Genomic DNA, 70,704 nt, shown 5'->3' with positions numbered 1-70,704 from the left:
CACTGTGCCTTTTCCTTCCCTGGCCCTCATCTATCCCCCTTTTTACCTCTTGTTCTTATAATAATAGACAAATCAACAAATCATTGTTTCTGGAAAGGGTGTGACAATCTACAGCTCTGTGGCCTCACTCAGAATGCCAGAGACTCATTCCCCTGCAGAAGAAACTGCAGTAAGAGCAGCCTCAGAACATGGAATGTCAGGGCTGGGAGGGGCTTTAGAACAGGGGATGTCAGGGCTAGGAGAGAGCTTAGAACAGGGGATGTCAGGGCTGGGAGAGAGCTTAGAACAGGGGATGTCAGAGCTGGCAGTGGCCTTTGGATATGCTCTAGTCCAACCATCTCATGTTATAGAAGAAGAAACTGAAGTTCAAAGAGTGCAGCATCCTTGCTGGCATTTATACAGGTAGTTAGATCCCAGGTCAGCTAGACACACTCTGCTACCTTTCCACTTGGGAGCCTCAGTTTCCTCATCTGTAAAATGGCTGGTTCTCAGGTGAAGGTGGTAACAAACCCTGCCCAGGTTCAGGAGCACAAACCCAGCAGGATTGCCCAATCAGATGGAGCTCACACCCGTGTCTCTTTTGACTCATTGTTTCCAAGGTTTGACACAAAACAGGTGTGAGCAAGGTGAGGCCTTAGCTTCATGGGTGACCATTCCCAGGCTGGTCATGAGGAAATAGTCTCAGTAAAATAAACACGGACCCTCTCCTTCTTAGAAGTTATTTAGAGATCGCCTCAGTTACAGTTCCAACAGCAGCCTATCACAGCCCCTATAACCCATCCTTTTAACACAGAGGTCCTCATACTTCTTGGTCTCAGGGCCCCTTCACTTGTGCTGAGGACCCCAAAGAGCTTCTGAGTATGTGCATAAGATCTATTAATGCTGACCACATTTCAAATTAAAATGTCTTAGTATTACAATGAAAACAGTTTTGATCTCTCAGACACTCCCCACAAAGTGTCTCAGGGTCCCTCAGGGAGCCCCATGCCACACTCTGAAAATGTTATTCTAATGAATAAGCTCAAAGCTGGTTCTTTCTTTTCTCTGTAAGATTTTCACCACTCAGAGATGAAGGTACGCCACCTCCCAGAGGACGACCACAAAGTAGCAGGTGACTCTGAGATGATACCCATCCTCTCGAGTTGCTCCCAGACCCCTTCCCCAGGGACATTAGTTCCTGCTTGGGAACCTATCTCCATTGGCACAGCTGTCCTAAAGGCAGAGAGACCCTGAGCTATCCCTTGTCAGGGGCGTTTTGAAGCTTCTCTCTCCCCTCTTGTCCTTGGGCCAAGAGGTAGCTGAAGGGAATTCTCAAGTTGTCTCAACTCCAGCCAAGAGCTGCTGGAACCCCAAGTGTAGGCCTCAGCTTTTCTTCCTTTAAAAAATGAGGAGATGAAAAGAATTCACTTTTAAAAGACACCTCTAGTTCTACATCTTGGCCCTGAGACTCTAAAGTGCAGTATTTTATAATTATCATCCTGATTATTACCAACATGTTGACTGTGTAGGTTCCCCTATCAATTCAAACATATCTTGGCTTGTTGGCACCTTTATAAGAGGAAAAATTAGGTGGCTTTTTTTTAAAGGAAAGAAAAGAGCACCAAAAACATTTGAAAAGATTTTAAGTTCCTTGAGGACAAGAACTATGCCTTCCATTTTTTGGCAACCCCTACAGGCCCCAGCACAGAGCCTTGAGGACAGCAGATATTCAGGAAATAGGTATCGATTTAATTTATTCTTCCACAAAATTTTGTTCATAATCTAATTGTAGATGTAGATCTAATTTGTCATGGGATGATGGAGGGGAACTTGGAAGCAATCAAGTCAAACCTCTTCACTTTACAGCTACAAATGAGATAATCAAAGCACTTAGCATAGAACCTGGCATATAGTAAATACTATTCAAATGTTAGCTATCATGATTACAGATGAGGCAAACTGAGGCATGGAGAGGTTGTGACTTGCCCAAGGTCACCCAGCCAAGTAAGGTCTAGGTTCCTGCTTCCAAGTCCAGCACACTCTCCACTGAACTGCTTAGCTGCAGTTGGGTCAATGGAGAAGACAAGACTGGAGTTGGAAGTTGCCAGTGGCTGATGGCCATGTGGGTGAAAACTGGCCAGCCACAGAAAAAGGGAAGGCCAGGGAGAGTCCACCTCAGTGTCAACCATAGTCTAGTTATAAACCAGCACTATTCATGCTCCTGATATTATGTTAATGATGGTGCCCATGAGTATCATGAGGGCAAGGTTGGAGGGACCAAGAATCTGGCAAAGGACTCATGAAAGAAGACTGAGGGGGCAGAAGGACACTAATGGACTTTGTTGCCAAGTAGTGCATTCTTTCCAGCATTTTTCTCCCTAACATACTTTTCTGTGGACTAGGAATTCAGAAGTGGATACAAATGGGACAATTTTGTTACTATCATGTTAAAATTAATATGTATTTTTAAAAACACAGTGTATAAACACAAGCTCACAGTTTCATGTTCTTCTTTTGCTTTTTTGTTTGTATATTAGAATGTGTTTGTTGATTATTAACATCTTTTTTTTAAGGGAGAAATTGACAACTTGTGATTAGTTTCCAGTGATGGGGTTGGCTGGAACTCAGGACAGATGGACTCAAGTCCTGGGAGTCCCCCTTCCTCCTTAGCCTGCTCTCAACCCTTTAAAGTCTTCTTCCCAAGGGATAGGGGAGGAAGGCAGTGTAGTCATCCAGGGAGATGGTGATGAATGGCATGGTAGGCAGAGAGCAGCTCCTCTCTAACAACCACACTTTGCTCCCCCAAAACCAAACATGCTTTGGGGATGCCACTCTCATTCCTCTTCCTAGAAGAGCAGATGATTGAAAAGAAGAAGGTGGGGAAATTGAGTTCTTAACAAGAATGTCTGCAGTCACCGGGAAGGGGAGATTTCCGAACTTACCTGGGTCACACAGTGGACGGAGCCTGGGACTTGGAGTCAGTGAGACCTGAATTTTCATTCTTCCTTAGATACTTAGTAGCTGTGTGACCCTGGGCACTTGCTTAACCTCCCTAAGCCTCAGTTTCTCAATCTGTAAATTGGAGCTAATAATAGCACCTACCTCCCAGGTGATTGTGAGGACCAAATGAGATCATTATTACTCCTAGCAATAGTGGGACTGGGCTGTGGTGACTCAAGAATTTTAAAGCCAATGTTGTTCATTTTGATTTTCACAGTAATCAAATGTCTGGAGGGAGCAGAGATTTCAAACCCTGCCCAGAGACAGCCCTGTGCTCCAAGCTTTCATGCTGTATCTTTTCACTGTTGAGTTTATGGAGCCAAGTGTATTCTGAATGTGAACTCCTTGTGAGTCATATGAATTTGGGCTAGGGCCTGAACCTGCGATTTCACTGGCCTGGGGAGCTTCTAGTGACCAGTGAAGGTTAGCACATTCTCTGCAACTTGGGTTTAGAGAATGTTTTAGAGCACTGAAAATGTGAGTGACTTTCCCAGGGTCATGGAGACAGGATATATTAGAGGGGAGACTTGAAATGAGATCTTCCTGGCTTTGAGCACTGGCTCACCAAACTAGCTCTCAAAGTTGGGAGAAAATTAAAATGACAAAGTTGATGGGGGCTGAGCCATTTTGACAAACTTTGAATAGTTCCTGAGATTCTTCATACCCTTGGAATGGACTCAGTGAATACAGGGTTGAGACATGGGGAGCCCATCTGTGCCTGCGCAGAGGGCCTAAAGGAAACAGAGTGGCCAGGCTGCATTTGTGCATGGGAAGAAACAGTGTTATAAAGACAAATGACTCTGCAAGTTGTTAGGGCTCTGCTCCATGCAACAACCACTATGATTCCAGAGAACCAGTAATGAACTGCTACCCTCCTCCTGACAGAGGTGGCATCCAGGGAACAGGACGCGACATGCATTTTGGAGCATAGATGACACAGGGATTTGTTCTGCTTGACTACTCATATTTGCTGCAAGAGTTTTCTTTTTCTTTTGAATTAGGGAGAGAGAGAAAATAAGTACTGTGCATTGAATTTTTTAAAAAACTAACAAAAGTTAACCCAGCTCTGAGTTGCTAATTGACTTGACCCATCCCCACCAGGAGGCACTATGAATTCCTAGTGCATCCTACACACAGCCCAAGTTAAGGTACATGGGCTTTATTTACCAAAGGGTAAAGGACAAGAACACCCCATCCTGAAGAAATGAAGGTTACTCCCTTTCCTCTCATTCTCTTCTCCACCCCTATTCCCACCCCACAGCATTGGTTCCCAAGAAAAAACGACCTCCACCTCCCACTTCCAAAGACCCAAGGGCCTAGGACTGGACTGACACCTTTCATCACAGCCACCAGTCACAGCTGGCATCAACTGACTCCTTTGCACACAAGATTTCTTAGCTTCATGCTGGGAGGTTAATGGTTTCTACCAAAATTTCTTTCCCAGGCAGGCCTCAAAGACAGCAGTGGCCTCCTTCACCTTCTGGCCTTGAGCACTGGGTGGGAATTCACAGGTGGCCTCCCCAGGCAGGTTCCGACCAGCAAGCCACCTGAGAAGAGAGGGGAAGTTGGAAGGGCTTGAAAAATAGAGGCTGATGGGTCATCTCTCGGGAAAGAGAAAGGGACCTTGAGAGCCCAGTTACACAAGGCAGAATGGGAAAAAGGTGGTTGTAGGGACCCCCTGAGTGAAGCTCAGAGTTCCAGCTGGGAGAGATCACCCTTGGGGACATACTGGAGGAGAGCTTGGGGCTATAGCTGGGAGACAGAGGTTCTCAAAAGCCTTCTGCCTTCTACCAAGATGTGTTCCCCATAGACTAGGTTTGGGCAAAGCAGTGGCAGACCTTGGATTTGTTCATGCCTACCTACCCTAGCTGGGTAGATAATGTGGTCCCCACAAGGAAGTAGAGGGAGATGGGCGGGGGACCTGCCAGGCAGATTCTCTTCATTAGAATGGGCTAGTCTGAGTGAAGCCTTTTCCCACTACCATGCAGAGGGACTGGGTAGAGCATACCCACCTGTGAATTGGGAACAATTGGCAGTCACAGAGGAAAGGGTTCTCACTGAGATTGATGACCTCCAGTTGGGTGAAGCCATCCATGGCTGGCAATGTCTGCAGCTGATTCTTCTCTAGATACAGGCTCCTGAGCCCATGCTCCAGGCCAGCAAAAGCCCCGGGAGAAATCTATAGAGGAAGGTGCCAGTGACGGTAAGGATTGGTGAGTTGGGGTTGGGGGGTGGCTTAGAATAGAGAATACTGGAGCTGGAAGGGGCTCAAGACACCATCTACTACAACTTCGTTTTTTAACAGACAACAAAACTTAATTCATGGAAGAAGGGGAAGCAGACCTGAGATTCAGGATACTAATTCCTTCCCAATGCCCTCTCCCACTACCCCATAATTCCTGCCTCCCCCTCTACCTGCTTGGGCTAGGGACCACACCCTGGAACTTTGATCCTGTTCATCTTTCCCATTTCCATCCCATCCTGGGAACCCACTCTTCAACTTGGTGACTGTTTCCTCGACCCCACTCCCCCCACAATCTCCAGCAGGCACCAACCATGTGATTCAGTCCCCAGGCACCCAGACCTAGCCACTCACAACTCCTGCCCTTCCCCTCCCAGTTTTAGAACCATGACCAAATCAACACTGCCACTGCTCCTGGAAGGAGTCTGTCACTCTTCTCCTGTGGCTCCACTCATCAGCCCTGGTCCAAAGAGTTCCCCCTCTTCCCCTTCCCCCCCACTTCTCTATGTGTGTTGTCTCCCCAATCAGAATGTACACAAGGACTCTCTGCCTTTGTGCCTGGAACATAATGGGTATTTAATAAATGCTTGTCTCTCTCCAGCACATGTTAAATGCTTAAGAAATGCTTTTTTGTTCATTCATTCATTCCTTCTTCTCTCTGTAAATAGAGTGAGTCCCCAGATCTGTGGGTAAATGCCTGCCTGCTTCCTTCTGTTGGCTACTGGGTATGCCCTGGGGTCCTCTTCCTTTCGGGAGGCTGCCTGGCTCCATCTGCCTCTTACTCACCTGCTGGAGTCCAGTGTTATTTAGATAGAGGTGTTGCAAGGACTTGGCCACAGGCATGAAGGCTCTCTCTTGCAGGATCCCAAGGGGATTGCCTGATAGCTCCAGCTCCCTGAGGGCAGGCAACCCCTCCAAAGCCCCTGTTGGTATGGTTTGCAATTGATTACTGCCCATATAAAGTCCCTGCAAGTTCCGAACTGGGCCAGATGAGACCTGAGAGATGTTGTTCTCACTCAGATGGAGCCAACGAAGATTCTTTGCACCAGCTAAATCTCTGAGTGCCAGATATTGGAGAGCATTGTACTCTAGATGAAGGCCTATCAAACTGGGCAGAGCCCACAGGACATCCCTGGGCACCCGTGTGAAGTGATTGCGATCGAGGTATAGGTAACGGAGCCGGGGGACACCCTGTAGAGCAGCCGCACTAAGCTCTGAAAGCTGGTTGTCAGAGAGATAGAGGTAGACCAGCTGGCCCAATCCATTCAAAGCCCCTGGAGCCAGATGAGTGATCCTGCAGTGCTGGAGGTGCAGGGATACAAGGTGGCCTAACTTTGAGAAGGCAAACTGAGGCACAGATGTAAACTTGTTCCAGTTCAGATCTAGGAGTTGAGTGGTATTGGGGAATCCTGAGGGGATGAGCCTTAGCCCCTTGTTCTCACAGCTACTATGGTGGGAAAGAGATGAGCAGGTACAAGCTAAGGGGCAAGGCTTGGTGGTCCCGTCCCCCTTTGGGGCCTGAGTGTGCTCCTGTTTTTCTTCCCCATCTCCGTGTCCTTCGCAGCGCAGGTCCTCTTCCCTCAGTGACTTCAAAGCTTTCCCTTGCAGCAGCCTGGGCTCTTTGCATAGCCCATCCATCATCAACCAGTTTCTAACGGCCCAGTCTCTCAGAGGCCGGGCAGCACAGTCACAGCGCAGTGGATTCCCACTCAGGTTGAGCTTATGGAGCCGATCCATGCCCTCAAGTGAAGGAAGCATCTTCAGCTGGTTGTCATGTAGGTCCACAGTGTAGAGGCGGGGACAGTGGGAGAAGGCACCCACATCCACAGAGTGCAGAGAGGCACCATCAAGGGCCAGGTAGCGCAGTTCTGGCAGGGCTAGCCCTTCCTCCTTCCCCAGGGAAGTGAGGGGATTATGGCCAAGATCCAGGTGGGCCAGGCCATGCAGGTGGGCCAGAGCCTCCCAAGGGAGGGCCCGAAGTTCATTATGGTCCAGGCTGAGCCTGCGGAGGCGGGGAAGACCCGCCAATGCCTCGGGTGCCAAGTCCTTGAGGGCATTGTGGGAGAGGCGGAGCCACCAGGCACTGAGGAGCCCCTGAAAGGCCATGTCAGGCAGGTGTGCCAGGGAGTTGTGTGCCAAGCTGAGGAGGTTGAGGTAAGGGAGCTGCTGGAAGGTCCCTGGCTGGATCTCTTTCAGTTGGTTGTTCTCTAACACCAGCTGCTTCAAGAGGATCAGCCCATCCAGGGACCCTTTGTGCAGGACAGAGATGTTGTTGGAGGCCAGATTGAGGTAGGCCAGGGATGCCAGGCCATCAAAAGTCCCTTTCTGTACCTGCTTCAGCCAACACTTCTGCAGATCCAGGTGGGTCAGGTAGGAGAAGGACTGGAAGACTTGTGGAGGGAGTGCCTTTAAGACATTACCTTGGAGATCCAGCTTCCGAGTCATCTGTTAATAAGAAGAGAATCATTCTTTATGGTGATACCTCTGTGTTTCTTTAAGAAGGGGTGGGAATCTGACTTCATATTTTAACGGGTTTTCTGTTCTTCTCAGTGGGTGGAGGTGGAGGAAGGGAAGGGAGAGAATCTGGAACTGAAAATTAAATTTACTGGAAAAAAACTGTATCTTCAGTGCCCAGCATAGAGTAAGAGCTTAATAAATGTTTGTTGAATGAAAAACAAAATAAATAAATCCATAAAAAAGGAGGTAGTGATTTGTGCAGAGCAGAAATGGAGAACAAGCTTGCTACCTCCACCTTCTGCATCTTTACTAAGCAATACCTCAAGGCCTGTAGAGGTTCCAGAGTAACTTTCATAACCTTGGCACTAGCTGCCAGGAGCATGATGGCAACTGAAAGAAATGTACCACCTCAGTCAACATATCAAGGCAACCCAGAGTGACTCTCTGAAGATGGGGCGAGTACAGTTGGGAAAAAAGAAATCTTGACTTGAGGCTAGGCTGTGGGTCTGACTAACAAAGGGGCTAAAAAAGTGTTGATTGGTCCCAGTTATGTTGACTGGGCAGCCTCACCAAAAAGTAGTAATACTCCCTTTGAGTAAAAGGGAGTCCCTGCACCAGAAGACATACTCTTTAGACAGTAAGAATTCAGCAGAAAATGAGAAGCCCATGAGCTCTGAGGAGAAGCAATAAACTTTAGGGGCAGAAAAGCCTATCCGTTATAGGGGTGAGTTACAGCAGTGGTGAGGTAATAGTGCTGAGAGCTGAGAAAGGTGTATCATCCAGGAGTAACCCTAGGAGTATGTGTTGCCTAACATGGGACTCCTTTGTGTATAAAGGAATTTTTTCTGCTATTTGCTTTGCTCCTATAGCTTTAAAAAGCTTTGCTATTTGATTTATAGTTCCTAGTTTCAACTATAGTTCAAATAGTATGGAACCCTAATTCTATAGCTTGAACCCTGGTAGAGACAGCATGAAAGGCTGAACATTACTCTTTCTGTGAAAGGTCCTGAAGTCATCCAGGACCTACGTACACGTCACTGGATCTCTGACCTCTTAAGTGTAGACACACCTTATCCAATGCGTACCCTAACCCATCCACATATTCCCATCCTAGACAATATTTGTGATTGTCTCCTCATTCATAGTAATAATAACTCCTACTTCTTTGTTAAACACTATCGTCACAAAAGTTCTGTGAAATAAGAAGTGAATTTTTTTTCAATTCAGGCTCATGATTCATTGGGGCAGGGAACTTTTGGTATGGTGGTTCCTTCCACCAATGCGGATTGATAAATTGTCTATAAATTATAGTTTCAGGGAGTTCTCCAAGACATTGAGAGGTTAAGTAATAATTATACAATGATAATAAGAGCTAACATTGATATTTGTGCTTACTATGTGCCAGGCAGGGTGCTAAGTCACAACTATTATCTCATCTGATCCTCACAACAACCCTGGGAGGCAGGTGTTTTTATTATTTCCATTTTATGGATAAGGAAACTGAGGCAAAGAGTGTTAAGTGACCTGTTATTAAGTAACACAGCTATTAAGTGTCTGAACCTGGATTTGAACTCAAGTCTTCCTGACTCTAAGGCTGTCCCTCTTGCCATTATACCACATTCCTTCTATAGAGAGTATATTATTTTCCCAGATTTATATATAAGAAAACTGAGTCCCAGAAAAGCTAAGTGGTTTATTCATAATTATTAATGCATTCAACCCTGGCTTTGAACTCAGATCTCCACCATTCTTGTCATTAAAACTTTCTAAATGACCTTCCCTAGAGGAATGCCATTAAGAGAGAATGTCCTGTATACATGTTGGTTATTCTTTCATTCCTGAATTCATCCATCTCATAGACACTTCATACAAGAGAAACAATAAGGCATAGTTTGAGACCTGTGTCTCTGTCACATCCCGGCTGTCATCATACAGCCAGGACATCTGACCTCTTGGCGTCCCAGGAAACTCTCAAGGAGTGAAGGTAGAGATAAGCTGCTCCTCTCCAGCATCTGAAGGGTTGGCCACGCAAATTGGAAATTCCTTCCACTGATGAAACTACTGGTCCATAGGAAGAAACATTCATGCCAACTTTACACAAAACTCAGGGCAGGTGGGGAGAGGGGAGAAACATGGCTTAAATCTCATTCCCCTCCACATCTAGCACTGTGACATCACCCATTTGGAGCCAGGGGCTCAGAATGGGCTGGGTCAGTCTAACAAGGAGATAAGTGAATTATGATACATCGGCAATGATAATATACAATATTATGTGATAAGTATGCGTGAGAGAAGCAAATCAAAGCATTCTCTGAGGTCCAAGGGAGACCATTGACAAGAGTGGTACTCAGGAAAGGCTTTGGTAAGAGATGGCCCTTGAGCTGGGCCTTATGAATTACTTAGGATTTCAATATGGAGGCAGCCCAATGTAAAAGAAGCGTGAATAGTAAAATAGTGAAAAGAATTAGACTCTTTCAGCCATCCAGCTAAATCATAACCAAGCCTGGGCAAGGAAGATGGCAGGTCAGGAACAGGGATTCTTGATGAAGGCTAATCTGGTCAACATTGATCAAGCTAGTCACTGTATGGGGACTAGGGAGATAAAACCTAAACCAAACAGTCCTCCTCAAAGAACTTAAATTCCACAGGTGGGGGAAACAATGTATAGACAGATAAACACAAAAAATATATGAAGTAAATACAAAGGAATTTCAGGGGAGGCACTAACATCTGGGGGAGTAAAGAGAGCCCTCATTAAGGAGGAGGCCACTGGAGCTAAGCACATCCCACTCAGGCCTCTGAATTTGCTGCTTAGGTCAATGGTGAAGCCTTATACTGACACAAATTTCTGGGTGTGGCAGTGAGTGTGCCAGCATCCCTGCCCTTTCCCAAGCTCTGATGCCCTGAGCTAGAGCTCTGATCATCACCACGGGACCCACGCCCCTGACCTGCAGTGCTCCAGTTTACCTGTGGGATAGAGGATGGCACTTTGGTGAGGTTTCGGTTCTGGCACAAGACAGATCTCTTGCTGATATCACAGACGCAGACCTGGGGGCAGTTACTGGTGACTCTCCTCTCAGAGGAGGCCTGTAGCAGTGACAACAGAAGCAAGAAGCTAAGGGAGCTCCACATCTTGAGGCATCACTGTGGAAAGAGAGAGGAGCAGATTTATTACAAACAGAAGAGAAAATAAACATGAAAAAAATCCAACAATAATGTCCTAAAAGGAACCCCAAAAGGAGAGATTCTAGGAATGTTGTGGCCCAAATCCAAAGCTCCCACATCAGAGGAAAAAGTACAGCACACATGCAGAAAGAAACCGCTCCAATATGAAAAAAGTCAGGATCATCTAAGTCTATAAATAAGAGATTCTGGAATACAATATTCCAAAAGGCAAAAGATTTAGGCTTACAACCAACAATAACTTACTCTGCAAAGCTAAGCAAAATCCTACAGGGAGGAAATGGATTTTGAATGGAATAAAGGGCTTTCAAGCATTTCTGACGGAAAGGTCAGAGCTGAATAAGAACTTTGAAATATAAGCACAAGATGCCAGAAAAACCTAGAAAGGTCAACATATTAAGTAGCTAGGCAGAGTAGGGCTTGTTTATGGTCCCTACTGCTGAGGAAGCTGCTAGGGAGTCACCTGAGTTGAAGGAAGGCTAAAGTTAATTGGGCATCCACACTAGGTCTCGAACCACTATGGTGAGTAGAGGGCCACCAGCCTGCCTAAGGAGGGTTGAACTGGGAAGAGGTTAAAACTTCTGGGTCAGTCTGCATTGGGTTCAAGCTTATGACTGGCCATTTCTGTTCTAGCTTAGACAAGATAGAGAGAACCAGTTTCGAAAAAAGTGATGGACAGGAAGCACAAAAAGAAACAGATATTTTTGGACGTGACTACTGTGTGGATTTATTTTGTTTGACTCTGCATGTTTGTAACAAGGGACTTTTTCCTTCTCATTTTTTAATGGGGAGGGGATTTGGGGCTCTTTTTTTGATGTGTAAGTTCAGAATAAAAATTAAAATAAAAATAAAAAGAGGTCTGTGCCAGAGCCAACACAATTTTAAGGTCACCAGGGGATCTATTCCCACAATACTGGGAGAAAAGCAACAGGTACTAAATGATTGGGAGGAAAGCATGTATGGTGTTACTACTGGAAAAAAAAAAGTTAATTCATAGAAGTTTGATCCATAATAACTCTTGCCCCACGTGGCTATTTTCTCATCTCTATCAGATCTTTATGAGAACAAGCCCCCCACATACTGATGAAAATATGAGAACGGAAAGGGTGAGTTTTCATGAGTGATACTGGACAACAGACCACACTTCTACTGCATGATAACGAGAGTGCAAGAGCCCACAGGGCTCCAAGAATACCATTCAGTAGAACAAAAATCAGTTTTCTCCAACAAATCTGTCCAGATTTTCGTGTCCGGAGTTCCGGATAACCTCTACCAGTTTCAGAGGTCAGTCCCTTTCCCTTTATAATGTAAACTGAAAAACCTTTCTTTGTATCTCAGCACTAGGCTTAGTGCCTGGCATACAGTAAGCACTTAATAAATGCTCACTGATTGATTGATTGATATATCCTGGATGGACACTGATAATAACCTGGGGCCAGAATTGAGTTGGAGGATGAGGGCACCTTTGGGAAAGACCACTATGCTTTTGATGACCTTAAGCTTCTCCCTAGATTAAAAGTCTATCCCTGCCACATCCTTGGCCACCTGGCAATGCTGTGAACCACAGAATTTTATGACTCAGGAATGGTTGATGGACAAAGTGGAATATTATTGGACCTCAAGAATAATGGGCCAAAAGAATTCAAGGAAATGTGGAAAGAAAGCAGAAGCAAAGGGCAGACAAACACTTTGGCTACAACCGTTCCAGACAAATGTCCAGACAAGAAACTAGAGGAGGACCCAGAAACTAGCAGGCGGCCTCAGGATCATAGAGCCCGTGCTGGGAGGGCCTCAGACATGATTGGGTGCAAATCCCTCATTTTCAGAGGAGGACACTGAGGCTTAAGTGACTTGATGGAGGTAGACAGAGGCTACCAAGTGATGGAGGCTTCTGACTCCCAATCCCACGCACTTTCTTCTGCTCCATGAATTTTTTGTTACAACTAGCTTCAAGCTCTTGGGTATCTGTGCTTTTCTTTTATTTGTTTTTTTTTCCCCTTTATTCCTTGTTTAAACATTAGACCCCTTGACCTCCAACTGGCAAGGCTCTTGAGCTAGGACTGGGGGTCCAACACTAAATTCCTCGTCCTTGAAGGCAAGGACTGTTGGGGTTCAGTCTTGGGTGCCCCGAGTACAACCTATATTGGTGCTTAATGAAAGGTTGTTGGTTGATTGTCCTCACAGCACTAGCTAAGCTGCATAGGGAGACTCATTAGCAATAAGCCAATTCTTGCAGATGAATTCTTTGGTTATGACAATGATTAATTAGGGTGGAGAGAAATGTGGGTTGCAATGAATACGACAATGATGAGGCCACTGTATGGGGCAGGAAGAATCTATGACTAGGTACTCAGGGTACTGGATCCCAATCTGGAGCTGAGATTGGAAGATCTAGCAGCATATAGGGCCACTTCACTTCAGCCCCCCACCCCAACCAGTCTTACTGGGGGAGGGGCCCTAGGAGCAGCAGAGGAGAAGAGCAGGAAATATGGCTCTCTTCTGATTCTGCCTCCAGCCCACCTGTCTCCCTACGGAAGCCGAGAAGGAGCTCCTTGAAAGACCCTGCGGAGGCTGGGACATACATCCAGCACTGCCTTACTCTAGGTAGGATGGTGGAAAGCAGAGTCATAGAAGTGTCCAACATGCTAGGAGGAAAGTGAACTTAGAGATCATCTGATCCAAGCCTTTTCATTTGACTGATGAGGAAACAGACATCAGCAGGACAGTGATCATAGAGACCTTAGGAGTTACCTAACCCTATGTCCCCATTTGACAAGGAAGGAAACTGAGGCACAGAGAGAATAAATGGCTTGCCTTTATAACTATATTAATGGGATCATCTGGTCTTACTTTTCTCATTTTACAGAGAGAGACAATGCCTTGTAGTGGAAAGAGGGTTTGCCTTAGAGTCAGAGGTCCGGTAGTCAAATTCTGGCTGTCATTTCCTACCCGTGAGATTGAGCTCACTTAGCAACTAAAGAGTTCTTGAGGTCACTCCCAGCTTCCAGGGCTTCCTTCAGGACCCAGCTAGAATCTCACTTCTTACAGGAAGCCTTTCCCAAGCTCTTCATTCTAGGGCCTTCCTTCTCTTAATCAGTTCCTATCTGTCTTGGCATAGCTTGTTTGTACATGTTTGCAGGGTATCTCCCCTAGTGGATTATGAGCTTGAGGACAGTGACTATCTTTTGCCTTGCTTTATAGCCCTGGAGCTTAGCACAGTGCCTGACATATAGTAGCAGCTTAATAAATTCTTGCTGACTGACTCCCAGCTCAAAAGGCTTGATGATGAAGGATGGAAGCATGGGGAGTGGAAACTGAGGCCCAGAGAGAGGAAGGTTCTTGCCAGAGGCCGAGCAGCAAGTTAGTAACTATGCTTGACTTCTTTCCCAGGGTTTCTTCATACCCCTCTCCTGCCTGGGTGTCCACCACTTTCAGAGGACAGAGCCAACTCCCCCAGCTCCCAAGGGCCCCAAGAACTCACCCCACACTCCTGGCTCCTGCACTCTGGCTCTTGGGTATCCGTACTTTTCTTTTATTTGTTTTTTTGGACAGCTCCCGGGGAGCTGGGACCAGGAGAAGGCGGGGTGGGATGGGGGAGTGTAGTTCCCAGAGCCAACCAGTCTGTCCCCACACCCTGGATCTCTGGCAGTCTTGATCCTCAACAGGCAAGGGCCCCACCAACTGCCCCTGGAGCAGGCCCCACCTAGAAACCATGTGGCCCTTCCCTGGTGGAAGAATTCCCGTGGGCAGCTGGAAACCACCAAAAGGCACCCGTCAAGGCAGCATTCGAACTTGGGGCCCAGGACTGCTGGGCTGTGAGAAGGGGGCAAGGGATGCCAGCACATTTGGGTCCCCATCGCAGCTCTGAGGTGCTTAGAGGTTGGGACCCTGGGAGAGACACTGACCCTCTGAATCTACGTCTTTTTCTGCAAAGCCAACACAGGACTCAGAGCTTTGTGGACTCAGAGAAGCTGGAAAGGCCCTCAGACACCAGTGGGGCCAAGCCCAGCACTTTAGAAAGGGGGATACTGAGGATCAGGGCAGGGGAAAGGACTAGTCTAGGGTCACACAGGGAATTAGGGTCTGCAGAGGGATTTGAACTGGGCTCTCGCTGCCTCCATCTCCCATTACTTCCCCTGCTCTTCTCTATAAACACTCCTCATCCCAACTTCCCCCCAGGGCCTGGAATGCTCTCCCTATCTCATCTCTGCCTCTGACATCCCTGGCTTCCCCCAAGACCCAGCCCATCAGAGGTTTAGCCTGGCTCCCCAGCCACTGAGCCTTGTGTCCCAAGGCTCCCCCTTCCTTCCACCCCCTTATTTACAAGGCACCTCAGCAGGAGCCCCTTGAGGGCAGGGACGATTTTCACCTTTCTATGTCCGGACAGTCCTGGTCAGCAGTAAGTCCACCATTCCAGGGGTTCTTTGAAGTTTTTGTGTCAGTGGCCTCCCTTAGACAGTCTAGTGACATGGACCCCCTGCCCCCCAGAAGAATATTCTTAAATGCTTAAAATAAAATACATGGAATTACAAAGGAAGCCAATTAAATTGAAATACAGGCATCTAGGAGATATAGTATATATAGACACATACATATATGCATATACATAAACATAGACAGATAGGGACAGAGAGAGAGGTAGACTTGAAGTCAAGAAGACATGCATTCAAATCTTGCCTCAGTCACTTAGTAGCTGTGTGATCTTGGATAAGCCACTTAACCTCTGTGAGCCTCAGTTTTCTCATCCATAAAATGGGGCTAATTATAGCCTCCCTCTCACAGGAGTGTTCTGAGGACAAAATGATGCAGAACTTTGCAGACCTTAAAAAGCCATAGAAGGGCTAGGTGGTGGTGGTTGTTTTTTTAACCATTAGAACTGACCCCAGGTTAATACTAGCATCTCTTTGCCATCTCACCAGCCCAATCTCAAGATTCTGGTAATGCTAACCCCAGGATCACAGCTGAAAGGGCCTGGAGAGCCCAAGCTCACTCTTCATATTCTGGAGAAGAGAATGGAGACCCAAAGGTCATCAGCAACTGACTGGGATTTGAACCCAAGTCCACAGACTCCAAATCCAGTGCTTTTTCCTTTGTCCCTTACTGCTTTAGACTTTATAAGCTGCTGGGAGAAAAGCAGGGAGCTGGGAAGGGAAGATTGTCTCTCAGGTCTTTCTTGCCTATTCCCTCCCTGCAATTGGTTAGGATCTTAGAACTTCTGGTAATAGCTAAAGAAGCCTTCAAGGCTATTAAGGTTACTGCATTTATTTTACAGAGGAGGAAACTGAGACCCAGAGAGGGTAAGTGATTTTCCCAAAGGTTATGTAAAGTATGCACGCACACACACACACACACACACGGATTATACATCTCTCCTCCCCCTCTCTCTCTTTCTATGTATACAAATACATATTATATACATACATACATATATAGTTCAGATAGATAACTTTATATAGATATATAATATCTATGTATAATTTTTGTATAGATACAAAAGGGGTTTAGGTGGCACAGTGGATAAAGCTTATGACTGGAGCCATGAAGACTGCTCTTCCTGAGTTCATATCCAGCCTCAGATGCTTCCTAGGTGTGTGACCCTGGTCAAGTCACTTTACCCTGTTTGCCTCAGTTTCTTCATTGTAAAATGAACTAGAGAAGGAAATGGCAAACTGTTCCAGTATCTCTGCCAAGAAAACCCCAAACAGGGTCAAGAAGAGTCGTACACAACTGAAAATGACTAAACAACAAACGACTATTTGTATTGCAAATTCTAGCAAGAAATTCGTTGGTTTTGTCTCCTATAATTTCTTCTATTTCTTAAAGAGGGAAAAATTTTCCACAAGTAAGATAGATCTAATATTCCATTTTCATCTAGTTTTTTGTATGTTACTTTTCCTATTTAGGTAACTGACTCATGTGTTCATGCTTCATCAAGCATTATTAAGCCCTTAGTACATATCAGACACAGGAGACCAGGTGAGAAGTGGCGAGACATTGAACTAGGGGAGTGGCTCTACTGGTGGAAATAAGGTTATGGATGCAAGAGATGTTGTAAAGATAGAAATCTGGCAGCTGACTGAAGGATATGTGGAATGAAAGACAATGGAGAAATCAAGTAGAAAGTCAAGCTTTCAACCCAAGGGTGACTTGGAAGAGGGGTGGGATGGGGAAAGAGATGGAAGAAAGTCCCAAGATTTGTCACCATTTCATCAAGGAACAATTTGGACAAACTCTTCCCTAACTCCACACCCCACCCCCATATCTATCACATATTAGCTATAGGTGATATATACATATATAATACATATTATATAGAGATAAATTATTTTTTAAACTATGATTTAGAGAGAATTATAAGTAATACAACAGATAAATTTGATTCTACAAAAAGAAAAGAAGCTCTGCCCAGCAAAAAATAATGCATCTAGAATAAAAAAGAAAAGAAACAAGATGGGAAAAATCTTCACTTGAGACACTTTCAGGAAAAGTCTTATATACACAATTTAAAAGGAAATAACTTAACTTTGTAAAAAGAAGAGTCATTCTTCAAAGTGCACAGGAAGAAGAAACAAAAGCTATCAACAATCACAGAAACAATTTTCAAAAATTCTAATAGGAAGAGAAATACATATTAAATTAACTCTGAGATTCCACCTCGCCTCCATCAAATTGGCAAAAATAATAGAAAATGACAAAATTCCACACTGCTATGATTGGTAAAGCCAGAATGCTATTAAATTCTTTACTTCTGACTACTCCCTCCTTACCTTTTCTTAGAATTCCAAGCTTTCTTCAAAGCAGAGCTCAGTTATCCATCTCTTTCAAGGGGAGATTTTTAATGATGCCCTTCCCTTAGGAATTATTGCTGTCTCCCTCCTAAAATTGCTTTGTATTCACTTATCTTTGTACGTGTTGTGTCTTCCCTTTCTCTTCTCTGCCCCCAGTAAAATGTAAACCCCTTCAGGGTAAGAAGATAAGTTCAATTTCTTTTAGTGTGTTTGTATCCCAAGTGGATAATACAAAACTTTCATGATTGTTTGTTTTTCCAAAAAAAAAAAAACACATCTCATCCATTCTCTCTCTAGAGGTGGGCAGCATTTTTCATCATGGGTCCTTTGGAACTGTTTTAGATCAATGTCTTGATCACAGTAGCTAAGTCTTTCACACTTGATCATCATTATCATTACAATATTACTGTCACTTTGTACAATGATCTCTTGGTTCTGCTTGCTTCACTTTGCATCAATTTGTATAGGTCTTGCCTTGGGCATAGTTAAGAAATGTTTTGTTGCCTTGAAATTCTGGAGGAAAATGACTTTGAGGATTTTCCTCACATTCAGCAAATTGGGGAAGAAGATAAAAAAATGGGAGTAGTCAACGTTGGAGGGCTTAGAGAAAAATGGGCCCCTTCATACATTGTTGGTGGAGCTGTGAATCACATAACCATTCGGGAAAGCAGTTACACCTAGAGATAATGAAAATGTCCATCACCTTTAACCCAGAGGTTCCACTGCATGACACATAGCCAGAAGAGGTCAGTGACAAAAGAGAAAGGTCCCCACGTACACCACAATCGGCATAGCAGTACTTTTTATAGTAGCAAAGAACCGGAAACATGTAGATGCCCATCTGTTGGAGAATAACGAAACAAATTGTGGTACAAGAAGGAATGGGATGGAATTGCTGTAAGCTACAATGACTATGCTGAATAAAGAGAAGCATGGAAAGATTTAAGTAACAGATGCAAAATGAAGAAGGAAGAACCAGGAAAACAATAGAAAGAATGAGCTTTTATCAAGCACCTGCTGTGTCTCCAGCACTATGCCAAGTACTGGGGAGACGCAGAAAGGCCAAAGTTCCTGCTCTCAAAGCTCTCACAGTCTAATGAGGGAGACAACCTGTAAATAATTATGTAGAACAAGCTACATACTGGATAAAGAGGAACTCACAGAGGAAAGGCACTAGAATTAAGGGGGATCCAGAAAGACCTTGTAGGAGGGGGGATTTAGCTACCACTTGAAGGAGGCTAGGGAGGTGAGGAGATGGAGATGAGGAGGGAGAGTGTGCGAAGCAGGGGGCAGGATGGCCAGAGAGAATGCCCAGAGGCAGGAGCTGAGTGTCTTTGCCACTGGAATTTATTGAGGGAGTGAGAGAGTGATATGGTCAGATTGATGTTTTAGGAAAATCACTTTAGTGGCTGAATGGAGGTTGGATTGGGGTGGGGAGAGCCTTGAGGCAGACAGACTTCCCCCACCCCAGGCTATAGCAGTGGTCCAGGTGTGCGGTAACGAGGTGACAGGTCCTATACCAGGGTGGCAGCATTGTCAGAAGAGAGAAGGGGCCAATTTGAAAGATGTGAGAACAGAAAGAATGGAATTTGTCCACTCTTTGGATATGGGGAGGGAAAGAGAGTGAGGAGTTATGAGAAGGCACCTCCTGCTGCTTCTTCAAGCATGGGAGATGTTTGGCCTGGACAAAGGTACATCATGTCAGACTTTTTCAATGTCTTTATAGAAGACTTTCCCCTTCTTTTTTGTTCTTTGCCATAAGGAATGATGGAGAGGGGAATGGGAAGAAAACACACTGGGAGATAAAGGTGACAGAAAGCCAAACTTATCAATCAAAATATATTTTTGTAAAAGGCAAATCTGGGGAACTGCAAATTGGTCCAATTTTTAAAAACACAACAGACCATTATAAGAAGAGTTACAAGAATGAACCCTCTGCTGTTGGCAGAGTGGTCCCACCATTGGGAGTGTAGTCCAAGAGGCTATTGGCAGTATGAAAGACCTGTCTTTACAAAAACATTTCTATCCATCAGTCAATAATTATGAACTGAATGTCTCCTGTGTGCCAGGGAGCTGTATAAGGCACCGGAAACACACAACAATGAAACCTGCTCTGCCCTTACTGGGCACATGGGAACCAAATTACACGTGAAATGGGTGTATGTGAATGTAATGGAACATGGTCACACTGTCAGAAATAAAGACCAGGAAGAAACAAAAAATCAGAGCAAGATTCGTGCAAACTGATGCAGAGAGAAACCGACAGAAGGAGCAGACTGGCAAGCGCTGGGAGGACAGCCAGGTGACTCAGCTGCGCAGGAGGAAAACTAGGACTGGGACAGTCAATAGACCCGCCTTTTGGGGCGTGGTCAGAGATCAGAAAATCACAGCCCACCTACAGTCACAGTCATCTCCTGTTTACTGTGGTTGTTGGCTTCTGTGCTGTTTTTCTCTCATTTTCTTTTCTTATGTTTTTGTTTCTCTATTTGATTACTTATGTTTGTCCATGGCAGTCAAAATAAAATTTATATATTAAAAATTTTAAAGAATAGGAGGCTGAGAAGTGGATAGAAAATTAAAGGAAAGGAGAGTAGAAGAAAGAAGAAGGGAGGAGAGGAGAGGAGGGGAGGGGAGGGGAGGAGAGGAAAGAGAGGAGAGGAGGGGAGGAGAGGGGAGGGGAGGAGAGGGGAGGGGAGGGGAGGGGAGGGGAGGGGAGGAGAGGGGAGGGGAGGGGAGGAGAGGAAAGAGAGGAGAGGAGGGGAAAGAGAGGAGGGGAGGGGAGAGGAGGGGAGGGGAAAGAAAGGAGAGGAGGGGAGAGGAGAGGAGAGGAGAGGAGAGGAGAGGAGAGGAGAGAAGAGGCGAGAGGAGACAAAAGAGTTTCAAGAGCCAGAAATAAAGTTAATGGGAGGACAGAGAGGTCAGTAAGGCAGTCAGTAAGTATTTATTAAGGACCTACTATGGGCCTTGGCACAGTGCCGAGTGCTGGAGATGCAAAGGCAGTCCCCTTCTCAAGGAGCTCACAATCTAATAGGGAGAAAATGCAAAGGACTACAAACAAACAAGTCCCAGGCAGGATAAACTGAAGTTAATGAAGGGAGGGAAAGCCCCAGCGTTAAGGGGATCCAAAAAGACTTCTTGTAGAAGCGGAGATTTTGGCTGAGATTCCAGGGAAGTCGGAAGGAGAAGAGGAAGGCTTGTGTCCCAGGCATGGAGGTCTGTCGGTGGTAATGCCCCAAACTGGGGGCTGGAATGGCGAGGAGCAGCAGGGAGGCCAGTGTCCCTGGATGTTGGAGTGTCTGGAAGTGGCAGGGGGGAGGCTAGGAGTAAAGCAGAAGAAGACTGGAAAGGTAGGAGGGGGCTTACAGGTTGTGAAGGGCTTTCAATGCCCCTTTTTTTCAATGCCAATTCCAGATGTGAAAAGAAATCGCTAGAATGTATTGAATAGAGGTGCACGGTCAGATCTGTGTTTTAGGAAGATGAATTTGACAGTTGAGTGGAGCCTGGAATGGAGAGCAGACACCTGAGGCAGGCAGACCCCCCCAGCAACAGTCCAGGTGTGATGTGATGAGCCTGCACCAGGGGGTGACGAGCCAGGAGAAAAGGGGTCACATACGAGAAAGGCCAGAAAGGGAAGATCAAATTGACAAGACGAATAGCATTGGTCATGGTGACAGAGAGAGTAAGGAGTGAAGGATGACACCGGGCTTAAAGCCTGGTGACCCGGAGGGTGGCAGTGTCTTCTGCAGTGATAGGGAAGGCTGGAGTAGGAAGATAATGGGTTCCGTTTTGAACATACTGAGTTTAAGATCTATATGGGGCGTCCAGTTTAAGACATCTAACAGGAAGAAAGGAAGGAAGGAATAAGCATTTATTAAGCACCTACTAGGTGCACATTACAAATATCTTTTGCTCCTCATGACTACCTTGGGAGGTAGGTGCTGTCATTATCCTTATTTTACATTTGAGGAAACTGAGGCAGACAGAGATTAAGTGACTTGCCCAGGGGTCACTCAGCTAGTACATATAATAGGCAGTTGGAAATATGAGTCTGGGGTTTAGAGAGAAGTTAGGGTTGGAAAAGTAGATGTGAAAATCAGTAGCCTAGAGATGATTCTTGAAATTATGGGAACTGAGGAAATTGCTAAGAGAAATAATAAAGAAGGAGATGAGAGAAGATATCAGGACAGAGTCCTGTGGGACACTTATCTTTAGAGGGCATGAGGTAGATGAGGATCCAACAAAGGAGACAGAGAAGGAGCAGTCAGAGAGGTAGAAGGAGAACTGAGAGAGAAAGGGAGACAGAGACAGAGACAGAGAGAAAACACTAAAGCAGAGAGGAGAGTATCCAAAGGATGATTAAGTGTCAAAGACTGAAGGGAGGTCAGGAAGAATGAGGACTGAAAAACAGGCCATTTGACCTGGAAATTAAGAGATCATTGATAAGTTGGGAGAGAGCACTGATTCAAGTCAGACTTTTGACAGTTAAAAAGAGAGGCAGAGGAAAGAAAGTGGAGGCCTGATTACAAATAGCCTTCTCAAGGAGTTTTGCCACAAAAGGCAGAAGCAACGTAGGATGTCAGCTAGTAGGGATGGAAGGATCAAGTGAGGATTTTTTGAGGATGAAGGAGGCCTGGGCATGTTTAGGGAGAAATTACAGATAGGTGAGAAAGAGGGAGAAGAGAGGAGGGAATGGGACCACTTGTTCATATGGATGGGTTTGCCTTGGCAAAGAGAAGATGGAGCTCTCAGAGATCAGCTTCCATTTTTTTCAGTGAAATAGGAGTCAAGACTCTCAGGGAAAGGGGTGAGTCAGGGGAGATTTGAGGAGGGATAAGAAGAGTTGGAAAAGTAACTGTAGTGGGTGGGATGGTGAGTCAACTAGATAAATGCATAAGAATTGCCCAGTCAAGGTGTACCCAGTTGGCATGGTTGCATGATTTTCTTCAGCTTCATTCAATAGCACACGTGTAGGAGTAAAGGTCACAAGAGGTGGGCACAACACCCACCTTGACAATATCACAGATCCATCCAGGTGTGGAAGTAAAGCCAAGGAGGCTCCAGTTGGTTGGGGCCTTCTCCCCTCTGTGCTGTCCATCAAGTTAGCCAGAGTCACTCCAATCACACTTATTCAGGAGGTCAGTGGTCCATGATCACTGAATGGGGTGATGGTGAAAAGTTCCCCAACCTCTAGAGCAGTAATTTTCTCACCTCAGACAAAAAAGTGGGATGACAAAGAGGACAATGGTGGGGAGGGGAGGAGAGGGTCTTACTTTGGGTGCAGTCTTGTTGAGAGAAGAGGCAACCTATACTCAAGAAAGTCTGGCAGGTGGCCCCATGGCGGGAGAGGAGGGGACGTTGCTTAAGAGAGAGATGCAATGAGCAAGAGGACCCTAAGGCAGGAAAGAGAATGGGATGGTAAGGTAAAGGTTGGGTGAGAAGTAAGAGGCTCCGGAAGTATCACCATATTTCTGTAGGAAAGAAAGGAAACTCCCCTTTTCATTGTTTTTATTTTTTTGTATGTATTTGCTTTACAGAATCAAAATAGCTATGTGATACATAACCTTTATTGAACTGCTTGTCTTCTCAATAAGGGGAGGGAGGAAGGGAGAGAATTTGGAACTCAAAGTTTTATAAACAAATGTTAAAAATGGTTTTTACTTGTAACTGGGGGGGGGAGAAGGAAAGAAGGAAGGAAGGAAGGAAGGAAGGAAGGAAGGAAGGAAGGAAGGAAGGAAGGAAGGAAGGAAGGAAGGAGGGAGAGAGGGAGGAATAAAAAAAATAGCCATGTGAAGTCAACATGTAACTTAATTTGACAATTACAGCAAAACAAGGCAAGAATTCCTCCTGAATTCCTCTGGAAAATTGGTTTCAACATCCAATCAAAGTTATTGGTTTTTCTCCTTGGGCCACAAAAATGGATGGTTTACATTAAAATAATTAAAGGTTGGAAGAAATTAGGAAATGGGCCTTTACCTCTTCCACACACAGACACTGACCTGGGCAACACCAGACACTATTCTGCAATGATGACCAGCTGCCACTTGGTTGGTTGTTGTCCTTCATCTTCGAAGAGGACCAAAATGACATCACCACGATAAAGTGAAATTTCAGTGTGTCCAACTGTGGCTGATCAGACCAATATGAGCTCGAAATGCTCTACCACAGGTTGGGCACAGATAGTCCGTATGTATATTTGAGGTGGATGTCCCAAATTTGTGCATCCTGCATTAACTTTGTGCTGTCTCAATTCTGCTTTGCTCCAACAGCACAGCACCCTTTCTGACAAGGGCACGCCATGCTGAAGGTCCTGTGCCGGTGTCTCCCATGTTGCACAGTCAAATCCAAAGTTCTTGAGAGTGTCCTTGTATTGTTTCTTCTGGTCACCATGCAATCGGCTGCCCCATGCAAGTTCTCCATAAATAATCTTTTTGGTAAGTGTACATTTTGCATTCGAACAATGTGGCCAGCCCATCGGAGTTGCACTCTCTAAAGCATAGTTTGAATGCTTGGCAGTTCAGCTCGAGCAAGGACTTCAGTGTCTGACAGTTCAAATAGAAGCGATTCAGTTTCCTGGCATGGTGCTGGTAGACTGTCCATGTTTCACAGGTATACAATGAGGTCAGCACAACGGCTCTATAGACTAATACCTCTAATACCTCTTCTCTCCCAAATCTTTCTTGAGAGCCTCCCAAACACTGAGCTAGCTCTGGCAATGTGTGCATCAACCTCATTGTCAATGTGTACCTCCCTGGAAAGTACACTGCCAAGGTAAGTGAACTTATCCATAGCATTCAAGACTTCTCCATTTGTTGTAAGTGACAGTTCCAAGTATGGATGGTGTGGTGGTGGCTGATGGAGCACCCGTGTGTTCTTGGTGTTAATTATTAGACCAAAATTAGCACAGGTAGCAGAGAATTGATCCATACTTTGTTACATCTCAGCTTCAGAGGATGCATTGAGTGCACAATCATCTGTAAACAGAAAATCATGCACCAACACTCCCTCCACTTTGGTCTTGGCTTGTAGCCTTTTCAAATTGAAGAACTTGCCATCAGTACAATAGTTGACCTTGATGCCTTGTTTATCCTCACTGAAAGCTTTGACAACATGGCTGAAAACATCATGCTGAAAAGCTTAGGAGCAAGCACACAGCCCTGTTTCACTCCATTGGTGACTGGGAAGGCATGAGAGCATTGTCCATTATCCAGAACCTGGGCAAACATGCCATCATGAAATTGATGTACAATATTGATACACTTCTCTGGGCAACCATATTTTGATATAATTTTCCATAAGCCTCATGACTAACAGTGTCAAAGGCCTTGTTATGTACTGACCTCTGTTCTGCTCCTGGCATTTCTCCTGGAGTTGTCGGGTAGCAAACACCATATTGACTGTTCCTCAGCCCTTTCTGAAGCCACACTGGCTCTCAGGTAGATGACCATCTTCCAGGTGAAGGATCAGCCTATTAAGGAGGACTCTAGCAAGAATCTTACCAGCAATGACTAAGAGAGAGATCCCCCTGTGATTGTTGCAGGACAATCTATTCCCTTTACCTTTATAGAGATGGACAATGGAGGCATCCTTGAACTCCTGGGGGATAACCTCCTCTTGCCATATAACCTGGAAAATTTCAGTCAGCTTTTGTATGAACAATGGTTCTGCTACCTTGTAAATCTCAGCTGAAATAGAATCAGCACCAGGTTTTTTGCACATGAAAGGGGCCTAACGGCCCTCAAAAACCTCTTCTTCAGTTGGAAAATCATCTAAGGAGGGATTGACTTCAACCTGAGGTAAATGGTCAATGCTCTCAGCATTGACTGATGATGGTCTGTTGAGAACACTATGGAAGTGTTCAGCCCATCTCTCTAGGATCATTTCCTTATCACTGATCAGTGTGGCTCCATCAGCACTGAGTAATTGTGATGCACCACAGGCTTTTGGTCCATAAATAGCTTTCAGGGAATCATAAAAGCGCTTTGGATTGTTACTATCAGCATAAAACTGAATTTAATCTGCCTTCTTACTGAGCTGGGAATCCTGCCACTCTAAGATTTGCTTGGACTTTCCTTCTCCACTTGCTATGTGCAGCACCCAACACTAGAGGGTGCTCCAGGACAACCGTGTTCTGCCATTGTGCTACGTGTAAGGCGTTTTGCTCCTGTTTTCCCAAAACAGGCTTTTAAAATTTCAAACTTCCAAGCAAAATTAAAAAGAAACAAAACCCAATCCAAATTTTGCCTCCACAAAAAAATGTTATCCAAATAAAAATCTTTTTAAAATTAAATAAAATTTTAAAAAAATGTTTAAATAGCTCATCAGTCAATAAGTCTGAATGTAGCCGTTCATCTGCCCATTCGCATGCTTGGGGTAGCTACTCGCCCCCCCACCTCAGCTCAGTGATGGGTCTGAGGCCTCTTGGTTACCCTCAACCTGGTTTTAGCCCATCTGGCGCGCAGTGTGGCCGCTGCACTTCTTGGAGCCGCAGGGGAGAATGGGGTGGCAGGTGGACACCAAAGGTGGATGAACAGCTCTCACCCCAGAGGTGCTGTCCTCCCTGAAGGGTCGTGAAGGTGGCTGAAGCAGGCACTGTGGAGCACTTCAAGATGTCAAAAGATACCAAAGCCATTGCCCACCATCTTGCCTTCTGTATTGCCCCTAGCCTTTAATGACTGAGGAAGAGACAATGAGGCTGATGACTTGCTGCAACTCCGTCTCCCTTAAATCCAATTCATAAGCAAGTCGAGACATCACTCCATGAGGTCATTGGTTCTCATTGAACACAAGGACAGTGAGTAAGCCTACCATGTGGAGAGCACTGAGGATACAAAGAAAGACCAAAGACAGTCTACCCTCCAGGAGCTCATGAATCTAAAGGAGGGGACGACACACTAAAAAGAAGATGAAAAGTTAGGGAGAAGGGGGTGATGAAGTCAAGTGGGAAATAATGGATCTCCAATGTCTGCCCTCTACCCTCTTCAGAGGGAGGAGAGGCCCCAGAAGCAGGGGGCCAAGGAGGTGTGTGTTTCTGAGTCAATGTGATCTTTAGATCTCACTTGAAGGTTTGAGAAGCACTTTATGCAAGGTTACTTCTGGTCAATTGAGCAACAGTATTTATTAAACACCTACTACGTGCCAGGTATAATACAAGATGCTAGGGATACAAGTACAGAAATGGAACAGTCCCAGCCCTCAAGAAACTTACATTACGTTGTGGGCGGATTAGATGATCTTCTAACTGAAGAAGAGGTTTTGAGGGCCATTAGGCCCCTTTCATGTGCAGAAAACCTGGTGCTGATTCTATTTCAGCTGAGATTTACAAGGTAGGAGGACCATTGTTCATACAAAAGCTGACTGAAATTTTCCAGGTTATAGGCAAGAGGAGGTTATCCCCCAGGAGTTCAAGGATGCCTCCATTGTCCATCTCTATAAAGGCAAAGGGAATAGACTGTCCTGCAACAATCACAGGGGGATCTCTCTCTCAGTCATTGCTGGTAAGATTCTTGCTAGAGTCCTCCTTAATAGGCTGATCCTTCACCTGGAAGATGGTCATCTACCTGAGAGCCAGTGTGGCTTCACTACACTTCCTGAATTTTTTATTTCCCCACTACTCAGTAGCTTTTGTAAAAATGAATACATAACATGAAATGGTGCAGCTACGCTGGGGGAGATTGGGCTGATCAGAGGACTCCTGAGTCCTCCAACCAATTTGCAAAGGGCAAGAAACATTCATCGTCTTTTTCAGACTTTGGCCAGTGTCCAAGAAGTTATGACCCATTTCTTTGATGGAATTATAGGGTGACTAGCTCTTGCCTGGCTGAAGGATGGCCAGACTGATTTCAAAGAGCAATTCCAAAATCCTCCAAAAGGATCTGAGGAGTTCCGGCAGTCAAGAGGAGAGCCAGCCAGGAAGAACTCAACTCCTGAATTCACTCTTCACTTTTTTCCTAAAGGCCTCTTACAGACTATAGTTTGGCTGGGGGGTGTGGGTTGGGTGGTGGTGTTACATCTCCTTATTTGGAATTTTGTTTTGCAGCAGAAGTACATGAGTTTGCCATGATGGCACCTCCATACTCCCCAACCCTGGCCAAGAGAATGGGAGAGACTTAAAAGAACAGTCTGCTGAGGAATCTACAGGGAATCCAGTTGAGGGAGTCGTCAACGAGAGGCATCGAGTCAGACATTTAGAGCTAGGATCCCTGTTAGGAGATGGTAGGGCCCTAAACTGAGACTCCTGTTGTCAGGGTTGGGGCTCCAAATTCTTCCTTAAAATACATAGCAATGTTTTAGAACGCATTTAGGGTTAGGGTTAGGGCCCTGGAAGCTTGGCTAGTGACCACAGACCAGGAGAGAAAGGTCAGTGGGGGAAGTCAAGGATATCAGAAGCTCTCCATCCCTACGTGACCACACTGACCTCACTTACAACTCTACGGTCCCCCCTCTTCCCAATGACACCGTGTATATTCGTGAGAGAATAAGTCCCCAGCTTTGGACTGTTACATTCTTGTGATGCTATTTCAATAAATACCCCTGCCTTGGCCTTCTTGTGTCCTCAGGCTGATCAGGGTGAAAACCACTACATAGCCCCTCCAAGTAATTTGCCACTGGTGTAGACATGCCCTAGGTAACCTAGCTTGGGGATGAACAGAAAAGGAAGAATTGGCTGAAAGTACAAATAAAATAGCTTTTTCCTAGGTTCAGATATCTTTTCATATTTTCTAAAAAAAGTGACTATTTACAAATAAGCCTTGAGATTTTCCCTACGTTCCAAATGTGGGATTCACAAACTTGTTTTAAAAAATACTTTGATCACTGCATTTCAATAGAACTCATTTCCTTTGTAATTCTATTTTATTTTGTGCGTTTACAAACACGATTCTGAGAAGGGGTCCATGGGTTTTGCTAGACGGCCAGCAAAGCCAAGGACTAAAACAAGGCAAAGAAGTTGTATTTTACAGTAAGATCTATACTATACAACCAAGATTTCTACATTAAATCCAAATATGCCTGAATTTCAGAGTAAAGAAGCAAAAATCAGTATTTTTTGAGTTCTTAACTGTACTGTGTCCATCAGAAGTCTTTTGAATGAGTCTGGGCCAGCTCCAAATAATTCACCATGTCCTCTTTCTTCCCTATGAAATTCGCACATCCCTTCATCTCTCCAGGGATGTGCTGGTAAATGTTTAACGAGCAGCTACATAGCAACAAAAATATGCAAAACACACTTTGAAGCTTAATCTTGTGTTTTAACATTTTTTGCACATCCCTTTCACCAGCCTAGACAATCAAAGAAACCGCAAGTGAAGTTTGGCGTCGATGCTCACTCAGAATTTAAAAGTGGCTCCAGCACGTTCCTCGAGGCCTCCCACTCACTCCATCCGGGAGGCTGTGCCCACTCTATGGGCAGTGGATACTGAGAATGGAGCTCACTACTTGAATGAATGGGCAAAAGTGACATTTTTCAGGTAGCCAGAATTTTCCATTCCTCACAAAGGGAGATTTGTAGTCTTTACACACAATTACTTCCTCTCCACTCCCCTCCCCAAACCCAACAGTGATGGACTAACCCAGGCACTGCTCCCTCTACCACTACTTAAACCAGTCCTCTTCCTAACACTCAGGTGTCTTTTCCCCAAGGATCCAGAACTCTTGCCTGCATCTTTGTTGGTGAATACATGAGGAAGCTGAAGCTTTGATGTTCACATCAATCCATACCACCAGAGGTGCCCTAAGGTCAGTCTCTCAGCCAGCAATAAAACAAGCATATATTAAGAGCTTCCTATGTGCAAATGAGATCTGGAGCATCAAACGCAGATAAATAAAATCTCTGCATAGAAAAGTGAGTTCTTTTTAAGTCGGTATTGTGAGTGGAAGGGGCCAACCAGAGGGCCACAGATCGAGCCTTGGACAACCAAGCAGGAGCAGAAGAGCTCATGAAGGAGGTAGAGATGCATCAGAGATCAGGTGAATCACAGATCTCTGAGCCCAAACAAGTTGGAGAAGACGATGCCCAAAGCAGAAGGCAGTCAGGAAACAGCTGGCCTGGCTTTAGACCTGGGTTTGAATCCTGACTCAGGCACTTCGGTGTCAGCATCAGCAAGTCTGAGCCTTTTTCATCTATCATATGAGGAATCTCACTTGTGCTCACAATGTTACAGGGTTCTTCTGAGGAAATAATGTGCAAACCTCAAAGCCCTAGGGCAAAGGGAGGTACTATCAGTATCACCAATGAAGAGAATGGGCATGATGATGATAAGGGCAGCGGGCACATCTGGGGGAGGCGGCAGAATGTAGGGGTAACTAACAACGATGATGGGGATCTGAAATGGAGGAAAGAGGAAGCAGGCCTACCATCTAGGCTATAGTAGTAGTTCAGGACACGTCCAAGAGTCACCAAGAAGGAGTCCATGCAACATTCCAACCCCAAATTCAGCTAATGGTCAGTTTACTTTTGAGGGAACATGGCTCAGGATTGGGACCTTTCCCAATGATGTTACCAGACATTAACAATTCAATTCTTAAAAATTATTTTGCTTTTAATCAATTTTACAATTCATTCAAGATTACTAGAAGTTAAGCTTTTGCTATGAACCTGAGAGGAATGGCTACCATGTTGGAAGACTGATGGCCAGGATCCCAAAAGACCCAAATTCCAGTCTGCCACTAACAAGCTAAAATCAAATAAAAGACCAACATGAAGGACTGAATTCAGGTTCCTACGCGCTCAACAGCAGTTCATGGGGAAGGCTGTGAGGTCTGAGTTAGGTCAACAACTGAGATGGTGTGCTACAAAGGTAACCAAAGTCGACCATCCAGAGGACTCTGCACTGGTCTCATCAAGTTTAGACACTTCTCATAATAGAGAGGCTGAAGAAAGAAGGATGGCTGGGGGCCTGGTGAACAGTGTTCTCATACATGGAGGGCAGCCATGTGAAAGAGGGACTCAGGCTCGTTCAGCTCATCTGCAGGGGAGAGAGCTAGGACTAACAGGTCTATTACCCAGAAGCACTTTGGGGCTCAATGTAAGGGGGAAGTTCTTCACTGGATGCATTCCCAGACAGAAGTGGCCACCTCAGGGAGACTGCTCCCCACCCCTGAAGGCTTGAGGAAACCCTCCAGCTTAGATCAGAGGGTCTGAGTGTGAACCATCTCCCTGTACAAGCTGGAGTCAGGCTTGTTTCATCCCTAAAATGTGGCCGTGGGCACGTTTCTCATGATGCTGGCTTGAAGAGGATTCCTTGCACTCATCTAGGTGCCTTTGTAGGTTCTGTTTAGAACCTCTGGGCATCTGTGACTGCAGTTACTGGCCACTTTGTCCGAGATCCTTTGGGAACACGCAAACCTGAGCAAACCAGAAAGCAGTGGTTGGGCCTGGGGCCCGCTGGCAACTGTGTGTAGGACTGGTCATTTAGAGTAACTGGCGTTCAGCTCTACTCCTCCAGAGCCCTGAGTAACCAACAGAGACCCTGCTGGGCATGGAAGGGCCTGGAAAAGCCCTGGCCCTGGGGGTTTGGGGGGCTACAAGGCCTCCCATGTGGTCTCCAAGGGCCAGTTAGAATCAGTCATGTGGCTGTTCATCTTTCTACTTCTGTCTGGCAGCTCAAGGTAACTGCTGCATGGTTCAGAATGACCAATCCCAGTAAGCTGCACCCCCTTGCCAGGCATGACCAGCTGTGGCAGCTCAGGGAGAAGGGTCCTGCTGTACTGGAAGGGCTCTAAACCTGCACAGTGCTGCACCTCCTGGGCCTTGCCTTACTCATTTGTAAAAAGTGGAAAACCACACAGCACCTACCTCACATTCTGGGGAAAGTGCTTCATAAACTGTAAAGTGTGAAAGAAAGGCCGATTCCTGACTAGTTCACCCTGAACGTGGAGAGGAACCTCCTTGGCAATGCTCCTGCCAAGTGGCTGGCTCCTAGCTCCACTGGGAGGGACTGTCCTGGGAACTCACTTTCTACAAAGGCCACTCAGAGATGGTTCTAGGGTTGTCCTTTACAATGAGCTGCTGCCATTCAGACCTGTTCCCTGGGGCTCCCTCCAGTGTCTCAATCCCATTTTCCCAGGACCACCTGTCACAACTTTGAAGACTTCTCCACATCTGCCCTGGGTCTTAGACTGACAGGCCTTCCACCAATCCCCATGCTGCCATGGTGGCTGGGTAGGTAGAGGGTCCCTACCCATCCCTGTTGCAGCCTTCCAAGGTACCGAGGATAGCTGGGTACGGTAATTCCTGGGTAGGAGGAGGAGCCCCACCAGTCTTCCACCTCATCATCCCACTAAGCACACCCTGACATGCCTCACACGCCACTATCCCCTTCTCCTTCCAGGTGTGGGGCCCAGGAAAAGGCACCCAGGTCTTTGCTGATGAGAAGGGGTGTCTCTGAAACAGAGGAGGACAAGGGGGTAGGGTGGAGGGGCCTAGCTTGCCTGGTGGCTGAGGGCCTCCCAGGAAGTTCCATATAGGAACTGAGAATCAGAGACTGCAGCTCAAGGCCAGCCAGGTGAAGGAGGAAAGAAGGCGAGGGGTCCAAAGGGAGCTGAGCACTAGCTCTCCCCCCAGCTCAGGGTCAGCCTTCACATCCCTGGGAAATGAGCAAGACTTTTTTAAAGGAAAAGAGGCTTTTTCTCCTTTCTGGAACAATGTGTCTAGAGGAGAAGGAGTGACTGAAGGCTGGCTCCTTTCTGATCCAAGGTTGGGGCTAGCTCAGCCCAGCTGAGAGCTAGGAACACACTGATTTCCTTCCAGAGTGTCTGGGCCCAGAGCATACTGACATCCTCAGTGACTGGCCCCCTACAGGAGGAGACCCTCCTAGGGCTCCTGCAGGAAGACTGTTGGGGTCTGCTCACCCTCTCCTCCTGACTTCACTCATAGAGAGCAAGGCCAAAGAACAGGCACTGGGAACCCTGGCGGAGGGAGGGCTGGTTGCCAGGAGCCTTGGCAGGACCAGCAGCTGGTCACAACTGGTCACCGGGTCCTGATACTTTGCCCCATGGGGACATAAGTGAATAGCCTCCCCCAGCTGGCCAGCCAAGAAGGTGGGGGGCTTAGCCTGCGAGGAGAGAAGAGAAAGGGTGAGGAGTCAGGCCTAGAGAGGGTACAATACGGGAAATAATGAGAGGCTGTGGAGCAGATGGGACCTTGGAGGCCAGGGAGCTTGACCCTCCATTTTTCAGATAAGAAACCCAAGGCCCGGGTAGCATGCCTCCAAGTTAACATGAGCACTCATTTCCTTTGGGTTCAAATTCAGCACTCTGATGCTCCTGAGGCCCCACTAACACACCCCAGCTAAGAAGCTTGGCCTGATACCCAGGCCAAGGTACCCATCCCTGCCCCGCCATCTCCCTCATCTTTTCAGGTTGGGTGGGTGGAGCCCAGATGTGTCTGGGGCCTGGGCCATTGGGCCCCCAAAAGACACCTTCCCTTCTGCACCCTTCCCCCATTCCTTGGGGCTCAGGTTCTTACTCTAATCTCTGTGGCCTCCCATTGACCAAGGGCTTGGTCAATGCTGGTTTTTCTTGGCTGCTGGGCGTGTCTTGGTGGTGATCCTTTTCCCTTCAAATACAGTGAAAACAGACACGTCTCTGGGGTCAGTGTGGTTGGCCTCTACCTGACTGAGCCCACAAGCTGTGATGCCACAGTCTCATTTTCTAAAAGAGCAGCAGCTGTCACCCATTGCAGAGGCTCGAACCAGTCCTTTTGGTACGTCCCCTTCCCTCCCCATACCCCACACCCAGCACAGCAGCTCTGTGCCCACTCTTCAAGGCAGATGAAGAAATATGGTGTCCATTCCAGGACTTTAAAAATCTGCCAGACTAGGACTTTTCTCCGTAAGGGCGGCTTTTAATTCCTAGTTCTTGGACACTCCCAAGGAAGAGTTATTGATTCTCTAGAGGCAAGAGCAGCGTACACTACAAAGTGCCACTGCACACCAGCCAGGCCACACTAGGAGAAGGATCAAGTGTGACCTGGGATGTAGCAGACCACATGGCAAAGGTTTCTCCTGCTGCCATACGATGAAGACATGGCCAGACCAGAGTCCAGACAGGCAGATGCTGAGCCCGATGAGGGGCCTGGGAAGGGCCTTGTGCTACCTAAATGACTCCAGCAAAGTACAGCCAGGAGCCCAGTCCATCTGCCCCTGACCTCAAGGAAGACAGGCCTGACCCATAGGACAAGTCCATCAGGCGAAAGGCCAGGGATAAAGATCAAGTCTTACAACTGGCTACCAGGATGAAAAGGGGCAGGTCTGGGTAGACACCTGCAGTCCGTCCCTCAGCCCAGAACCTGCATACTTCTGTGGCCTTTAAGCTCAATGAACCAAGAGTGAGAGAAGATTCCAGCAAAGGTAATGAGACCTTGGTGGAGGTGTCACAGCCAGGAGGACACGAGCGGGGCAGGGTCCTGGAGCCCTTGGCCCTGCTCAGACTGGCTGCAGTGAGCACTGGCCTCCATGTCTGAGGAAGAACATGGATAAGCTGGTAAGGCTGAACTGGGAGGAAAAGAAGATGGAGGACAAAGATAACATTCAAAGTGTAAAGAAGACAGATTGACCGTGGTCTGCCTGGCCTTGGAGGCTACAACTAGGCCACGAGGCAATGTGGGTCTGACCAAGGAAAACATGAGCATCAGGCAGAGGCCATGGGGGAGCCACCAAGCTGCCAGGACTGGCCAGGAGGGAAAGGGCCTCTGCACACACACCAACCCCCAGCCAAGGCCAAACAGCCATTAGCAAGGTACGTGGTAGAGTCAGACTGGACGGCCTCCAAGGGGCCCTTCAGGCCTGAGGGTTTGTGTTCTTCCTGGGAATAACACAGTCTATAACTGGGCGAAGGCTGGTGCCCGCCCTCGGAGGATCTCCCAGAGCCCAGACTACCCATGTATCCCTCCTGGGTCCTGCCTAGCAGAGGAACGGCTGCCTCAGAGCCCCTGTCCACAGGGCCCCACGTCACTCACTCTTTTTCCCAAACGGCTTCTTCTTCCTCCTCATGACTTCCTTGGCCTGCTGGGGAGTTGTGGACTCTGTCACCAAAAGACAAGGAGGGAAGAACTGGGGGAGGGGGCTCCAAGAAACCCCCAGCCCACTGACACTCAGGAAATCCTGGCTAATGAGCAGAGAGGGAGGCCTCACCATGACCCACATCACCCCAAGGGGAAAGGGACGACCTCACCATGGGCTGAGTCCCCAGGGAGGAGGCTCGGGGCCCTGGAGGCTGGAGCACAGAGCCTTCAGATTTAGGGCGGGAAAAGGCCTCAGAGATGGTCCTGTTTAACTTTGTTTTACAGATGAGGAAACAGACCAGAGCAGAAGAGCAACTTGCAGAGTGAATTCATAGCACCAACAAGATGCTGAGCCAGGATTTGAATTCAAGTCACCCGAGCCCCAACTGGAGGCACCCCCTAGACACCCACATCTCGACTCCATAAGTCCTGAGAAGTGAACAGCTAGAGCATTTTACAGAGAAAGAAACCGAGGCTCAGGGGTGAAGCCAGATGCACTGTGAGTAAAAATTGTTGTGCCCTCCAGGAGCTCCCATGGGGTGACTGTAAGGGGACAAGAAGAGTTGAGGGGCCAGATTTGCCCCCTCCCACAGCCCCCAGGAAGCACCAAACTGCCTCAGAAATGGACTAGCAATGGACAAGATCCTTCACCCTCAAGCCTCTGTTTCCTCATTTACAAAATGGGCTAACAGCCCCTAATAACTGCCCTTCACAGACTTTGGAGGCTCCAAGGAAGAAATGCCTATCCATCACATCAGACTCTCACCAGGAATGTGTGATCTTGGGGGGGTCACCCCACTTCCCCAAGACTGTTTCCTCAGATGTAAAAATGGGGGGGTTAGACCAGAAGCTCCCTGAGGTCCCCCCTGCTCTGGATCAACAAGTCTACGTATATATAATTATGTGACTGGCAGCCTGGGGCATGACAGAGGCAGGGCCTGGGTTCAAGTCCTGACTCTCTTGAGGCCGGGCAGGTGCTCTGGGCCCCTATCTAGGGCGCTAAGGTGGGGCTGCCCTGGCAGAGGAGGGGTCCCTTGGCTTCCTGGGCCTGCCTGGCCTGCCCTAAAGCCTAGACCCCAGAGGGGCAGGGGGAGGGGAAGGAGAGCTCACCCTCACGGCCCACCCTGGAAGAGAAGCCTGTGTGGCGACGCCAAGGGGACAGACCTGCAGCCACCGGGGGCTGGAGCTGGTAGCCAATCAGCTCGCACCAGCCCACGGCATAGATGTCGGGTGACTCACAATCCACCCACTGGTCATACTCGCTGTCCCAGCCATCAAAGTGAATGCTGAGCAGCCGCTGGACCACCCTCTTCACTGTGGCCACACAGATGAGTCGCGGCTCCATAAGGTCCACAGCCTCCAGCTTCATGCCCACCTTGAAGCCATGGTTGGGGCAGTCCTAGGGATGAGGAGGAAGACGGGGTGGTTCTGAGGTCCCTGGCGGGAAGCCTGCATGGAGATCTGCTGTGGTCCAGGTAATCACCATCCCAAAGACAGGGAATCTGATTCCAAGATGCCCTGGTTGAGGTACATCCCATATACCACCCCATACTCTATCCCAATGGAGATATTTCCCTAACCTCTCTGGGGAAGGGAGCTGGCCCTGAGGGAACTGGGAAAGCTGGAGCTCCTGGGAGAGGAGGCTCACCCTCACCCTCAGGAGAAGCAAGGGCCTGTAACAAGGGAGAATCAGCCATGGGCTGGCCTCCATCCTAAACCTGCAGTCAGTATGGATCCATTAGGAGAATGGCTTGTGAGGATCCAAAGGACCCCACCTGACAACTGCCATGGGCCAGAACACTGGATTAACATCTAGGCACAAGGCAGACAAGGCCCTGGGCCCCAGGCTCCCAGCCCATGGTCTCTACCAGGAGTGCTGACCCTGCCCAAACCCAGGGTCTCTTCACCATGTTGAAGAGTCGAGCAGGAGCAGCCTTTGAGTTGGTCTCTTCAAGGTACGAGGTCCAGTCAAAGGTCTTTGCATCATACCCTGGAGAGGAAGATGGGAGAGAGAGCGCAAGGTGAGTCACCGGAATCATCGCACCTACTTGGGTTGGCAGGGTCAGGAAAGCATGAGGATGAAGGCCTCAACCCTCCAGCCTGGTGGAAGACTTGAGTGCCCAGCACCTTGAGCTTTCCAGGCCCCTGGAGGGGAAGGGACTCTCACGTGGAAGACCAGACTTGCTTTGCCTAGGCCCAGTGGGCACCGAACAGATGGACCAGCTGTCCTAACAACGTTGGTATTCCTTCCCATGATACAGCTTGCACTCCCCGCCCCCAGCCATGCCTCTCTATCCTCTGAATTTGACAGGTCCTACATTCCTGGTAGGGTGATCCTGGGACCAGGGCCAGCTCAGACATCCACACCCAGCCTCACCTTTTGGAGGTGTAAGGTCAATGGAGTTCTTCTGGCAAAAGGTGGCTGGAAAGATGGCGTGTGATGAGGCGTGGTAACAGAACCAGTCTGAGCCATCCACAGAGGTGGAACCATCAATGCAGATCATTAGGTAGCCATCCAGGAGAACCTCCACAGAGGAAGAGGAAGTGCCCATCAGCCCTGTGACCCACCTAAGGGGCAGCCAGCTCCCCACCCAAAAGAACCAGCTGCCTCTCAAGAAGGCCCCTGGCCACTCCCACGAGAGAGGCTGGGGCACCCCTACTGCCATACTCACAGAGAAGCAAGGAAAGCCTACCCTCTTATGTCCGTCACCTGAACCAGGGGCTAAAGTCCAAATCGTCACAGAGAGAACTTAGGATCTCCATACCATGTGAGGAAAAGCCACTAACATTTTAGCTAGCTGGCATGTCCACACATTCCAAGAAGGAGCCATCAGAAATTTATAGTCCAACAGAGAAAAACTTAATCCCCAAGTCAGGGCCACAGGACCACCCAAGGGTCTTAAAGCTGAAAGGTCAACACCTTCCAGCTCAACATTGTCATTTCACAGATAAAAATACAGAGGCCGAGGGCTTCTGGGAGGTCTCAGTTACCTGGCTAAGGAGGTGCTGAGGCTACAGCCCTCGCCCCCACCAGACCTGAAGCCATGGACAGGCTGCTGGACCCAGCTTACCTTACAGACAGTGGCCACACAGATGTTGCCCAAGTTCAGTGGGTCGATGGCCTCCAGCTTCATTCCCTCTTCAAACCAGCCTCCTTCTGTGTAGACAGCTCGTACCTTGGGGAAAGGGATGGGCAGGGAGCCACAGGCACCGGTCACTGCTGGCCAACAGCCAGCAGCAGCCATCCCCACAGCAAGAGGAAAAGGGGCAGCCTTGAGGAGAGATGGGGCCCTTGGGGTGTGAAAGAGACCCTGGCATGGGAGAGATGACCAGGAGGGCCCCAAGAGGCCACCTCTAAGGGCCCCCCAACCACGAAGTCCACAAGAGCCTAGGTACTCACCTTCTTGAAGAGGTAGGAAACGGCATCACAGTAGATCTTGCGAAAGGTGGGGTGGCTGCTAATCTCTCCTCGTCTCTCTGTACAGAGGAGAAAGAAGGAAGGAAATGAGGTGGAGCACCCTGGGCACATGCGCTGGGGCAGGCAGGGCCCCCCAGGGATGTTCCCTCCCTCTCTGCCCATACCTGGCTTCTTGATGCTGTGGCCAACACGGCGGGACCAGCCCACAGGGTGGATGAGGGGACTCCACATATGGCACCAGAAGTCATCATCGCCGTCCCCATCCTCATAGAGCAGCCTCAGCCGCCCCCCAATCACCGTGTCCACCACAGCCATGCGTGTCCTGGATACATGGGTCTTGTCCACCACTTCCACACGCATCCCCTGACGGAAGGGGTATTTCATGCTTTCTGCCATCTGTGGATAACCACGCCATGAGGGCTCAGGGTGTGGGGTGGCCAGTCAGAGACCAGGGGGTGGGGGGGCTGCCAAACCAGGCCAGTCCTGCAAGACTGGCAAGCGGCCAGCCCTTCACTGCCTCTAACTAGCTGTGTGACTGTGGAGGCATTTCTACAACCCTCCAAGGCTGGCCAGAGGCTCTCCTCCCTCCTCCCATGTCCCAGGCCCTAGCCTTCTCACCATGAGGCAATCAGTGAGGGCACTTGGAATCAAGATGCTCCCTCCAGCATCTCCTGACATCCAGGCCCAGACCCTGACATTAGAAAGCCAAGATGAGAGGGAAGTCATTTGCTGCCTCCCACCACAGAGGAAGAAGGGGCCCAGCTAGAACCCCAGGCTCCCCCTACACCCAGCTCAGGCAGGCCTGAGCTGATCAGAGGCCATGTTTCTAATCCAGCTGCCCTGGACTTGGCGTCAAGCCCTCTGCCTGCTGGTCATGCCCTCCTACCTTCCACCTTGTGGGACGGCAATAGCAATCGATACCACTACTGCTCTTGGTTGCCACCTAACAACATACACCCCCATCCTTGGGATTCCCCATTACTATGAAGGCTCCTTAGGATAAGGGACTGTCTCACCTGAAACTGTACTCCCCAAGTCTAGCCCTGTGCCCAGCATGGCACTGTGTGGTACGTAACAAATGCTTTTTCATTCATTCACAGCCCTCGACACCTTTGCCCTTGGGCCTCAGTTTCCTATCTCTAAAAAGGTCGGCCTAGATGACCCTTGGGCTCTTTCTAGCTCTTGCAGGGAGTAGCTATCTGGCTGCTCCACAATAGCACAGGGCATGCTCTTTCCGGGCAGTCCTCTTTGGGGGCGCCTGGGGCATCTCCAGGTCTCCCCTTTGTCTGCTGGACAATCTCCCTGACAAACTCTACGATGGGATTCCTCCACATTATCAGGATTAAGGAGGAGAAAGCATTTGTTACTGGGCACCGAGCTGTACCTGGCTAACAGCCCCCACCTCAGACACTTCTCAGAGGATGGAGATTTCCCTCTCTTGGCCTCAGTTTTCTCATCTGTAACATGAGTTCCTGCCAGTCCCAGGTCAAGGATTCCCACACAGGAACCTTGCCAGCTGGTGCTCCCTGCTCCCAATGCCCACCTCCGGGGGCTTGGGCCCCTCACCTCACCTCCTTTCAGAACCTTGTCTTCTTCCTGTTTGGGTCTCCCTATCATGGCATCCTATCTACTTTATTCTATGCATTAAAAACATAAAAATAAGGGGCAGTTAGATGGCCAAGTAAGTAGAGCACTGAACCTGGAGTCAGGAAGACCTAAGATAAAATCTGGCCTCAGAGACTTACTGACTGTGTAATCCTGGGCAAGTCACGTAACCCCTGCCAGACTCCATTTCCTTACCTGTAAAATGGGGTTAATAATCACAGCCTGGGTTGATGTGAACATCTGATGAGCTAGCACTTAGCACATGTGGTACCTGGCACACAGTAGGTGCAGTATAAATGTTAGCTCTTATTAGTAGTATTTGAGAAGGGGTCACGAAGCTTCACCCGTCTGGCTGCCAAAGGTTCTATGGGGAAAAAAAGGCCAAGAACCTCTGCTCTAAGACACCTTCCATATATTCTGCGTGCACAGATTTTAATAATGATGATGAGCACTTACATAGCACTTTACATGTGTTAGAAAGCTCAAGTGATCCTCACAACAACCCTGAGAGGGAGGGACCATCATTATCCCCATTTTACAGAAGAGAAAACTAAGGCAGACAGGGTCCATGACTTGCCTAGAATCATAAAACTACCGAGGGTCTGGGGCAGGGTCTGAACTTATGTCCCATGCTCTATCTACTGCAACTCCTGCCCCCGACTAAAAGCTAAGTTTCTTGAGGGCAAGGGATATTTCTGCCTTTCTTTGGCTTTCTAGCACTTGGCACATAGTAGGCCCTTAATGTCTGACTGCCATATTCCTTGATCAAGTCTGCAGCTGGAGAAACTAAGGCCCAGATGGGTTACTGGTCCAAGTTCTCAGGCCCCTAAGACGCAGGGCTTCCTAACTCCCAGTCAGATGCTCTCTCCCCCAGCTGCAGGTCCCAGTCATTCTCATCCAGGGCCCTCACTTTTTTTCGAGGACAGAATACAAAATGTTTTTTATTCTCAAAGACTCACTTATTTGAACCTCATACCAACACTCTTAAGGGAGGAAAAACAGACATTACAACCTCTTCTGACAGAAACTGAGGCACAGAGAGCACAAGGGTCTTGCTGAAGGTCACCTGCTACTTCTCAGCAGAGCTTATGAACACCTTCAGGCCAGGGCTGATTCCTAGACCTGAGCTGTGCTTTGAGATCCTCCTGCCTGATGCTGTGAGGCCCTAAAGGGAGAGCCTCTCCCTCCTCACTCCTTTGGGTGTCCATTCAGACAAGCACCTGGAGGAGGAGGGCTGACTGATGGGTGCCACCTCAATAACTGGGCACACCTTCCAGCATGTCCATACCATCTTACAGAAGGCTGACCCATGAGGAGGGGGAGGCAGGTTGGCCTGCTTGGGTTACTGTGTTCTTAACAAACAGGTCTCACAGGAAAATAAAAAGATGATTCTTCTAAGCAGCATCAGGGGACTCCTTGACAGATGCATGGTTTAGAAAGCTTTTCTGTTGTTCAATCCAATGTTTCTGGGCCACTTTTTTAGAGGAAAGCCATGCACAGACTGACTGTTCATAAATTAAAAGCTCTGACCTTGGGCAAGTATCTATACTGTAAAATGAAATAACTGCAGGCAGAGGAGGGTCTGTGGAGAGCCTGGACTTGAATCTGAAGAATGAACTTAGCCTTCGCAAAGACCTCTCTCCCCTTTGCGGGGACCCTAAGGTCCCTGCCATTCTCTGTCTTGGATAAGGCACTTACCGCCTGGGTGGAAGGGAGATTTTTACTTTCTCGAGGTTAATTACAGATAAGAAAACTGAGGCTCAGAAGTCAGACAGCTTCCCAAGGGTACCCAGGCCTGGAGGTCACCTTCCACAGGAAGTCTTCCCCAATCTCCCTTGCCTTGCTGGGCCTCCACCACCAAGTGTACACAGGATTCACTGAACACATTTGTGTAGTCAGGATTATCACACCTGCCAGAAGGCTGGCTTCTTTACTGAGGGCAGGGAAATTGTACGGCCAGTGCCCGTTGGGCACAGTGCCCAGCAGAGAGCAGGTGCTTTCTAAAGACTAAAGTCACCCGAGTTCTGCAGGTGCGGCCAGAGAGAGAGACAGAGAGAGAACGATGCGTCCTCCTCATTCACGGCAAGAAGAATGTTTCCAGACACATGCCCAGTCAGGCCAGCAGAGGGAGCAGAGGAGGCTAGGAGCAGGCAGGAGCAGGGAGAGGCATGGGTAAAGCCTGGGGAGTGACAGACTTCCGGGTACGGGAACCAAGGGTCCCAGATGCCTATTCTGCAGCTCAGTGACTCCCAGAGAGCTTCCTTCAAATATACATGAGAAGCTACCCAAACTCTGTGCTCTGTACTGCGACCACAAGCGAAGAATGCCCCTCAGCCTCTCAAGAGTCAACTGATTAGTTAGTGCCCAGTATCTGGAGATTCTGGTCAATATTCCTAAGGTCTGAGCTGGGAGACAGCTTAGAACAGGGGATGGCAGAGGTGGGAGGGGCCTTAGAACAGGGTAAGTCAGGGCTATGACGGGTCTGAGAAAAGGAGATGTCAGGGCTGGGAGGAAGCTTAGAACAGGGGATGTCAGAGCTGGGACAGAGCCCATGGAATCCAGGGGTGAGCTAGAGGAGGCTACCCAGTTCCCCCTTGTCCACAAAGCCTGCCTCTTTCCCTGAATGATCCCAGCACTTCAAGTCTATCCCACCAAATTAAGCACTCAGCATACTCTAGGCGTTTAACTTGTCTCACCAAAGACACTTGAGACTCTATGACAGCAGACACCTCTAGATTCTGGATAACTGTCACTACCCTCCTCAAAAAGCCTTCAGTGGCTGCCTAGCACCCATAATTCTTCGAAGCCCTCCCAGGATGAGCCAATCTCACCATCTTTCCTTTAAGGCCTAATGTCAGACCCTTTCTCCTCCCCTCCTGCCTATCCCAGGATTAAGGCCTTCTCTTTCCCACCGCCATGCCTTTGTCCTATATCTGGTACATCCTCATCCCAAAGCCATTTTCATGGCTGAACTCCTACCATTCCTTCAAGCCTCCTCAATGCCTCTGCCTTTTCCAAGGCCCAGAGTACCCCAAGACCTGAACCCACAAGCTCCCATCTGGTTATCTGGGTTGGTGTCATTCCTGGATTAAGCAGCCAGCTCCCCAAGGAGGAGAGCAGGGCCACATCTGCACCTGGCATTTCCCCATCGTGTGAGCCCAACATCTGGCATATAGGAGGTGCTTAGGGAACCACTGCTAATCATTCTTGGCATTCACAGAACAAAGGCTAAGAACTTTGCACCTAGGGCCAGCAGTCATCACAAGCTACCGGTCCTCACCTCTCCTGTGGCAACAGCACATGTGACCTTGGCCAACGCTGGGCCTCCCTTTTCTCCAGTTTAAAATGAGAGGCCAGGGCATTACAGCCACTCCACAGGGCTTGCAGCCTTGCTTTTGTCCCAGGATCCCCAGCACCCAGCACCATGCCGCTGACATATAGTAGGCACTTAGTAAAAACTTGGTGACTGATTGGGCTAGGAGGAATAATTCAAAGCAGGTACCAGGATGTAGGAAGGATGGGCCGGGCTGAGGCAGCAGCGCGCGTGCAGGGAAGGGGAACCAAGGATGGAACGCTAAAGACCTGACCTTAATGTGGAAATCCACAGGGAGGGTCCTGGCTCCCACCAGCCGCTTCATGAGGTAACTCCTCCAGTCTGTGTACTTGGCATGAATGGCTGTGGAGACGGAAGGACAAGGAAGGCTTCGTATGCTCCTCCAGACCACCAACTGTGCCCCAGAGGCCCCAGCAGGTCCCCACCCCCACCCCACTCTCCCACACTCACTCTGCGGGGGTACCAAGATCTTGCTGTTTATCGCACACCACCCTATGGGGTGCACGTCCACAGTGCCCAGGTTACACCAGAAGTCATGGCTGGAGTCATTCTCAAAGCCTTCGTACCGAAGGAGCACCCGGTAGCCTGCAGGAAGAGAGAAGACTGTGGGGAGCATTCGAACACACTGGGCTCCCCCTTCTGCCTAAGTCCCCTCAGTCTGAGCCAAAGGTTCCTGGGTGGCCACCAGGGAGCACATCCTCACCCTGAGCCCTGATGTGGCATCTACTGCCACCAGCCCCTCCTCCCCATGACCCTATCCTGTCCCCTAAAGACAGATCACAAATACAAAAATTGTTCCCATTTAAGAGAGAAGGAAACTAGAGCTTAGGCTCAGAGCCAGCTCCGCCATTGGCCACCACCATCTCTGAGGCTCAACTACTCATGCAGCTGGTCAGTGGCAACACCTGAACTCAGGCCATCTGACTCTCCACCTGGGGCTGTTTTTTTCCAGAGCCCTTGGGCTCACCTGCTGTCTGGATGACTGAGGCAATCCAGTAGACACGGCTGGGGAGCACGGCATCACTGTTCAGGACCTCCACCTTCATCCCTTTCACCACATCATCCCACTGATCAAACAGCGGAACCTGTGGGAAAGGGGGCGTGAGCACTTCCAAGAGGGGCCCCACATCTAGGAAGCCTCCAAACCCTGAGCCCAGCCCTGGGCCCTATTAATGGGCTGCAATCACATGGAGGAAAGATGGACAGACTCAAGAAAATATCTGCGATATCTGACAGTTCTCCACCAAAGTCAGCTGGTACTCTTTTCTTTTGCCCCCCCCACCCCCATCCAAGGGGTGAGCTCCAGGAAGCAAAGACCCCACCTTATGTAACTGGGGGTGCTCCCCAAAGCTGAGGGAAGGGTGCTTTGCAGCCAATGATCATCCATGTTTAGGGAAATGAAATTCTGCTCAGTCCCAGAAGGGGAGAACTAGGCTCCACTGGAGGACGTGAAGGGGACATAGATTTCTGTGGGCCAGGAAGAGTTCTGTCCTGGCAGCATGGCCTGTTTGAGGAGCTCAGACAGCATGCAGGCCAAGGCCTACATTTTACAGAAAGAAAACAGAGGCTGAGAAAAGGGCTTCCCCAAAGCCCAATCAATTAAAGGATGTAAGGGAGGGCAGCACAGGGTCTGGCACTAGAGGGCATTTAATAAATGTTTGTTTCCTCTTCCCTGAGGAAGGGTAAGTAGCTGATCCATCCATTTTCAGGCTTCCAAAGAACCAGGTCCTTGGGTGTGGCCTTTTGACTGAGTCTAAGTTTTACAGAACAAATCCTCTGCACTTGAGGACCTAGAGGGCCACATGTGGCTGTGAGGACACAGGTGCCCCAGCCCTGCCTAGGATGACCTGCCCCACACCTGGTCCTGCACAGGCCCAAATCCCAGATGTGGAGTCTGAATCCTCGTTCTGCCACTCTGCCATCTCTGTGAGCTTGAGCAAGGCTGTAGGGACTGGGGGATCCCTCAGGCCCCAAGGCCTGGCCTTGGGGGTTCCTTAAGGCTTTTCTAATTTTCAATTCTAAAAAATGTATTTCTCCTGAGCAGGAATCGGCCTCTGGGTCACCTCCACCCCCTGCTCTTAGTTCTCCCCTCCGTGCTGAAAGTAGAGCTTGATTTTCACAATTTGTTCCTACTAAGACCAGAACCCAGAGCATCTCACATCTCAAGGTGGACACCTAAGGCTGCAGGTATGAGCTGGGCTGGGCACCATGTGGCACCATTCCCCAGGAAGGGCTTGGCTTCAGGCCAAGCACATTGTGGGACCTCCACTGCCCTCCCCTCCCTGAGGTGTCACACAGACATACACAGAGACACAGACAGACAGACAGACACACACACACAGACACACACAGACACACACACAGACACACACACAGACACACACAGACAGACACAGACAGACAGACACACACAGACACACACAGACACACACACAGACACACACACAGACACACACAGACACACACAGACACAGACACACAGACACACAGACACACAGACACACACAGACACACACACAGACACACACAGACACACACAGACACACACAGACACACACACACACACACACACACACACACACACACACACACACACACACACACACACACACACACACACACACACACACACACACACACACACACACACACACACACACACACACACACACACACACACACCCTTCCCATCTCTGTCTAGCTCCACCTCAGGCCTCCCCAGCACCACACTGCTCTCTCCACTCCCACTACCATTTGCCAATGTCACCCACACAGAAGGCACTTAATGGAGGCTTACTGTCTGACGCTTCCTGGAATGCACAATTGCACTAAGGTTTGCAACAAAATAATTCAGAGAATCGGAGGGAGGAGAGACCTCAGCCCTCTTCCAATCATTCAAAAGCCAAGCACCCAAAAGTAATAGCCCTGGGGGTGGAGGGAAAGCCTCCCTTTCTTCCTCCCTGGACAAGAACAAGGCAGCAAGAGGAACAGAACAGTCCAGGAGACGATAAGCCATAAGGGAGATATCAGGGAAGCCTTCAGGCACATCTTGTCCCCTGGGGTTTTCAGAGGAGGGGAATAAGGAAGGTGACTCCCACCAGTCCTACATCAGGGACCTACACCAGAGATCCTCTCTGTGAAAACTCCTCAACCATGACCCCATTTCATCAAGGCAGCTCGATGGCTGGTGCTGAGAGGAGAGGGAGAGAGACAGAACAGAGAGAGGGTGGGGAGAAAGAGAGAGCCAGAGACAGACAGATACTGCAAGCAAGACCTTGCCTCAGTTTCCTCACTGTGTACCTCCCCTGGGCTTCAGTCTCCTCCTCTAACACAGGGGGCAGGAGGGTAGGACTAGAAGGCTTCTCTAGAGCTATGATCCTAGAAGTCCCCAAAAATCTTTTCCCATCTGTAAAATGGAGCCAGTGCCACCCTTAGCTCACAGGGCCCTAGTAGTGAAGGCCCAAGAAGTTGAGAATAATCCCCATGCCCACACCCCAGGTAAATGTAAAAGGGGAAGGTACTTAATGCTGGCAGAATCAATGAACAAGCAATTATTGAGTGCTAACTGTGTGCAGTCACCTCCTGGCTAGAACCGTCCCTGGGACTCTCCCCAAGGTAGGCTGTAAGGGCCCAGCCGTGGGATTTGGCCTGTCCCAATGTGGTCTGCACCAGGCACTTTTTGTGATGTCTCCTGCATTAGACTGGGAGCTTATGGAGGGCAGGGAATCTGTGACCCTTCTTTGGGTGCCCAGGACTGGCCCAAGTAGCCAGTGGTATCATCTAGGAACCACAGAGGAAGACAAAACAGAAAAAGACTCAAACAAGCCCTGACCCCAAAGAAGAGGCACCCCAGATCACAAGAGTGGCCGGCCAAATGAGGCCTAGAGGAAAGGATCAGGGTCAAGGATCCCCCCAGGGCAGGGACCACCCCCACCCTCCCACCTTCCCTCTGCCCCCTGACCAGGAGAGGCTCCATCAACTCCCCAGTCCAAGGGGCACAAAGGGCAGTACCCCCTGCTCACCCTGAAGCCCCCGTCCCGCCCCCAAGCAGAGGTTCTTACATGTTTGAAGCAGCTGACAGGGGCCGCCTTGTAATTATGTTCCTTTAGGAATTTCCCCCAGTCGAAGCCCAGGACCAGAGCTGCAAGAGTATGAAAGAACACAGAAAGGAGGCAGGCTGCAGGAGCTCTGGCTGGATCCCTCAACCTTACCCGAGCTCCTAACACACCTGCATACCTGGCCCACCCGCTGCCATGAGGAAGGCTTCCTGGGCCTGGGATCCAGAATGGAAGGCTAAGGTCTTCAGGAAGAGCCTGGGTAGGTAGCCCCCTCCTCCACACCCAGGGAATCTGGCCTGGAGGATGTCACAGCCCTCAGTCAGGGGGGCCCATGAACTTGTTTTAAAACATATTTTGACAATGTATTACAAAGTCATTGACTTCCTCTGTGATCCTATGTATCTAATTTCATTCATGATGCTGAGAAGGGGTCCAGAGGCTTGGGGGGGGGCCCCCCTAGGCCAGAGAATCACCTGTGTCCCTTCCCTAGGGACCCCACCCCACCAGATTCCTTGGGGAGCTCTGGTCTTCTGTCCTGAACCAGGCATTTTAGGGCCATCTCCACAGAGTGTTTTGAACCCAGTGGCCAATAGTCAAGTGAAGGCCTGGGTGTGGGCCCTTCTTAGAATCAGGTTTTTAAATGCATAAAATGAAATGACTTATATTTTTGGAGAAATAGTCCCTGTCCAAGGGGCTTATACTCTTGGGGAGACAACATGTACACACAGAAGTATGAGTGTGTCTGTGTGTGCACCTGCATCCAGGGGAACTTTCCCAAGCTGGGCCTTGAAGGAACCGTGGGGTTACAGGAAAGAAAGAGTGAATGAGGTTCCGAGGGAAAGCCGGGTAGTGGTCCTGCGAGGGTCCTGCTAGGGGGACGGGGAGTATCTCAACTTTTTTGTCTTTCTTCTTTCTAGTCTTTGTTACAAGGGGTGGCTCAAGGCAGAAGAGAGGAAAAGGATCTATTTGGAAACAAAGTTGATGTAAAAATAAAAAATATCCCATTACATGGCCAAGGTGGGAGGACAGAAGGGCTACAGACAGCTCCTGAGGACCAGACATGATTCTTACCTCCACTGATCTCACCCCATCTGGATGCTGGCTCCAAGGTTCCTATACCCTCCACCTCCCTCCACAGCCCCAAGGTCTATGTCCCAAAGTCCAGCTCACCCAAACGGACAGCCCCCTCCCCACCTGGCCCCAAGCCCATCCTCACCATCCTGCCCCGTCGGAGTCCCGTCTGCAAGCTGCCCTGTGCCCTGAGAGTGGAGGAAGGCACCAATCTTGGCAGACCAGGCAGCCTTGTGCAGGACTTTGGCCTTCTTGGTTGGAGGCTTCCCCTGGAGGAGGGTACAGAAAACAGGATTTGGTGGTACATGGTTCAGGAAGCACTGATCTGGGTGCTGGGCACTGGGGGCACAGAGAGAATTCCTGCCTCTAGAGATCTCCCATTACACCTGGTGGGGGCTGCTGTTGAAGGAGAGAAGAAGGAACCCTGGTGCAGCTGGAGAATAAACATGGGGGAGCCCTAGAGTTGAGGATATGAAAGGCTCAAGTCCAGCCCCTCAGGTTAAAGAGGAGATCAGTAAGGCCCCGAAAGATCACATGGAGAGGAGAAGGCAAGACGCCTGTCTTGGCCCAGCAGCTAAAAAGCTTAAAGCACCCTTAAAGCTCACAGGATGCTTTCTACTGATGAAATGTAAGTCCCCTGGAGACAAGTCCTGTCTCATCTCTCTTGATCCATCCCCAGAACCTGGCACTCAATCTTTACTTTTCTCCCAGAGACCTGGGTTCAAATTCTGTCTCCACCTGATTCCTACATTGGTGACCTTGGGCATCTCTGTAAAATGAGGGCATCCAAGCCTGAAAGGACTCATTCAGAGCCAGTGACACTGGGGAGTTGGGGGAACACGCCTGAGGGCACTCCCCCTATACACACCAGAAAGAGGCTTGACCTTATGGTCTGTTTCTTTCACCCTTTATCCTTCTCAGTTCCAGGTTTAGGAAGGAAAGCTCCAGACCCAGAAGCTCAAAGTCAGAGGAGCCTGAGAGTCAGGATTCCAAACCAGGGCAGGCTTAGGATGGCTAAATCAACCTGTGAACCCATCCTCTCCCCTGCCCCACCCTCCCAGAGACCTAGGCTGGGGGAAGAGTGAAACATTTGCCCTTGCTATGCCTTCAAAGTCAGTATTTCTTTGTAAAAGCTAAGAAAAAAATTTTAATAAAGAAAAAAGATGTAGAACTTCTCATATGGGCCCTGAGAGCCTGTCTGGCTCCAAAGACTCAGATCCTCGGGGTCCCACCTCCAGGCCTGGCCTTAGACTGTATCCCCAACACTTGGTGTGGCCTTTTGAACATAATAAGTACTTAATAAACACTCTATTAATTCATTCATTCTGAGAATTACCCAGCTTCACCCCTTACCAGCTAAATGCCCTTGGGTGAGCCCCTTACCTGCTCTGGGTCTGTTTCCTTAATTGTAAAATGACAATAACCCTCCCCACCACTGCCTGCCTCTCTCAGGCAGGGAGTGGAAGAGGCAGGGAATGGGGGAGGGAGTCACTGGGGAAAGAACTTTCTAATTCTTCACATGTTAAAGAAAGGTGTTATGGGGAAGCCTTTCCTGACCATACCCTCCCTACAATCTCTCCCCAGAATTCCCAGGGCACTTAGAAAGTCACACACAACACACTGTTTTGCTCTATAACTTCTCCCTAGCTGACTGGTCTGGATCACTAATCTAGCCTCAGACACTTATCAAGCTGTGTGACCCTGGGCTTGTCATTTAACTGCTACCTGCCTCAATTTCCTCAACTGTACAATAGGAACAATAATAGCATTTACCTCTCGGGGGGTGATGAGGATCATATTTGTAAAGTGTTAGGCACAAGCCTGACACACAGTAGGACCTTAATAAGTGCCTGTCCCTGCCTCACTGCTCACTTCTCCCAACATGGATGTCAGTCATGGCTGTGGGCAGGGGGAGCTCCGGGCCCAACAGCACCCAGGCCAGCTCCCACCTAACTGCAAGTTTGAGGCCATAGAAGAAGACTGGACTAGACCCCAAAGGCAGGCCACATCTCCAAAGAGGCCAGAGAGAAGAGCCGCTTTACAAATGAGTAAAATGAAACCCAGACAGATGAAGTCGGTGTTGAGGGGTACTGGAAAGAGGACCAGATGGCAGGTCAGGAGAGCTGCTGTGACCTCTCTTGGCCTCAGCTTCCTCATCTGGAAAATGAGGGGCTGGATTCAATGACTTCTCCTAATACCCATGATAGTAAGTGAGCTTCCCAAGTCACAGAGAGAACTGGAGGCAGGACAGTCAGTGCCAGGCTTCTGCACACCCTCCACTACACCAGGTCTGAGAGACCACCAATGTCACTGACTTGAGAAACTCCTTTTAATGTTTCAGGGCCTCAGCCCCCTTAAAGCGCACAGGACGCTTTCCACTGATGAAATGTAAGTCCCCTGGAGACAAGCCCTGTCTCATCTCTCTGGATCCATCCCCAGAACCTGGCATTCAATGCACAAGTCCCCCGGGGACAGGGATCTCTGAGCTGTCCAGAGCCCACCATCAGCCAGAGTAGCTGGACAACCTGGCTGGACCCTTCCCTTCCTTACTGCCAGACAGTCCCTCGATGGCCCCAATGTGGGCAGGCCATCACAGCCTCACCTGCAACCTTGCCAAGATACTGGCTTTCTTGGAGTTGGAGGAGTAGCTCCTGGAGCAGGAGACGCTGCAAAACCGCTTCGTCTTGGAGAAGAAGGCCTCCCGTGTGCCAACGATGCCACACATCTCACAGACGGCTTAGGGAGAGGGAAAAGAGAGAAAACAGGGAGTGTGATCCAGCCAACCCTATTACTAGGAGCTAAAGAACGGGAGTCTTTCTGAATCAGTTAACTAAGCCAGTTCAATCCCTGACCCCAGGACAGGTAGAATATGAATTGGGAAAGAATGCCAAGGACCTGCCATGATCCTTCAGAAGGCCCTGTGAGACTTAGGCTGTCCCCCCAGGGGCCCTGGAAGCACTAAGATGCCAATGAATGTATGGAAGATCCAGAGAAGGGTTGGGAGACAGGATCTGATCACCACAGCACCCAAGTGAAACAATACCCCTCTCCCCATCCCTGTTTCTTCAAGGGTCAAGGCAGGGGCTAGACCTCCTCAGGAAGGGCCACATTAGCAATGAGATACTGGCCCATGCCTCCCCCTGCTTAGCAGAGAGTGGGGGGCTGGGACAGCAGAATGTGGCATCAAAGACTTTGTTAGGAGGGATGGTTTAGTTGGAGGGAGGGGCAAGAGGGAAGAGAGAACCCTAGGGGCTTATACATAGTTAGCAAGTGGGGCAGCCTGACAAAGAAGGTCTCCAGAGTAACCTTGGGGAGGATAACGCAAAGAAGAGCTGGCTGGAATCTGCCTCAGGGAATGCCCTAATCTGTGAGATCCCTGAAGTGTCTGAGTAAAGAGCTGGGTTAGAGCACTTCTAAAGAGGCACCATGGAATGGTAGCTAGAGCGCTGCCTTGGGATTCAAGTTCTGCCTCTGATTCGCTGTGCGGCCTTGGGCCCTTGGCCTGCCTGGGGCACAGTGTCCTCATCTGTAAAATGAACTCTTGAGTCTGTGGCAGCCAAGGTCCAACAGTATTAGAGTCAGAAGAGACCTTCATTTTACAGATGAAAACACTGAGGCTGAGGGAAAAGGGACCAAGGTCACACAACTACCCAGTGGAAAAGGCCAGGATGGGAACCCAGGCCCTTGGACTGCTCAATATCTTGCAAAGTGGTGGAGCTCAAATTTGAACCCAGGTTCAAATTTTACACTGACTCTCTCACCCAGGGCACAACCCAAGGAATAAGGCCTGAAGTCCGGTTTTAGCAGGAGCCGGAGGCTTCTGGACTAGACAGATCAATCACCATAATAAAAAAGCTCAAAATCACGAATAGTAAGAGATTCCAGTTCAGCCCAGCTCAACCTCCTCTGCAGCCCCTCAGGGTGCACTAAGTGCGTCCTGTCACAGGGAGTTGAGAGCAGAGACCACTTGTCCAGGGAGTACCAGGCTGGGATATTTCCACAGGCCTGGCCCATGACCTCAGGGGCCCTGGAAAGCACCTGGCTCAGAACCGCTGCCATCTTGGGAGCGAGGGGTGATGGGGCTGGGCATCAGCAGAGGAGATGTGGGGAGCTCCCCGGCTTCTCGGTCATTCAGCTCATTCTCGTTGTCACTGGACTCTTCCAGGTAGGAGCTGCTCTCGCTGCCCAGGCTGCTGGTGTAGCCCTGGAAGGTGTCGTAGTCCCCAAAGAGGTCCAATTCCTCCTCTTCTTCCTCCTCCTCCTCCTCATCTTCCTCTTCTTCATCTTCCATTCTCTCAGAGGAGGGTGTCTCCTGGTGGGAAAGTAACAGAAAGTGAGGACGGCAGACTGCTGTTCTACCGTGGGCTCCTTGAGGACAGGCCTGCCTTTTGTCTTCCTCGGAATTCCACAGGTTGGGCATGAGGACTGGCACATAGGGCCCACCTGGCACAGAGCAGGTGCTTAATAAATGCTTGCTGAGCACCTGGGTGTGGCAGGGAAGGAGGAGGCTTAGAGAAGGTCCCCAGGTTGGCCTCTGCACTGGGTCTCTGGTTCCCCGCCAATGACCCCCTCAAAGGTCCCAGAAATACTGTCCCATATGGACAATGAAAAAGGTGACTCTTTCTGACAAGGGAGAGCTCACGTTGGAAGCAGGAGAGAAAGGGGACATTTTCAGAAAGGAGGGTGATGTGAAAACACACACACAACCATTAATACCCCTTCTTCCCCACCCCCAACTCAACAGCTGAGTCAACAAGTGAAGTTACCCAGTATTTACTGAGTCCCTACCACTCAATACACTATAGCTGACTTTGATTTGAGTGAGGGAGGGCTGTGCACTTTCATCTCCTGAGCCATCTGGATCTAGTGGCCTGACACTCATCAGAATAACTGGACAGCCCTCTCACTCAAATCAAGGTCTGCTGCAGGAGTTACGTCATGATCCTCTTCAAGAAGGACAAACACAAGAACTACACACTTAGCTGTGCTAAGTGACAGAGGTCTAAGAAATGATAAAGGGAACCAAGGGATTAGGAAGAGGTGGGTATGTCTGTCAGTCTGTCTGTCTGTCTGTCTCTGGGCACACTTCCTCATACACTGTCTAAAACTGAGCTTACTCAAAACCAGGTGTGAGGGGGTGACCAACTGGGCCTTTCCACAGTTGGGGTAGGGCAATAAGAGAGGAGGGGAAAGGACATGGATGCCTTCCCCAAAGCCCAAAATCACTAATCATAAGAGAAAAGCCAATTCAAGTAACTCTTATTGGACATGTGAGTCATAAAATGGGCAAAGATGACAAAGGAAGAGACCGGTCCCTGTCGGCGGGGGACCCCAATACAGTCTTGGTGGAGCTGTTCGGGAAGACAGATTTAAATGATTTGACCAAAGCTGCAACTCCCACCTCAGGCCTCCCACTAGTGAGAGGTTGACCACAGAAACAGAGGTGCCTCCTATAATAAAACAGTCCCAGCTCTTCAGGAAAGCACGGCGGGCCCAAGAGGGGTGTGGCGGAACCAAAGGTGGCCTGGACATGCAGAGTGACATGGAAAATGACATAGACGACAAATGCAGAGAAAACCTGGAAAAGACTCATAGGAACTGGTGCAGAGCAGTGGGCCTGCCCAGAGGCTCAGGAGCAGACAGAGGGAGGGGCCCAAGGGAAGAGGGAGTGACCCTAAAGACCCCCCCACCAAAGCTGGGAGCCTACTCCTGACTTCCACTGTGGGCCTTGCCATGTCTGGGGGTTCTGCTCACCCTTATTTCTTTTCCACCCACCAAGGACGCTGCTGGAGGGTGACTCGGGCAAATCTATTTTTTAAGGCACAAAAGGGTGAATTAAACCAGGATACCCCTGGTGCAGGAATCTAAAACTGTACCTGGAAAGCCTTCTAGGTGACTACCAAGAAGCCCCCAATCCCCTCCAGTTCTTAGAGAGGGTCATTGCAGTAACATCTGCAGAGATGACAAGAGCCGCCAAGGGACGGCAGGCTGGGAAGGGCCTCTGACTTCTGCGTGGGGCACACAGCAGGTGCTTAACACTGACTGCCTCCCTCCCTCCCTCCACGTGGGGTCAAACAAATGATGACAAGCACAATAAATACAAATAACGCCACCCCGTGGGGCCAACGGACGGATGTTAGCCCGGCCCAGTGCCCGGAGCGATGGGAGTCGGCGAAGCTCTGGTCTTAGTATCCAGGACAGGAACAAAAAGAGGCACCCGGGGGGCGGGGCGGGGCGGGCCAAGCAGCATTCATTAAGCACTTACTGCATGCCAAGCCCGGTTACCGGGAAAGCCCATCCGAGGCCCAGCTCTGACTGGGTGACCTTGGCTGGGTCTCGGCCTCTGCCCAAAGCTGGGGGCCCCGGGGGGCTTCGCTAAGTATGGGGGGGGCTCCCCCAGGCTGACCCGCCCCCTCCCCCACCGGGGCCCCCCGGGGAAGCCCACGGCCGCGGGTGGGGGAGGCGGAGGGAGTGCGCTCCCCTGGGAGCTCCCTCTGCTAAGGAAGAGTCAGGCCCCCCTAGGCCTGGGCGCGCCAGCCTCCCTCGAGGGCCCCGGACGCCGGGCCAGGCCTCTCCGGGCCTCAGTTTCCCTCTCTGTAAAAGGCCTGCGAGGTCACCGCGGCTAAGGGTCGCGGGCGCCTCTGCGGCGGGAGCAAGCACGTGTTCGGTCCCCCGCCTCTGCGACTGCGCGTGCCTCAGTTTACCCACCGTTAAAGGGACAAAGCTTCCCCTTCCCCGTCTACTCCTCCGCCCTGCGCAGGGGACCCCGGCCCGGCCCCAGGGGGCGCTTGGGCTCTCCGGGCCGGGCCCCGACCAGAGCACGCTCACCTCGAGGCCCCGCTCCATGAGGCCGCCTAGGCCGCGAGGCTCGAAGCCCGAAGCCCGAACCCAAGCCGAAGCCCTCACCGCGAGCCCGCCGCCGCCATGGCCGCCGCGCCTTCCGCCCGCACGAAGCCCATTGGTAGCCGTCCCGCGGCGCCAGGCCAGTCGCCGCCGAGAGCAGCAGGAAGGGCCGCCCACATCCTGGCGCGTGCTTAGATAGGCCCGCTAAGCCTTGTGGGGAGTGTAGTCCCGGGAGTGAGAAGGGGGCGGGACGGAGCTGAGAGGACATAGGCTGATAAAGCCTTCAGTCTTTGGATTGAAAGAGATCTCGGAGGCGGTGTAGGACAGCCCCTCATTATGCAGAGGGGGAAACTGAGGTTCAGGGAGCTGAAGGGATCCTAGGGCGTCAACTGGAAGGGATCTCAGAGTCTGTCTAGGCCAGCGACCCTCATTATACAGAAGCTGAAATGGAGGTCCAGGAAAGTGATGGATTCTAGAGATAGAGCTGAAAGGGATCTCAGCAGCCAGTCTAGACCAGCCTCCTCATTATGCAGAAGAAGAAACTGAGGCCTAGGGAGGGGAAAGGACTTACCCAAGATAACATTATTAGAAAAATCAGAGCCAAGATTTAAAGCCATGTGCTCTGACTCAAGATCAATTCATAGAATTACAGATTATAGATGACCTATAAATTAAAGAATTATAAATTACAGCTGGAAGGGACCTGAGACACCATCCAGTGCAACCCCCCCTCATTTTACAGAGGAAGAAAGTGAGGCACAGGATGAGGAAGAGACTTGTCCAAAATAATGAAGCTAATAAATACAGAGAAGAGGTTCAGAGCCAAGTCGCACCGATTCCAAGTTCAGTATTGTTTGCACTCTACCATTTGGATAGTGTATAGATTACTGACAGTGATCCCCACCCCCACCCCCACCACCACCAAGAAAAGGAGCTCTTTTGTGGTTTTGCATGTAGAATATAGCTGCCTCTGCTCCATTGGCCTCGCTCCTCTTCTCACTCACCTTCCAATGAAGAAACTCCCTCCACCAATGCAGATCTTTACCTTCTCTGTAATTTATAGTGGTTCGGAGCTGTCTGGGGCAATAAGGTGAATAGATTTGTCTAGTGTCATATATGGGTTATGTGAGACAGAAACAGGGTTTGAACTCAGGTCTTTCTGACTCCCAGGATTATTCTCTGCCCATTGAGCCTGTTGCCTCTCATAATCTACCTAACTTCCCTATTATTGCCGAGTGCATCACCATTCTCCCTCAGCCTCCCAATCTCCAAATCATCCTGGATTTTCTCATCCTCCTATATCCAAGTTGTCTCCAAGGGCTGTGGATTTCATCTCTATAGCTTCTCTTGTTGATTTCACCTCTGCAGCTTCTCTTGTTGATTTCACCTCTGCAGCATCTCTTGTTGATTTCACCTCTGCAGCTTCTCTTGTTGATTTCACCTCTGCAGCACCTCTTGTTGATTTCACCTCTGCAGCATCTCTTGTTGATTTCACCTCTGCAGCTTCTCTTGTTGATTTCACCTCTGCAGCACCTCTTGTTGATTTCATCGCTGCAGCATGTCTTGATGATTTTACCTCTGCAGAATTATGCCCCCTTCTCTCCTCTGACCCTGCCGCCACCCTCATGCAGATGCTCATCATCTTATGCTTAGACTATTGTAGTAGCTGCTGATGGGTCTGTCTGCCTCAAATCTCTCCCCACTCCGATCCATTCTCAATTTAACCACTGAAGTATTTTTTCCGAAAGCCCAAGTCTGATCATGTCATCCCCTACTCAATAAACTCCATTGGCTCCCTATTGCCTCCAGGCTCAAATACAAAATCAATACCCTTCGTAACCTAGCTCTGTCCTACCCTTCCAATGGTCCCCTGATACACACTCATTAATCTGATGACACTGGCCTCCTGGCAGTTCCTTGCACATGAACCTGCATCTCCAGACTCTGGGTATTTTCTTTGGCTATTCCCCCATGCCTGGAATGTTCTATCTCCTCATCTCTGCCACCTGGCTTCCTTGGCTTCTTTCAGGCCTCAGCTAAAATCCCATCTTTTACAAGAAGTCTTTCCACATCCCCCTTTATTGCTAGTGCCTTCCCTCTGTTGATTATCTTCAAGTTATCCAATCTGTAACTTGTTTGCTCATTCATAGTTGTTTGCATGTGGTCTTTCCCAACAGACTGTGAACTCCCTTAGGGCAGGGACTGTCTTTTATCTTTCTTTGTATACCTAGCATTTAGCACAGTCTGTGGTACACGGTGGCACTCAATATATACTTGTTGAACTGACTTGAAAATAATGATAATAGATAATGAAAATAGATAATGAAAATGAAAATAATGAAAATACATAATGATCTATTTGTTCTCCAGGCAAGCTCCTCTGGGCTAGACACAGAAGCAACCAGGTAAATCCTGTGCTGCCTGCCCTGTTCTGGGTGCCATAAAGGGTAGATCATAACATTATAGATTTAAAGTTGGAAGGGACAATAGAAACCATGGATTCCAACATCTTTTTAAAGGTAAGGAAACTGAAACCCAGAATGATTAAATCACTTGCCCAAGATTATACATTTAGTAAGTATCAAAGGTGGAATTCGAACCCAGGTCTTCCTGACTCAAAATGCAATGCCCTATTCAACATGCCAGGTTGCTTTACAGTTCTGAGTATCTGAATTAGATGAATTCAAAAGGAATTCAAAAATGGAACAAGGAGAAGAAGATCTGTCTAGGCACAAAAATTAGCTTGACCAAAGGCCTAGAGGCAGAAAAGCACAATATTTTCAGTATATCTCATAGTCCAGACTGACTGCTCATAGACAAAATGAGTGGAAAAGTGTGAGAAAAGACTAAATATGTAGAGTGAGGTTATGGTATAGGATCATCGAATTTGGTCCTTGAATGGTCAGATCCTCTTCTCCCAGTTATGAAGAAGACCACTAGGCCTTACCATCCACCCTGCTGCAGCACCCTAATAAGATTGCCTTCTGTCCTGCATCAGAATCCTCCTATCCTGTGCTTTCTACCTCCAGTTAGAATCAAAGATGTTTAGGAACAAGAACTGTCTCAATTTTCTCTTTGTATCCTCAGTATTTAGCACAATAAATATTTTTTTCAACTCTCTTCATTTTACAGAGGTTCAAAAGAAGGAAAATAATTTGTTCAAAGTCATTGAGCCTTGCCCCTCTGACTCCACTAATACCTTCAGACTGTGGCATGGTCCCCTCAACACACTGTTTCAGTCAAACTGGACTAACTGCCAAAAGAGAGAGAGTAAAAAGAGGACTGTACTAGTGTCTAAAAGGAGGAAAAAGGGAGAAATTATTATTTCATTTAATTGTGGGGGTTGAGAAGACATACAAACATAGAGGAATGGGTGGGGAAGTGGGTGTTTAATGAACCTCACTCTTACCCAAAATAAAAAAAGGAGGATGGAAAACACACACAGGCTCAACACCAACCATCTCAACTGGAGGAGGAAAAAAAGTGGTGGAGATTAAGAGAGAGAATGATGTTGAAGAGGGAAACATCATAAACCAAATAAATATTCTCATCCTGCAGGTGGAAAACAAAGGAGAAAAAAATAGACTCTACAGGGGTGTATCATATTGCCTCTTAGACAATTGGGGAATGGCGAAAAGAACTGCTGTTTGTGAATGTAATAGAATAGTGTTACACCATAAGAAATGAACAAAGAGACAGTTTCAGAGAATCCTGGATGGTATGAACTGATGCAGCATGATGGGCAGAACTAGCTGATAAAAGGACTACAACTATTTGTGAAGAAAAACAATTTTGCAACTTTGCACAGCTTCTTAACTCTGATCTGGAGCACAACAGCTAGACTCAGAGCATGGAGATAGAAAGACCTGAGCTCAAATCCAGCCTTAGATACTCCCTAGCTATGTAACCCTGGGTAAGTCACTTCACTTCTGTCTGTCTCAGGTTCCTCATCTGTAGAAGGGGGATAATGATAGCACCTACCTCCCATGGTTGTTGTGAGGAGGATCAAGGAAGATAATATTTGTAGAGGACTTAGCACAATGCCTAGTACATAGTAAACAGTATATTTTTAGCCTTTTTTTTCCAGTCATGTCTTACTCTTTGTGACCCCTTTCGGGTTGCCATTTCCTTCTCTATTTCATTTTACAGATGAGGAAAGTGACTTGCGTAGGGTCACACAGCTAGTAAGTGTCTGAGGTGGGATGTGAACTCAGGTCTTCCTGCCTCCAGGTTCAGCACTCTACCTAGTGCACCACCTAGCTGTGCAAGCACTGTATAAACGTTAGCTATTGTTATTATTACCCAAACAGAGAGGCACACGGCTACTACATCTGTTATCATCCTGGTCTGGGAAATAGGTGGGTGAAAGGGAGCCTGGTCGTATAACATGATCTGGGACACTCATGACAGGAGCCATGGCTGTTCGGTTCTTTTGTTGATGGCATAACTCCAGGCGATGCTGAGAGGAAATTCCCTGAGTCTTCTCTTTGTTGAGGCTAAGATTGAACCCTTTGAAAACACACTTGGGTCTTCTGCATCCCCTTTTCTTCACTGTTTTAATTGAAAATATGAGATGCAAAAAATTAAGTTTCCACAGAAGTTATTAGCTGATGAAGTCACTGAGAATAAGCCAGATAATAAGAAAGTTAGCAGACTACAGGTGGACTCAACCAATCAGCAGACAGACTGGCCTTCAGAAAGTCACAGAAATTTTTATAAGAATATCCAGGTCTGAAACCAGCCTGAACTAGTCAGGAAAAATGACCTAGAATAACCTGGAGAAAACTTTTCCTCACTGCGCTTGCTTAATGAACCTCATGCATATAAGCAGACTCATAAAATTATCCCTCCATTTTCTGATCATGGGTCCTATGTTAAAGCATGTTTGGGAGGGGTGGTCATGTAATGGGCAGATGGAGAAGACGGTGACTTAATGGACAATGGACCAATTCATCTCCTGGTGGGATGATCTGTCTTGAACTAATAGTATATAGCTCATCTCGCTTCTTGTGTTCAGTGCTCCCTGCTCCTGAAGAGAGGGTGGGGGCCCGCTTTGGCCAAAGTGTTCAATCCCACTTCTGAATTCTGCTGTAATAAATTTTCCTTGATACCTTTTTAGTGTCAAGAGTGTTTCTAACAGAAAAGTACTCTGACTTAGAGTTTCAGAAGGTCAGGAGGGCAAGCATCTCAGCTTCCTGCCACCCAAGCATCGGAAGTTTCATAGCCAGCTCAGCTTTGGTGCCCTAAGAAGAAAAAAGAGACCTTTGGGACCGGCCTAGCAGTAGCTGAGACAGAACTCATCTAGCAGCAGTGCTACCTTTAGACCAATTCATCAATATTTACTAAGCACCTACTATGTGCCAGGTACCGTACTTTGGGATATGAATGTGGTGGGACCCATGTTATATGGAAACTGCTCAGTGAACCTTCTCCTCCCAAAGGCTTAGAGTGGAAGAATGTGCCCCTGAGGTATTGGGGAAAATGTTTGTACTTTTTTTACAAATGGAAGTCAATATTCCTTTACAAGTATTAAATGAGGGTAATTGATTAAATGGAACAGGGTGCCAGCCATTGGTGGCTAATAGTCACAGGAACCCAACTGGAGGGGGACTGAGCCAATGGTTGTAGAGAAGAGAGCATTGTCACAAGTCCTCATGGTGCCCCCAGGGGAAAATGCAGCCAACCTGGTTCTGGAACAGGAGGTAAGATGTAAAATGTACCTACTTAAAAAAGAAAAAGAAAATACCAAGTGATGTGAACTAGAGATCCATGGTTTCATAGAGAGTCCTTTTTACGTTCTGCTATGTAGATGGAAATGCCATTTTTAAAGCATTTAAGCATATGATAAAAAATAATTATTTTACAAATACTGAATAGAGGCAGGGAAGAAAGAAATGATAAAAGAAGTGATTTCAGAGAGTTCTGGGAAGATTTGTATGACCTGTTGCAAAGGGATAAGAGCAAAATCCGGAGCATGATATCTACAGAGAGAGAAGCATTGTAAAGACTTAAGAATTCCGATGGATGCAATGACCAGCTAGGTCTCCAAGGAACCTAGGATGAAGCATTTTACCTCGATCTGTATAAATGAAGGTCCCAAGGTGCAGAATGAGACATATATTTTTGGACGTGGTTATATATGAATTGGTTTTGTTTGACAATGCTTACTTGTTACCAAACTTCCCCTCCCACCTCACCCCTTCTGTTTTTAAATTGGGTCAGGGGATGGCACTTGGTGAGAAGTAAAAGAAAGTTAGCAATACAGATGCCAAGCCATTATAACATTCCTTAAAAGGCACAAAAGAGAACCAAAGAAAGTTCAGAAGGAAGTCCGGACAAGCAGGACAACTTTGAAAATAATATGTGATGTATAACCTATATCAAAATGCTTGTCTTCTCCATTGGGGGGTGGGGATGGAGGGAGGGAGAGAATTTGGAACCCAAAATTTTAAAAATGAATGTTAAAAATAGTTTTTAACCCATAATTGTGGGAAAATAAAATAGTAAATAAATAAAAAAAGAAAATAACACGTGGAATTTATTACATATTAAAAAAAAACCAGCCCAGTGGATGAAATAGAGATTTGCGGTTTTATATACAATTCTCTTTTTGGGTTCTGCTGTATGTATGGAAATGCCTTTTTCATGTTTTTAAGTTCAAAATTTACTTAAAAAAATAAACAAACCCTAACAAGGAGAGAACAGGGTAAGGAAAAACCTGTACATGCATAAGTTCCCTGAGTGAAGGGAATGTTTCCTTTTGTCTCCAGTGTCTAGCAGCTAGCTTAGTGTAACACACAGTAGGCTCTTCATAAATGCTTGCTGATCGCTTTTCATCCTTGCTCTGCCAGTCACTCTCTATGGGACCTTGGGTAAGCTCTTTCCCATCTTGGGTCCCATTTCCTTCCTCTGTAAAATGAAAGGCTTCGACTAGAGGGCCTTGAGCTGGATAAGGATCAAAGGTTGTCCAGTTCAACAAGTTCGACTTACAGAAGGGGAAACTGAGCAACCCCCCAACACAATAGTACTGCAGTCGTTGAGGGGGAAGCAGATTGGGAATCTGAGCCAAATGCTCCCACGCTGATTGCTAAGCAAAGGGCATACCTTCCGCCCTGTAACCAGAAAGGATGGCATCTGAAGCCAGACCTTGGACAGTCGTCCCTTGGGAAGGTCTGGGTTTGGTAGCAGCCCAGGGTGATGGAGAAAGGTCCCAACTGACACGCAGTTCTCATGTCAGGCTCCTTCCACGAGGCATCCTTCACAGCCTCCGATTCCATTGATGATCTTTCCTTCGTCCCCCCCGTGCTAAAATATGTTCCTTGACTGCTTGGTGCAGGATTTAGCACAGGAAGGGATCCTAGAAATTACTAAGTTCAATTTGACCATTTTACAGATGAGCCCCATTGCTTAAGGTCACTTGGCCAATGAATTGGAGAGTCAGGCTTAGAATAAATCATTCAGTCAATAACTGCTAATGAAGATTTCAAGGTCACAGGAGAAGTGAGGGGGCAGGATGGGAACAGAATTAGGACTCTAATTTGATCTGACTGGAACCTAGGTCCTCTCCAAATTCAGTGCATTGTCCATTTAAAGGGAGGGAAGGAACAAACATTTATTAAACCCCTACTGTATACTAAGCTCTCTTCTAAGTACATTACAAACACTCTCATTTAATCTTTACATCTACCCTGGGAATCTGCTATTACTATTCCTATTTTACAGATGGAGAAACTGAGGCAGAGAGGTTAGATGAGATGCTCAGTCAGGGTCACTCAGCTAGTACGTGTCTAAGGTATGATTGGAACTCAGGTCTTCCTGACTCCAAGCCCAGCACTCAATACACCCAGCTGCTGCCACCCTGCCTGTCATCACCGAGAGAAGGTAGCTGTTGTACTCTGCCTTGTTGGACCATTTGGGGGGTGGGGACAAAGGGGTTAAAGATGCCTGCCAAGTATTTCTCTTGGTCATCTGTTTTTGGATTTGTCTGGGAATGTTTTAGTCACCCCTGCCTGTCTTTGCAGAAATAGGACAAGGTGTGAATTTGAAGTTAAAAGTCCTGGGTTCAAGTCCCAGCTACCTATTAGTTGTGTGACCTTGGGCAATCAGTTAATCTCTCTTGCTGCCTCAGTTTCATCATCTGTTAAATGGGCTGAAGAAGGAGATGGCAAACCATGCCAGTATCTCTGTCAAGAAAGCTCCAAATGGGGTCATAGGGAGTTAGACACAACTGAAATGACTCAACAAAACTAGATTTCATGTATTAAAAAAAAGGTGGGCTAGGTAATCTCTAAGGGCCTTTCTACCCCTAAATCTATTACCTTTGATCAGAAACACTAGCGGAAGGGGAAAATGGGTGGACCTTTAAACCCAGGTTATTTATAGGGCTGGACAAATTATCATCATCATATTTCTGTGGCTTAGAATGCGTCTTCCTGACAACCTTGTAGATAAATGACAGCTGACTATTGTAGAACACTTTAAGGTTTGCAAAAGATTTTATGTATATTATCTCACTTGTCTGAGATTATTGCCCCCATTTTACAGATGAGGACACTTAAGGATCAGAGAGAGGCAGTGAGTGGCCGGGCATCACCTAGTATCAGAGGAGCAAACTGAACACAGATCGTAAATGATTCCAGCTGGTGCTCAGACTCCTATACGTGCTGGGAAATCATAATAAAAATAAAAAAATTAATATTTATCCAGTGATTTGTTTTGTAAAACTATACATATATTATCTTACCTGCTCCTTATAACAACTCTGTGAAATAATTGCTTTTTTTCTAAATAATTGCTGTGAAATAATCCCTATTTTAGAGATAAGGAAACTGAGACCAAAAGATATTAAATGACTTGCCCAGGATCTTACTACTAACATGTCCATGGTGGGATTTGAATTTGGGTCTTCCTGACTCCAAATTCAGCATTCTTGCCCAGTGAGGCAACTTTAATTATTCTAAATCACTATGATCCCTTTCCTTCCAAACATCATTCTCCCTGCCCCATCCCACCCCCAAATTCGAGATCCTGGACCTGTTAGATATCCACATCCCATTTCCCCTCCATTGCCCCCTGCCCCCTGTTTCTCCTTAATTTTCAATCTCTTGCTTTCACTCATCCCTTACTTGGTTCTACAATCATTCCTGTCTTCCCATCCTTTAAAAAAACCCAAACCAAAAATCTTTCATGCAACCTCAGACGACCATTCTCTATTTCTCCACCATTTCACAGACAAACTCCCAGAAAAAATCAGCCACAGTCATCACTTCAGCTCTGAAGGCCTCGCCGAATCAAGTTTCCATGCTCACCACCTTCCTAGAGCTGTTCTTTTCAAAGTCACCAATAACCTCCCTATTGCTAAAAAATCAGGAAAGGGCAACAATACCATATTTCAAGAAATTGTCTTACAAATGAAGATCTTAAGACCCAACCAAGGTCATCTGACGACCAGTTCAGCATCAATGTAAATGAAAATGGAGCTTTCTGAGAGATCTGCCCAAAGCCAGCCAAGGCCTCAGAAGGAAGACCTAATTCCCCTTTCTGGAGTATGGGCTTGGGACTTGGTTTTGTCTCAATAATCAATCAGCCAAAAAGCCTATGCCTACTGGGGCACAATGCCATTCAAATTTCTCCATCCACACTGGGAATTTGCATCAAGTATGACCTGGTAGTGGACACACAGTCAATTCATCATCCTTGGAGAGATTGGTAAACTGCAGAAAGGCTCCATACCCAAAGGATTGACTACAGGTAGTGTGGTGCCATGGAAAGAACACTAGATTTGGATTCAGAGGATGCTGGCTGGAATCTAAACACTTCCACTTAACTGTCAGTGTGACCTTGGGCAATTCACTCAACCACTCTGGGCCTGATTTCCCTATCTAGACAATGGGGGTGTTAAACTCAGTGAGCTCTGAAGGCCCTTCATAACCTATCCCTCTTCTCCTACCTTTCCAGGCTACTTCTGCCTCCTAACTCCCCTCCATATCTCCTACAATCCTGTGACTTTACTGTTCTTCCTGTTTCTCCATCTTCCAGCTCTGGGCCTTTTCTTTGACTGTTCCCCATGCTTGGAATGCTCTCCTTTCTCACCTCTGCCTCTTGGCTTCCTTCAAGTCTCAGCTAAAATCTTGTCTTTTATAAGTGGCCCTTCCTGATTTTCCATTAAACTTTGTGCCTTCCCTCTGAGATTACCCTCAGGTAATCCTGTGTGTATCTTGTTTGTACAAAGTTGTTTGAATGTCACCTCCCACATTAGACAGTAAGCTCCTTGAGGGCAAGGTCTATCTTTTTCCTTTTTTTTTTTTGTATCCCTAGCTCTTTGCACAGAGACTGTCACAAAGTCCTTTGGGGGTTGACTTAATTTGATACAGGTCACCTCTGAGTACCTAGACAATTTTTTAAAAAAATTCTTGGGGGTGGAGCCAAGATGGCAGAGTAGAAGGACAGACCTACTCTAGCTCTCCCCCATAGCCCATAAAATACCTGTAAAAATGACTAAACAAATTCTAGAGCAGCGGAAGTCACAGAACAACAGAGTTAAACAGATTTCCAGCCAAGACAGTCTGGAAGGGTGACAGGAAAAGTCTTTCACACTGGTCTCAGAGCAGAGCACAGCCTAGCATGGGTCCCACAACAGGGATAGGACTGGAGCAGGCTTCAGGTCCCTGAATCATGGGCAGCTGCTTTGGTTCCCAGATTTCTCAACCCACAAGTGCCAAAGATAGCTTCAAAGGTCAGTAAGAAATCTCTTTCACCTGGGTGAGAGGGGAGCTTGGTCTGGTCCCCAGCCCCAGCCCCAGGGTGGTCACAGTCACTGAGGCAGCAGTGTCCAATTTTGGAGCCCTCAGCCTAAAGACCCTGAGGGAATTGGGCAGCTGATCTGGGTCTCAGTCCTGAGTGGCAGTCCTGCGGTGAGGAGGAGCCCTGATGTGGCAGAGCTGGTGGCAGTTGTGGAGAGGGAATCCTACTTGCAGTTCCAGGGCAGAAAAAAATGCTTCTGGTTGCTCACAGACCAGAGCGCAGGCCAGGAGAGGAGGAGTAAACTTCTCTCCCTTGATTGTGTCACCTGGAGGAACTGAGAACTTACAGGTCCCTAGAAATATCTCAGAGAGCAGCTGCACAAAACCTCTGAAGTCTAGTGTTGTATACCCTCCACTTGACAAAGGACTCAAAAGTCAAGTAACTTGACTGGGAAAATGCCCAAAAATGGGGGAAAAAATAAGACTATAGAAGGTGACTTTCTTGGTGAAAAGGTATTTTCTTCTATACTTTCAAATGAGGAAAAGCAAAGCATATCATCAGAGGAAGACAGGAAGGTCAAGGTTTCCAAAAAATATATATACAATGGTCTCAGGCCATGGAAGAGCTCAAAAAGGATTTTGAAAATCAAGTAAGAGAGGTGGAGAAAAATTGGGAAGAGAAATGAGAGTGAGCAAGAAAAGCATGAAAAGCAAGTCAACAGCTTGCTCAAGGAGACCCCAAAAAATGCTGAAGAAAATGACACCTTTAAAGATAGACCAACCCAAATGGCAAAAGAGGTCAATGAGGAGAAGAATGCTTTAAAAAGCAGAATTGACCCAATGAAAAAGGAGGTTCAAAAACTCACTGAAGAAAATAGTTCTTTAAAAATTAGAATGGAGGGGGTGGAGCCAATATGGTGGAATAGAAGGACAGACTTGTTCTAGCTCTACCCCCATAGCCCATAAGATACCTGTAAAAAATGACTCTAAACAAATTCTAGAGCAGCAGAAGTCACAAAATGACAGAGTGAAAGAGATTTCCAGCCAAAGACAGACTGGAAGGCCAACAGGAAAGGTCTATCACACTGGGCTCAGTCCAGAGTGCAGCCCAGCCTTGGCCACTCAGCACTGATAAGACAGGAGCAGGCTTCAGGGCACGTGATGACAGGTAGCAGCTGTGGTTCCCTGATTTCTCAACCCACAAATGCCAAAGACAGCTTCAAAGGTGAGTGAGAAAGCTCTTTCACCTGGGTGAGAGAGGGGCATGGGTCCAGCCCAGGGGTGGCAGCCACTGCAGCAGCAGCGTCCATTTTTGTAATCTTCAGCCTGAAGACCGTGGGGGAATGATCGGGGTCTCAGTTCTTAGTGGAGGTCCTGGGTTGAGGAGGAGTGCTGGAGTGGTGGAGCTAGTGGAGACTTTGGAGAGTATCCTGGGCAGAAAAGCTTGTGGTTGCTCCCAGACCAGAGCACAGACCAGGAGAGTAGTAAACTCCTCTCCCTTGATTGTGCCACCCTGGAGGAACTGAGACCTTACAGGTCCCTAGAGTATACCCTCCACTTGACAAAGGACTTAAAAGTCAAGTAACTGGTTGACATTTGGCTGAAAATGCCAAAAAGGGAGGGGAATAAGACTATAGGAGGTTATTTTTTTGGCAAAAAGGTATTTTCTTCCATCCTTTTGGATGAGGAAGAATAAAGCATACCATAAAAGGAAGAAATAAAAGTCAAGGCTTCTACACAGAAAACCTCCAAAAAATATATGCAATGGTCTCAGGCCATGGAAGAACTCAAAAAGAATTTTGAAAATCAAGTAAGAGAGGTGGAGAAAAATTGGGAAGAGAAATGAGAGTTATGCGAGAAAATCATGAAAAGTGAGTCAACAGTTTGCTAAGGAGACCCAAAAAAATACTTAAGAAAATAACACCTTTAAAAATAGACTAACTTAAATGGCAAAAGAGGTCCAAAAAGCCAATGAGGAGAAGAATGCTTTAAAAAGAAGAATTAGCCAAATGGAAAAGGAGGTTCACTGAAGAAAATAGTTCTTTAATAATTAGAATGGAGCAGATGGAAGCTAAAATTAAAAAACAAAACCAAAAGAATGAAAAAATAGAAGACAATGGGAAATATCTCATTGGAAGAACAACTGACCTGGAAAATAGCTCCAGGAGAGAAAATTTAAAAATTATGGGACTACCTGAAAGCCATGATCAAAAAAGAGCCTAGACGTCATCTTTCAAGAAATTATCAAGGAAAACTGCCCTGAGATTCTAGAACCAGGTGGTAAAATAAATATTGAAAGCATCCACTGATCACCTCCTGAAAGAGATCCCAAAAGGGAAACTCCTAGGAATATTGTAGCCAAATTCCAGAGTTCCCAGGTCAAGAACAAAATATTACAAGCAACCAGAAAGAAACAATTGAAGTACTGTGGAAATACAATCAGGATAAAATAAGATTTAGCAGCTTCTATACTAAGGGATCAAAGAGCTTGGAATATGATATTCCAGAGGTCAGAGGAGGTACAATTAAAACCAAGAATCACCTACCCAGCAAAACTGAGTATAATACTTCAGGGGAAAAAATGGTCATTCAATGAAATAGAGGACTTCTAAGCATTCTTTGTTGGAAAGACCAGAGCTGAATAGAAAATTTGACTTTCAAATACAAGAACCAAGAGAAACAAGAAAAGGTAAACCGGAAAGACAAGCCTTAAGGAACTCATTAAAGTTGAACTGTTTACATTCCTACATGGAAATATGTTATTTGTAACTCATGAGATCTTTTTAAATATTAGGGTAGTTAGAGGGAATAGATAGCAAATCATCTCCCATAAAAGAGGAGAGAAAGAGCTTTTACAATGGAGGTGAAGAGGGAGGCGATGAAAGGAAAAAAGTGAGCCTTACTCTCATGGGATTTGGTTTAAGGAAGGAATAACACACTGAATTGGACATGGAAATCTATTTTACCCTGCAGGAAGGCGGGGGGGGGGGGGGGGGAAGGAGATAGGAGAGGGAAGATAATAGAAGTGACAGCAAATTGGGAAAAGGGATAATCAGAAGTGAACATTATTGTGGGAGAATAGATCAAGGGAGAGAATGGAGTAAATGGAGGGAAGGCTAGGACAGAGGAAATGTGGTTAGTCTTTCGCAACATAAGGATTATGGAAGTGTTTTGCATGGCTACACATTGTATTGCTTGTTCTCTCAATAAGGGTGGGTAAGGGAAAGAATATGGAAGTCAAAGCTTTAATAATGAATGTTAAAAATTGGTTTAGCATGCAACTGGAAAATAAGATGTACAGGCAATGGGGTATAGAAATCTATTTTGCCCTACAGGAAAATAGAGGGGAAGAGGGATGGAAGAAGGTGGGATAATAGAAGGGAGGACAGCCTGGAGGAGGGAACGGATGGGGTGCATGCTGTCCCAGGGTGGAGGGTGGAGAGAAATGGGGAGAAAATTTTGAATTCAAATTCTTGTGGAAGTGAATGTTGAGTACTGAAAAATAAATTATATATTTTTAAAAATTCTCTTTTTTTTTCAATCAGCAAAAATCTGTCTTCTTTCCCTCCCATCTCAACCCTACCTACAAATGAGAATGAAAGAAAAACAAAGCCTCTGTTAGAAACATGTACAGTCAAGCAAAACAAATTTCCACATTGACCATGTAAAAATAAATTATCTCCTTCTGCAGCCTGAGTCCTTCACCTCTCTGTCAGGAGATAGGTAGCCTGTTTCATCATGAGTCCCCTGGAACCTTGCCTGGTCATACACTCATCAGACTTTTTGACTCTTCCAAAGTTGTTTCCAAGACAACTAGTCTTAACTTTCTCATTTTGGGACCAATTTCAGTAAGTATGGTCACAGAATGTTTAGATCCACAAATATTCCTTTGATGAGGAACAATTGAGATCTTTACGTGTTAACTCTTAAGTTTTTCATTGATTCATCCACAAGCATTTATTAACATCATCCTGTGCATGAGTCTCTGAGGGAGACAGTTTTGCCAAGACCCAGCCCCTGTCCCCACTGAGTTTTAAGTCTAGTAGGGTAATGCCAGACTTAACCAAAGGAGATATTTGCTTATAAATAACTTGAGATAAACAATTTCATTCAAGCCCTACCTACCCAGCCTCTTGTGGAGGCTGGGGAGGCCTTTCTGGATCACTCTCATTATTGGTATTCTCGAAAGGAAGCCATTCTGCTCTGGTCCCAGGCATGACTGTGGGCTAGGTTTAATCCTGTGGGAGTCTGGCCTCTAAGGAGAAGTTAGGTTCTCCTTTCTTGTACTTTCTGGTTTGTTACATGCTCACTCTGGTGCCTTGGGGAAAAATGATTTTAAACTTAAATATCTGTTCATGCCTAGGAAGTCCCAAAAGAAGAAGTGGAAAGCTACCCAAGGTACCATATTAATCAGGTATGGGTCAGCTACTTATTTCCTCCACAGAAAAGACACGCTAAACCAAAATACTCTCACAAAATTGCTCTGACAATAATAATCAAAAAACAATTCTGTAACAACATAAAACTACGTGCTCACTCTCTCTCTCTCTCCCTCTCTTTCTGTCTCTCTCTTTGTCTCTCTCTCTCCTTCTCTTTCTGTCTGTCTATCTGTCTGTCTCCTCTCTCTCTCTCTCTCTCTCTCTCTCTCTCTCTCTCTCTCTCTCTCTCTCTCTCTCTCTCTCTCTCTCTCTCTCTTTCTCCTGACTCAGGGGCAACTCAGGGTTGGTTGTGTCATACCAAAGCACCAATTCCTTTTATGACTCAGCTATGCTACATGACCAAAAGCAGACAGGAAGTTTGTTATATTCAAAGAGTCCAATCACATGCTCCCTGGGACAGCCCCACTGCCAATTTAATCTCACTACACTGGAAAGCCAGGTGGTGACAAAATTGTAGTGTAACTTGAATGTCAAACTAGGCAGACTCAGTACATACTAGGTAGTCACTGAAGGTCTCTGAGCAGGGGATGATACAACTAGCTCTCT

The 70,704-nt window shown here is 47.7% G+C and overlaps 2 protein-coding genes across 5 annotated transcripts; both read right to left on the bottom strand.

Moving 5' to 3' along the window:
* Positions 1–1,156: 1,156 nt before the first annotated feature.
* LOC140534785 (chondroadherin-like protein) lies at positions 1,157–14,481 on the bottom strand. Its single transcript, XM_072656250.1, has 5 exons — positions 14,343–14,481; positions 10,646–10,822; positions 6,008–7,666; positions 4,992–5,158; positions 1,157–4,526 (listed from the first exon to the last, which is right to left on the bottom strand). Exons 2-5 carry the CDS (start codon positions 10,808–10,810, stop codon positions 4,403–4,405), a joined length of 2,115 nt encoding a protein of 704 aa, XP_072512351.1. The 5' UTR covers positions 10,811–10,822; positions 14,343–14,481; the 3' UTR covers positions 1,157–4,402.
* A 15,683-nt stretch (positions 14,482–30,164) lies between these two features.
* L3MBTL2 (L3MBTL histone methyl-lysine binding protein 2) lies at positions 30,165–55,147 on the bottom strand. 4 transcript variants are annotated; one of them, XM_072656246.1, is made up of 17 exons: positions 54,963–55,147; positions 52,173–52,446; positions 50,737–50,870; positions 48,280–48,403; positions 47,067–47,146; positions 43,973–44,090; positions 43,456–43,590; positions 43,259–43,347; positions 38,231–38,462; positions 38,049–38,125; positions 37,720–37,824; positions 37,026–37,173; positions 36,556–36,638; positions 35,759–36,047; positions 34,604–34,669; positions 33,113–33,202; positions 30,165–32,699 (listed from the first exon to the last, which is right to left on the bottom strand). In XM_072656246.1, the coding sequence occupies exons 1-16, from the start codon at positions 54,978–54,980 to the stop codon at positions 33,150–33,152; spliced, it is 2,025 nt and encodes a 674-aa protein (XP_072512347.1). In that variant the 5' UTR covers positions 54,981–55,147; the 3' UTR covers positions 30,165–32,699; positions 33,113–33,149. The 4 variants fall into 4 exon arrangements, with proteins under 4 accessions (XP_072512347.1, XP_072512349.1, XP_072512348.1 ...); XM_072656248.1 differs by having other exon boundaries at positions 31,863–32,699; positions 35,813–36,047; positions 54,963–55,085; XM_072656247.1 differs by lacking the exon at positions 33,113–33,202 and having other exon boundaries at positions 32,610–32,699; positions 54,963–55,085.
* Between the last annotated feature and the right edge of the window lie 15,557 nt (positions 55,148–70,704).

This window comes from Notamacropus eugenii, chromosome 3 (assembly GCF_028372415.1).
Source record: "Notamacropus eugenii isolate mMacEug1 chromosome 3, mMacEug1.pri_v2, whole genome shotgun sequence".
NCBI classification, from domain to species: Eukaryota; Metazoa; Chordata; class Mammalia; order Diprotodontia; family Macropodidae; genus Notamacropus; species Notamacropus eugenii.
This window is presented reverse-complemented; position numbering and strand designations above follow the sequence as displayed.

Bases quoted from the DNA above. Each gene is read 5' to 3' on its own strand.
- LOC140534785 (XM_072656250.1), bottom strand. From the start codon at position 10,810: ATGTGGAGCTCCCTTAGCTTCTTGCTTCTGTTGTCACTGCTACAGGCC. The intron at 5,159-6,007 runs GTGAGTAAGAGG...CTTCCTCTATAG, and splicing joins ATAACACTGGACTCCAGCAG to ATTTCTCCCGGGGCTTTTGC. The intron at 4,527-4,991 runs GTGGGTATGCTC...CTCTCTTCTCAG, and splicing joins CAATTGTTCCCAATTCACAG to GTGGCTTGCTGGTCGGAACC.
- L3MBTL2 (XM_072656246.1), bottom strand. The intron at 44,091-47,066 runs GTAAGAACCTCT...CCTTTCCCACAG, and splicing joins CTGTCAGCTGCTTCAAACAT to GTTCCGCTGTTTGATCAGTG. The intron at 33,203-34,603 runs GTGAGTGACGTG...CTGTATTTGAAG, and splicing joins GAAGCCGTTTGGGAAAAAGA to GGAAAAGGATCACCACCAAG.